General features: G+C 36.3%; 1 protein-coding gene across 2 annotated transcripts; it reads left to right on the top strand.

Annotated features, from left to right (window-relative positions):
• The first annotated feature begins 21,341 nt into the window (after positions 1-21,341).
• LOC141397444 (uncharacterized) lies at positions 21,342-67,378 on the top strand. 2 transcript variants are annotated; one of them, XM_073973599.1, is made up of 4 exons: positions 21,342-21,597; positions 63,566-66,410; positions 66,526-66,677; positions 66,844-67,378. In XM_073973599.1, the coding sequence occupies exons 1-4, from the start codon at positions 21,595-21,597 to the stop codon at positions 66,973-66,975; spliced, it is 3,132 nt and encodes a 1,043-aa protein (XP_073829700.1). In that variant the 5' UTR covers positions 21,342-21,594; the 3' UTR covers positions 66,976-67,378. The 2 variants fall into 2 exon arrangements, with proteins under 2 accessions (XP_073829700.1, XP_073829699.1); XM_073973598.1 differs by having other exon boundaries at positions 66,496-66,677.
• The last annotated feature ends 2,650 nt before the right edge of the window (positions 67,379-70,028 follow it).

The following is a 70,028-nucleotide window of genomic DNA, read 5'->3' as shown; positions in this document are numbered from 1 at the left end:
CAATCTCTTTGTTTTTATTGATCAGCTGTTATCTTACAAATGTTTTGTAATGTGCTGTTCGTTTACTTTTTGTATTTTTTTCTCTTGTGAGAGTCAAATTGCTCTTTTTTTCTCAGTCACTTTTTGCTGAGTAAATGTTACGGGAAAAGTAAACGAACACACCTATAGAGAAGCAAATGCAAAGAAGCGCGTCCTTGTTCTAAACCAGCGACGACCACAGAAATACAACCAAAGCGTAGACATGTATGAACGTATGAGTGAAAAAAGCAACAACCACATTATATTTTTGTTTATTTTCATTCATTTACACTGTACGTGAGAGAGAGAAGCAAATGCAAAAACAACTCAGTGGGCGCCCTCACTATACGGTCTAAGCAAAGAAGCTCGACTCTGTTCTAAACTGTCGCCAAATCGCACCTGTTCAACAAAAGTGTAGTAACTCAAAATGTTCTATATTTCAGTAGAGGCAAAAAACTGTTGATACAATGGTAGTTATTATGAAGACATAAAGAGTGACATATCCGTATTTTGACGAAAGAGTAGACAAAATAACGCGTAATGTTTACAGAGGGTGGGGTTGGTTATTATGCTTAATTTTATTCAAAGGTAAAAATGTATAAATTTTGAGTTACTACCCTTTTGTTGAACAATCCAGCTAAATCCAAATTACAAAACAGAAATAAGAGAACTGATGAGGATGAGTGGCCTCATCTGAAACTATAGCCTTCTCCGCCTACGTCTATTTTAAACGAACACTACAGCTAATGTATTTCAGATATAATGTTAAACATCATTCATAGTTGGGGTACATTGCAAGGAAGTAGTCTACACCTTTGGATGTTATTTGGCGGAGCCAATGAACAAACTTTTATAATAATAATTTGATCATTTCTATGTTGCAACGAAAATTTACATTCAACAGCTATCTCCCTCTATAACCGAACTGATTATGAAAGATGGACTTCTGGCCTTTTCATTAACCGATGATGTACATATATACACGGTTGATAATTTAATGTATGTGTTTTTGAAAAATCCAAATTTTTTGTTGTTTTTTTTCGTATATCTTACTTAACACTATTAACAAAATCATATGTATGTAATAAGCCCTTTGTGCTTTGCAAAATAAAATTATTGACGTTTCCGCTGATTATATCGGCAATACTTCATAATCCCGAGTCGAAAGATCATGCATTTATAAGTAATTACGTCATACATTTTTTTTAAATTTTTTTCAGAACGTTTCATTTTTTAAAATGATCTGTGTTGTTTGAAATACACGCCAAATGGAGATCAATTCTTTGAAAAAAAAAAATAAATAAATAATACTGGAGAAGTACATTAGAGTTTTTATCCATTTCTATATATTGGGCACTTTTGGTTATTTAACCGCTGCTTTATTGTAATTTGCATCAAATATGTAATTTGCATTATAAGCAACTTTACCGTAATATGCCCTGCATAAATAAAAATATGCACCAATATTTAAATTTGCATATTTTTAACACCATATTGTAATATTCACCCGCCATGTACTATCCGACATTATTCACAATTTTTGGCATTTTCCTTCGTGAGAAATGTTGTCAATATTGAACTATAAATGCGTGATTAGAGCGCAAAAGTTTACGACCATTTTTGGGTTGGAAAGTTTCGTGACTACAGAGAACCTCAAACTTCAAAAAATGTTGTCAAAACACAAAAAATCAGGTGATACCGTTAAATGGCGCCTATACCAAAACATGGACAACTTTTGTTGGAGAAGTGTTGTGCACAATATATGCTTAAAATGTCAAATTAAAGCAAGTTCGTTGAAGAAATCAAGCTAAAGTTCTCAAAATACCGCAAATCGGGAGATATGCTTAAATTGGACATATACCAATTGAGCCTACACCAATGTAGCTAAAACTGTCAAAATACCGAAAATCGGGAGGTACCGTTATATAGGGGCGATACCTAAACATGGACCGATATAGCCCAGCTTCAATCTTGACCTGTCTATGGAAAAAATTGTGCGGGTGCAAAATTTCAGCTCACAGGTCATTCACTTAATATACCCTCCATATTATGGTGGAGGGTATAACAATTAAAACTACCGGGATCCAAGGTATATAATAGGCTGAAACTCCTTTATCTGACCTTTGGCCTTTCTAATAATGTCAATTATATTGATGTATATGCAATATAATTGACATTATTAGAAAGGCCAGGAATTTCTCTTCCAAATATAACTTTTATAACTTGATAACTTTCCACCCCCGGAAAGTGTCTTCCAGGAATAATGATATAGTCATCATATTAAACAATTACCAAATTTCACCCAAAAGTGTTGGTCCATTAAACCCGCTAATTATTATCTGATCTTCGTGTTGAATTGCAAGGTTCTTCTTTGTCATAAACTCAATTTTATTTAAAAGTTCACACCGATCGAACTATTATTGCGACCTACAGAAGAGCCAAAAAACCGGATTGGTTTTTGTCCATTTCACAATTTATGATCATTACCAACAACTAATAGGGTCTCTTCTGGTCGGAACTCGACCTCCGCACAAAATTTCGTGACGGTCCATAACTGAGGCTTGGAATTTGTATTACAAATGTTAATGGACGGACACTAATACCTAGATTTTTTATCTTGTCAGGATATGAAAAATGCCAGAAAAATGACGAATACTTCGCAATTTTACATGAATATTTGTAAAAACAAATTTTCCACATTGCATAAATGGTTTGTTTGAAAAAAATCCATTGACTGAAGGACAAGGTCGTAAATCCCGACAAAAATACAAAACTGTGCAAGGAAAAGGTCGTAAGTTCAAAGACATACAATCAAACGCGATTTAATTTGATCAAACAAATTACAGGTGTTAAAGCGGAACGAATAATCGAGGAATACTCCTTTTACCACCATAATGAAATCTTTAATACCGAAAGCTGGAAGGGAAAGTTTTTTCTTCCTGCTGCAAAATTTCTAAAAAAATGGCTTACTTTCCTTTTTTCGAGTCGGACGATATGTTTGCTAGCTATTTATAAAACTCGGAAAATTGTCCGTTTTTTTCCATATCATTGTACAAGTGTAATATATTTATGTACCTTCCTGAAGATCCATGCCGTTATTATTCGATCGGCATTCCAGTTTTTCAGGAACCGTCGACGGGTCGTCATTCTTATTTGATTTTCTCATATGCAGTACCGTATTTCCATCGTTTTATATCTTCAATTGATTTTTTTGAAAACTATTTCAGTCCTAAAATTCGAATTTATTAAAACACTAGATTAGCACAACTCTGCCGACAATAGTAAATTAGGTCTATAATATTTTCCTTTCATTTTTAATTTTCTTTTTTTCAGCATTTATTTTTTAACATGGCAACATGGCAAAGCCCAGGATTTATCTTGGTCCCTCTTTCATCTCAAGTGGACAATGACCTCCCCGTGGTGTCACCTGGGGAACTGCCTTTAACACCCGTTAAAGGTAGTGAGCTAACATGTGCCGCGCGTTCACCCATAAGAACGTTAAAAACTTGGGTTTGGGCGTCGGGTTAGTAACCCTCCCCTAGAAAAAACAGCCTACTATGAAAAAACGAAAGAAAAGAAAAACAACCCCCTATAAAGTTGACGAACCTCGCAAACGTTTTAAGGACCACTCTTTATAGAGAAGGTGCAGTCTTCGCATTGGCAGACGTACTTGAAAAGTACAAGGCCGATATTACTGCCATACAGGAAATACGATGGATTTGGAAAGGCGTCACAACAACACCTAAAGGTGACGCACTGTATTATAGCTGCCATGACGTAAAGCATGAGTTTGGTTGCGGATTCGTAGTTAGTCGGAGACTAAAACATCTGGTATCCAGCTTCACCCCAGTGAATGAAAGACTTGCTGCAATTCGAATAAAAGCTAAATTCTTCAACATCAGCTTTACTTGCGCTCATGCTCTGAAGAAAAGGACGAACAGACCAACGATATATTTTACGAGCGCTTAGACGAAACATATGACCGTTACCCTGCCCATGACATTAAAATCATTCTAGGCGATTTTAATGCCAAAATTGGAAAAGAGAATATCTTTGGGCCAACAGTCGGGAAATTCAGTCTCCACAGTGAAACATCTGACAATGGTATGAGGCTGATAGACTTTGTAGCTGCAAAAAACATGGTAGTTAGCAGTACCAGATTTAATCATCTCGATATTCATAAGGGCACCTGGCTGTATCCAGATCAAAGAAAAAGTAATCAAATTGATCATGTTGTGATAGATGGAAGACATTCATCCAGCGTGTTGGATGTACGATCGTTCCGAGACGCAAACATTGATTCGGACCACTACCTTGTTGCAGCAAAGGTACGTACCCGTCTAAACGTTGCAAATAAAGCACGAACAGACACAACGCGGAAGTTGGACATCGATAGGCTGCAAACACAACAGATAGTCACAGCATATTCCACTCAACTAACCCAATTGCTTAACGCGAGCACTCCTTGTCCCGATAACATAACAACACAATGGCAAAATATTGCCCACTCCATGCAAACAGCCGCAAAATCCATACTTGGATTCCAGAGACCTCCACAAAGGAATTCATGGTATGACCAGGAGTGTCGTGTTGCTACCGAAGTTAAAAATTCGGCATATAGAGCTACTTTACAATCAGTAGCAACTCGTAGCGCACGAGAGAGATATCGGGAGAAAAGGAGAGAAGAGAAACATCTTTTCCGCAAGAAAAAGAGAGAAATGGAAAAGCGGGAGTGTGAAAAATCGAGATGGCTTTGGTACAGGCACATCCTCTTGTAGAGACCAGCAAAATAATCTGGTAACAGATACAGATAGCGTGCTCAGGATATGGAAGGAACATTTCGCCAATCTGCTGGTATCCAATAGTAGCGAAGACGATGATACCACAGATCCAATCCCAGAAGATGGTATAGAATGTATACCACCCGGCCAAGATGAGGTAAAAACAGCAATCAACCGGCTGAAGAATAATAAAGCAGCAGGAGCCAATGGCTTACCAGCCGAGCTGTTTAAAACCGGAGTCGACGCGCTGATAAGGTGTATGCATCAGCTAGTTAGCATACACCTGAGCATCCTATGTCCCGTCCACAAGAAAGGAGATAAGACTGTATGCTCCAACTATAGGGGCATAAGTCTCCTCCCTATAAGATAGTGTCAGGGATATTGTGCGAACGACTAAGCCAATGGTCAACGAAATAATTGGACCATACCAATGTGGATTTAGACCTGGCAAGTCCACCATTGACCAGATATTTACCCTGCGGCAAATCCTAGAGAAGACCCAAAAGATGCAGATCGACACATTTCACCTTTTTGTCGATAATAAAGCAGCATTCGACAGTCCCCTCCGATCAAAAGGTATTCCATGCAATGTCTGAATTTGGTATCCCCGCAAAGCTCATCCGGCTTTGTAAGATGACTTTAACTGATACTAGGTCCTCAGTTAAAATTGGAAAGAACCTCTCCGAAGAATTTTGTACCAAAAGAGGTTTCAGACAAGGAGACAGCCTTTCGTGTGACTTATTCAACATTTTGCTGGAAAAGGTAATACGAGATGCAAATATCGAAAGAAATGGCACAATTTACACAAATAGCCACATGTTACTTGCCTATGCTGATGACATAGACATCATGGGACGATCAGTAAAGGAAGTAACTGATACCTTTAGGAAGGTCGAAGCAGAATCTGCGAAAGTGGGTCTGGCGGTAAACGGCGAAAAGACCAAATTGATGGTGTCGACGCGCAAAGCGTCCATAGAGCTCGGACCAACTGTGGAAGTTGGTACCTACAATTTTGAGGTAGTTAAAGACTTCGTCTACCTCGGCACTGCACAGTGCAAAATATGAGCACTTTAGCGGAACTTTACTAATAACTTTTAAAGGAAAAGGTGTAGATTCCTAAAATTTTGCACAAATGTTTCTTATTTTAGTGGACAGTGTGGGGCTCAAATTGGGCCACATAGACCCGCGGTTTCCTGTAGCGCTCATGTAACGGTGGCTGCCGTTTTTACGTTTTACATTCATTTTTCAATCGATTTTGATGCAAATTGGTATATTGGGTTTTCAGCGGATAGAAAACTTATATACAAAATATTTTCAATATAGCTTCGCATTTCGGAATAGCCCCCACATGCCGGGTTCCCTCATATTGGGTATTTTAAAGTTTAAAGACAAAAATTTCAGCCGATTTTGATGCAAATGTAAATTTTGAAATGTTAGCGAATAAAAAACCTCCTCACATAAAAGCTGTCAACATAGGTCCACTTCTGGGATAAGCCCCACAACCCTACACATATATTAAGGAGTAAAATGTCAATATTTTTTGTTTTCATTTGTATCTACAATGTTTATTGGTCCATTCAGAAGGTCTGCACCATTAATTTTGTTAATAATGTCTTTCAGATCAAGTTCAGGTCTGCACTGCATTACAATTTTTGACGTATTTTGGTATTTGGACCGCAGCATCTAAAAATGTTGCACTATATGTAAATCACCAACATTTAGAGGTCAAAACTATGAAAAATTGCGAGAGGTTTCCTAATTTTACAGAAATTATCATTGTTAGAATTAGTGAGTCCATTTTTTCAAGACACAGTCAACAATGGCGTTCATTGTCGCGTTTACCTTCCACTTTTGGAAAATGCAACTGAATGAAATTCCCGAAGTCTTTTTAGAAAATCTTGAATATCTCCAAAGACCGCGCGATACCGCACCAGTTTTATAGCTTTGCGAACAGAGGAGAATCCAGTCTTTCAGATTATACATATCTTAACACGTGAATGTACGTAATTCACTTTTGAAATGACCACGGAAAATAAAAAAATATAGTTTTGAAAACTTCAAAAAATCACTTCTTTCTGACTAAAATTGCCCGAAAACAATAAGGGTTTTTTGCATTTTTTTAACGTGTAAAATATCATAATTATTTTGTAAAATATTAAGAAAAATAAATCATGGCATACTGACTTACCATTTGTCCGCGCCACTCCATTTTTTTAATGAATCAAAAATACATTTCCTACAAAAAACAAAAAATTAAAAAACAAAAGTGCAACTTTAAGTGCATTTTTAAGTCGTTTCGTGAAGTAAATCGGCAAACCGAGTATGGGCCATTTGCAGTGGAGTACGTAGCTAACGAATTCAATAAAAGTTTTATTAATTTCATGTACTTTGAAAATCCCTTAAAGTTCCACTAAACTCTCCAAGTTTCGCAGTGTGCACTGCCATAAACACAACAAACAACATCAGTTGTGAAATAAGAAGAAGAATTGTATTGGCCAACAGATGCTACTATGGTCTAAGTAAGCAATTTAAAAACAAAGCCACATCTCGTCAAACAAAAATAACACTATACAAAACGCTGATACTACCCGTGCTAATGTATGGGTACTTGCGAAGCATGGGTACTTGCGCAAGCAGAAAGGCAGTGCTTCGTGTGTTTGAGAGGAAAATTCTTCGAAAGATCTACGAGCCGATTTGCGTTGACGGTGAATATCGACGTCGTATGAATCACGATCTATATAAGCTATACAAAGACATGAATATAGTTAAACGTATCGAGATGCAACCATTGCGTTGGCTAGGCCATATCATGAGAATGAGCGACGATGAACACGCTAAAAAGGCGTATGAATACATGCCACATGGCGGTGCACGCAGAATCGGCAGGCCTAAGCTTCGATGGAGCATACAAGTGGATGAAGAAATGGAAAGGCGCGGTATTCCAAAAAGTCAAGCGAAAAACAGAGAGGAATGGAGATCTTTTCTTAGTTCGGTCTATGGAACAAATGTTCTGTAATGGGTCAACTAAGTAAGTAAGTAAGTATTTTTTATTTAAAAAAAATTACAAATAACATAACGCTCCGCGCCTCTGATGGTAATGTTGGAGCTTCTTGGCAACTGTATACAAAATACAAAATAAATACTATTTATTAAATAAAAAGAGAAAAAAATCGCAATATATTCATAATTTCGTTTACGAAATACTAATTAAATGCAATTTTGTACAATTATAGAAGTATTTCAACATTAGAATGTAAAAATTCTTTTACTCTTCGTTTAAAAATGGACAACGATGGACTATTTTTCACAAACAAGGGCAAACTATTGTATTCCACACAGCCGGAGTGGTCAATCCTCTGTCTTGTAGTCTCTAGACGACATCTAGCTACTCTTAAATCAGACGAGTTCCTTGTATTGAACACGTTAGAGTTGAATGATATAGGTATTGATCTATTTCCAATGTCATGAATTGCCTTATATACATAAATCAAGAGTTGTTTTTTGTATAGCCCATGAATCGGCAAGATTGTTTTGGCATAATCCCTGTATAATGAAACAGTGCTGTGTCTTATATTCAAATTATATACACACTTAAGTGCTTTATTCTGAGCTGATTGTAAAGATTTAAGTTCAGTACTGGCTTTATGAGCATAAACAATTGTTAAGTACTCAAGGTGACTGTGGATTAAAGCTTGGTAAATCATAAGTTTAACTTTTAAATTCAATTTCATTCTGAATTTATATAGTATCTATTTTAATTTCAAAAAAATGGACATAAAATCCAAATTTCGTCTCCGATCCTCTGGTACATTGTTGTTTTAAGTTACCAAATAACAGAATAATTTCCAAGTCTGAGCTATCTTTTTATACATTGTGTAATACATCCCAGCAAAAATTCGGATCCGTTAGTCATTATGTAATCCATTACAAAGTAATGTAAACAAAAATAACTACTTAAAATACTCCTTACTAAGTTATGAGTACGGTTACAAATCCTAGGGTTGTGTGTTTAACGCTCGATGTCGGCACTATGTTTGCTGACAAAATAAAGAACAGATTATGGTATACATGTAAGCGTTTAAGCAGCCGTTAATCAGAAGTTCGCATGATCAAGTCCAGCAGAAAGCGAAATAAAATAAAAATATGAAGTGTGTTGAAATTGAAAACAAATTTCACCTCAACTGTTCTAAAAATAGAGATTTTTTAGATTATTTTTTAACTTCTAGTGGTCATAGAATAACTGGTAATTAAGTGCGACATGCCCTTGTTAAAATAATGGGTTAGTAGGGGGTTTTGTAAGTAGTTACGACTACCAAGAAGTACTACAAAAAACCCATCACTTAGTAAGGATTTTTTGCTGGGATACATTCCAGGTTCCATAACTTTATAAATTGTATAATAGGATCTTAAGTTCGTAAAGTCCATTTATGTCAAGTTATGTCATTTGCTCTGTGGTGGTCTATGGGTTAATGAAAAAAGAAGTACCACATGTGAATTGATATAAAAGCTAACAACATTTGTTAGAAGATATAAAATTGAGACTTGATGTCGCCCATATACATATATATGTACTTGAAATACATACATGCATACACGCTGATATGATTGCATGTTATAAAATGTACGTATGTATGTCTAATTTGGGCATTAATCTTTCTTTGAATATGCTATTATTTGTTGTCCACTGAAATCATACCTTGATCAATTCTCGGAAACACCCTCTATCAATTAATTTCTTCCAGAAAGCTAATATTTATGATCCTCATGAGGCAAATATTCGATATGAAAGAATAGGCGAATGAATATACACGCGATTTATACTCATTCCTTCCAAATGTGTAGCCAAAAATATTACCATTGGCCAAATTTTCCTTTGTTTATTACTGATAACGTTCACAGTGGTAAGATGTAAACAAAATTATGAACATACGAACACTATCAATTTTTCAATTTTTGTCGCTAGTTGGTACCGCAAGCACAATGAACATGTTTGAAATACTCAGGAAGTTAAAGTTACCAATTACACTGATGAGTTGTACCAAAGCCAAGAGATTTGATGTTTGCCTTTTGAAATACATCAACTCACAAACTATCCTGCGTGAATTTAGGACACGATATTGCAGTATAGGACACAAAAACCAAATTTGGAAATATCTATAAAGAAACCATGTCTGGTTTCGAACCATGTTGTCTTACCAAATGATTCATTCCAAAACAATCACAATTTCGATAAGATAACAATTCCAAATGTCCCTCGACCAGCGAAGAAAATGTTTATAAATTCGTTTTTGATAGATTTATAATATTAAGATTAAACTAAATCTTATGGAATTTACGTACCTACTTAAAACCTGAAACGTTTATTCAGGCCTTCTTTGTTATCTTCAAAATCAAATAGTCATAAAAATTCGTCACATTTCGTTTGAAATCTATCTCACATTTAAAATGTTGTTCACTGAAAAAGTTTCCACAAATTTTTCCAAATTACTTTTGTTTCACTCTCTCTCTCGCAAATATTTGAGCTAAACCAAATAAAACAATACTCATTATCCGAACAATCTTCTTTACTGAATTAGCTAGCAACCGGCAAAACTAAAGAATTATGTTTTTTGACCAAATTATTGTCGTGCTTCTCAATTACCCCCTCAAAAATATAACCAAAGGTGATAAAAATGCCAATGCCGAAGTACATTGGGTAATCAACGGCAGCGCCACCACTTCCAGTATAAGTCATCACCTGTAATTCGGATGAAAACAGTGCGCATGGTTATTTGGAATGATGAACAGCAACGCAACGAAGAGGGCACTTGAATTTTAACGACTAACCCAACGAAACGAACGAAGCATCAGATTGTTGGCGGCTTAGTTGGAATTGTTTTGTTTTCGTTTGGTTTGGTTTGGCCTAATGGAAATTTATCGCTGTTGGTTGTTGGCCAGAAAATATGATCAGCAACTATGGAAATATGACTAAAAATAAGCCACAGAAACATTTTGTGTCTTAAACAGAATGAAGCAAATCGTAGCAACTTGCCATGAATTAAGATCTTTGTTGGATGTTGAATTAACCTCTTCTTCACTCTAGACTATGGAAAACATTGGGCCAACCAGCAACCTTTGAATTGAATTACCACGCACTTGACATTGTCATCACGTTCAAATGGCATATAAAAATACTCTGCTCTCGTTGATTACGTAGCTGGCAGCAGCAACGGTGTTGAGCGATTAAGTAATAGCTAAGTCGAACTTACACTCGGCTTATGCTGTGTATTTTCCAGTGGACACGTTACAAATGGCCATAATATTCGAATAGCCTCTGAGGTTGTAGTACGGCACGGGTTGTAGAGCTATGTGAACGTGTTTTGACTGCACTTGCCGTAGTACTACTACAGCGGACGGAGCAGAGAAACACTTGTTTGGATTTTGCATTTTAATAGAACTCCATTAAGTGAAACAAAAATTTGAACCGAAATTGTTTGTATTTTATTTGCAAACAATTGTTTTGGGCAATTTTGGGGCTTTGTACCGGCCGATTTCTGCCATTTGTTTATCTGTTTTGCACTATTTTGCCTAAGACGGTGTGTGCTGCAGCGTAATATTGACAGAGCGTATAGTTTATGCAATATTCACAATTGTTATTAGGATTTGACAAATTTGCTGCTTCTGTTGTCTTGCGATGGCTTTCTCCGATTACGATGCCATTTACAAATAATCTTTTTTTACAGATATTTGTGATCTATTTATTGATGTCGATTGTATAATCCAAGTGATTGGATTCGATTTGAAAAATACGATCAAACGTATCTGGAATAGAGATTAGATCGATTGCAACATGGCTTTTCGTTATTACCAGCAATTGTTACACACGTCTTCAACAATATCGCAGTGCAAAATTTGCTCTAATTTCATACAAAGACTTCATATGTTTACAAATTGGTATTTATGAAAAATATTTAGTATTTTTGAAATTTTATTATATGGTTCAAAACTCGTTTGAGTTTTATGTGAGGTATGTGTATTAGGGCTGTAACCAAAAAAAAAAAAAAAAAAAAAAAAAACACGCCAGTACCCTGTGTGGAATATTGTCCTGATAACGAAAACGCGTGTTTTAGTTCGATTCGGTGAAAAGAGTTTCCGCACCGATTACTTAAGCCCTTTTGATATGTTTTCTATTCAACAATTTAAATTTGCTTTGTTTGAATAAATATTTATAGAAAACAAATACGATCCTCACAGGCAAAGTCATTAAAAACAGTTTGTAACTTTCGCAAATTGGTTGGTTCAATAAATATAAACATAAAATTCGCGATTTTATAAAGAACAAGTGGGAAAAGCGTTAAGTTCGGTCGGGCCGAACTTTTTATACCCTCCACCACAAATTTCAGCCATTTCGGTGGATTAATGTGGCCACAACATTCAAAAGACCGAAAATCGGAAGTTACCGTTCTATGGGGGCTATATGATGGCGCGGACCTATACCTACAACATTCTGGGGGTGAAGTTTTATATCCCCAACGAAGACTAAATACCAAATTTCAGCCATCTCGGTGTGATAATGAGGCCAAAACCTTCAAAATACCGAAAATCGGGAGATATCGTCCTATGGGGGCTATATCAAAACGTGGACCTATATAAACATTTTATGGTCGAAATGTTTCTTAGCCTCTGGAAACACAAAATACAAAGTTGCAACCGATTCTGTTGTCAAATGGGACTAATACATTCAAAATATATTAAAATGACGCGTACTTTTTATGGGGCGTTATATGGGGGCTATAACAAAACGTGGACCTATATAAACCAACTTTGGTAGGAATGTTGTTTGGCCTCTGGAGACACAAAATACCAAATTACAACCAATTCGGTGGTAAAATGGGACAAATATCTTAAAAATTCCTTAAAACGACGACGCGTCACGCGTCATTTTGTATGGGGGCTATACGAAAGCGTGGACCTACATAGCCCACTTTCAATACCAAAAGTCCTAAGTACAAATAATAGATTTTCCCAAAATTTCACCCACCTACCTCAATCCGTTCGGACACTAGAGTGATTTCCACAGACGGACAGACGGACAGACAGACAGACGGACGGACATGGCTATATCGATGTAGAATTGCACGCTGATCAAGAATATATATAGTTTGTGGGGTCTACAATTATTATTTCGAGTAGTTACAAACGTAGTGATAAACTTAATATACCCCCATCCTATGGTGGAGGGTATATAAACAAAAAATTGCAATATTGTCAATGGTGCATTAAATGCTCTGAAATATCGCGATTTGACAACAAATAGATTAAAACTATTAATAAGTTATTACGAAAAACATATATATCATTATATCAAATAAACTTTTTTCGCGATAGAGAAAAAATGACACCGTTTTTCATAGTAGTTTTTCATGCTGCGGTGCACAGTGGTTCAGAATCGTTTTTTCCTGGTCAAAATTCTGTAACTTTTGAACGGATAAAGATATATTCATAATTCTTTTTTTGTTAGACAGGTAACACAATCAGCTTTCAGACGAATTATAAGCGGTCAAGTTCGGTGTGGTAGTTGCAGAGAAATTCAAGGTCAAAGTTAAACTTTTGAGTTTTTTAAATATTTTTCATCAAAATATGAGTGTTTTTGTGGTTTTTATATCTTCCTATGTATTGAAGATGGTCAAACACCAAGAAATAAACAAAATAATTACCAAAAAAAAACTTAAAAAAAAAATCGAAAAAATGTGGAAAAATTTTTTTTCAAAAATTTGTAAAAAAAAAAAATTACAAAAAAATTTAATTTTTTCAAAAATTAAAAAAATTCTCCTTAGGTTTTAATAAAACTTATATAACTCGTATAAAAACTCATATACTCAAAAAAGTTGTAATTTGTGTCAAAAAACTGTAATTCATATGGAAACAGTATAGAAAAACACACATTTTTACCCATGTAATTTCAATAAATTGAAAAAAGTGTTAAACGGACGGAACGGGACGGGTACAAAAGTATATATGGGCTGGAAGAGGAGACTTTTGGGCATCTTTCTGTGAAAACAGAACTTTGTTCCATGTTGTTCCACAAAAGTTCTAGTCCACTAAATTTGGAATTTCATAAAATTTAGTACCCGAGGAAAAATAAAATAGATCATGTTGTGTAAACGCTACGGTAATTTACTAAAACGATTTTTAAAAGCCACAATCCTACCTACCTTATAAAAAAACAATGAACACAATAACTGTTATAGTTTCAGAGAAATAGCTTCGTCTTTCTCCAGAAATTTGCAAAAATGACGTATTTCCCAAAAATGGGGAAAATGCTCGTCTTTAGGGGCACGCCACGCCCACACCTTCCAATATTTGGGCCTATTTTTTTGGTTTCCTTAGTTTCAATATGTTTACTATCGAATCCCATATAGACATTAAATATCTTTGACAAAACAAAATTTTGATTTTTGGCCAGGAAAATCGATTCCTGAACCATTGTGCGGTGGTATTTTTATTATTTGCAAAAACTGCAAAAAAGTTATAACCCTAATGTATATATTATAGTTGCGACTTTTTGACATTTTTCGCGATTTCAATGTAACTTGGCGAACATTTTTCTAGCGCAAATTCCGTCACACGTTCCAAATTTCATTCAAATTGGAAGGGCGAAAATATATATGGGAACTACATACAGTATCGGCCAAAACTAAAGCACCCCCTCAGTAAATTTTTTTGAAATGATAATTTTTTATGAAAACTAAATTAGAAATTTATTTTTTATTTTTCTTTTTATTTATTTATATCTTTATAATTGAAAAATACAAAAATAAGGAGATCAGTAGTGCGATTCTGTAACTTTTTTTAATAACGAACCGACATCGTTAGTTAACGAAAATATTCGGTTGAGTTAACGAATGTGTTATTCTGTAACTTTATGTTACCGATTGTATAAATCGGTAGCACATACCGACGAATATCGATAGAAAGACAAATTGCCAAAATTATATTTTAATATTTATTATTGTATTTTTAAGTTGAAAACGTTATTTCTTCGCAACTACAGAAGACAAAACGCGTAAGGAAGAAAACATATCTCTTTTTGGAAGTAATGTGCCTACAATGGGTGTTGTTTGCAAGTATCCCAACAATGCGTTTCCCAAGGGTAACTTCAACGTCAAGTTTGTATGCCAGTACTTCTAGGAGATTAATGAACAGTACATACATATCCTAGATTTTGGTGTTTTTCCAGAATATTTTGCATTAATCTCCACGTAAAGGGACCACAACGCAAAATATAGAATATCTCCGATTTATGTGTTTTAAGTGGACAGGAACTTGTCTTGCGGACCAACAAATTTGCCCGCAGTCTCAGGAAGTATACACCGTCTGTGTTGCAGTGAAAGAAGATGCATTATATGTATATGTTCAAAAGATATATGTAATCAGAATCGTTGCTTAAAAGGTGTGTGTGATATAAAAATATAAATGTAGAATCCTATATGTATGTATTTAAAGCGCTGTTTTATTTATTTTTTTCTAATTACAAAGGTAGGGTCATATTTTGAATTGTGGCGCTTTGATAGCAAATTCTGAATAGCGCATAAAAAGAAGAACTACATGAAGATTGAACTTTAAAATATAACATGACTTAAGCCTGTCCCTTCAGTGATTTTCGTGGATCCACGTTATCGTCATTTGAGTTTATATATTCAGATCTTCATCTCACGCCCACATTAAACAGAATTTCTCAAAGTGGAGAGTATGAAAAGTTCGGAGATCCGAACTTATACGCCATTTTTAGCATTCTTATTGTTAGTGATGCTGAGTTTAAACCTATAAGATTACCACAGAACAAAGTAGGTTATAAGAACGCTATACACGTTTTGGCCTCAATACGGCATTAAAGGTCTTATATAAAAGTGCCACACTTGAGTTCTTTTAAAACTTTAGCTAACGTTTTCCCTCTTTAAAAATAAAGACAAATATTAGCATAGCCTTGATATGTTTTGTAAAATGAGATTCGGCAGTACCGATTTGATTGATGCTACATAAAGACCGTCCAAGACCCTCGAAGATCTAAAAATCTCCTTTTGACGATCTTTATGTAGCTTCAATAAAATCGGCGCTGACGAAAGAGCAACAGTGGCAGAGCTGCCCATGTATCCTACATAGTTAACCCTTATGTTAATGACTTAAGAAGATTTTTTCTCAATAAGGCGGAATTTATCTTGTATACCCTTCTTATTAACATAACATATGTTCAAATAAAAACGCATTTGTTAAGAGAAATCGGCTAAATATTGCAATCATGTACTGTCGTTAAGACTTAACAACTACTTTTTTTTTGTTGTTAACTTAACAATAATTTTCGGTAATTAACGACAAAATTTACCGACAAAAATCGTTAAAATTGGTTACAGAATAGCACTTACCGAAAATTATCGTTAACTACCGACATTCGTCGTTAATTCTGTCGTTAAGGAGTTACAGAATCGCACTACAGAATTTAATAAACAAAAGTTAAAATTCAAAAAACATTTTAGGTTGCAAATATAAGCGGACAAAACTAAAGCACCCCCCCATTTGAGGTACAGCAAAAACTATTGAAATCAATATTTCGTTGCTTATCCTCTATTCTGGATGACACAATCACATCTTTTAGGCATAAAAGATACTAAATTATTAATTATTGCAGGCGAAATAATTGGTTTTCGGAAAATTTAGCTTAAATCCTCAAAATACTGAAAATCGGAAGTTACCGTTGTATGGGGGCTACACCCAAACGTGAACCCAGGTCCACGATTTTTGGTGAATATGTTTTGTGACCACTAGGAACCCTAAGTACCAAATTACAGCTAATTTAGTAGGAAAATGTGGTTTAAATATCCGAAATACCGAAAATGTGGCTTAAATATCCGAAATACTATAAGGGGGCTATACCAAAACATTAGCCCATATTGTTCATATTCATCCAAAAATGATGCTACAGCATCCACTAGTCAAATACAATACGCTAACGTTTAAAAATTAGCAAAAGAACGAATTGCTGAAGAACGATAGACGCCCGCTTATTCAGTCGACGACCAGCAAAAAACCTTCCGCCTCCATGTTTTACAGCGTCTTTGCAATATTTAGGATTTAACGGTTGCCCATTTGGTCCAAGCCTTTTACCATCTGAATACTTTAAATTAAATATAGATTCATCGGAAAACAGTTCAAATGGGTCTTGGCGAATGCCAGTCTGGCTCCTTCATTTTTAGTCGATATGAAAGGTTTTTTTTTTTTGCTGGTCGTCGACTGAATGAGCCGGCGTCTATCGTTTTTCTGCAATTCGTTCATTTGCTAATTTTTAAACGTTAGGGTATTGTACTTGACTAGTGGATGCTGAAGCATCATTTTTGGATGAATATGAACAATATCGGCTAATGTTTTGGTATGGCCCCCTTATAGCAGTACCTTCCGATCTTCGATATTTCGGATATTTAGGCCACATTTTCCTACTAAATTAGCTGTAATTTGGTACTTAGGGTTCTTAGTGGTCACAAAACATATTCACCAAAAATCGTGGACCTGGGTCCACGTTTGGGTATAGCCTCCATATAACGTACCTTCCGATTTTCAGTATTTTGAGGATTTAAGCTAAATTTTCCGAAAATCAATTATTTCGCCTGCAGTAATTAATAATTTAGTTTCTTCTATACCAAAAATATGTGATTGTGTCATTCAGAATAGAGGATACGCAACGAAATATTGATTTCAATAGTTTTTGTTGTACCTCAAATTGGGGGGTGCTTTAGTTTTGTCCGCTTATATTTGCGACCTAAAATATTTTTTGAATTTTAACTTTTGTTTATTAAATTCTGAATTCCTTATTTATGTATTTTCCAATTATAAAGCTATAAATAAATAAAAAGAAAAATACAATATAAATTTATAATTTAGTTTTCATAAAAAAATTATCATTTCAAAAAAATTTATTGAGGGGGTGCTTTAGTTTTGGCCGATACTGTATATACAAATCTGAAGCTATTTTTGCCAAAGAAAGCTATTGATTCTTCATATGGCTAAAAGAATTATCTTCCCAATTTTCAGCTGAATCGAACAATAAATGCGAGATGATGTGCAAGGTAGCGTCGGAGCCCAAGAATTTTTCCGATTTTTTTTTCAGAAAATCTAAATTTTGTTAAAATTTTCCAGAATTTCTTTCCCAATTCGGACCGATTTTCTTCAGAAAATCTAATTTTTCAGAGAATTATTCAAATTTTTTTTTATTTTTTTCGAATTCGGGCCGATTTCTTAAGAAAATCTAAATTTTTCTCCGATTTTTCCAAGAATTTTCTTTTGAATTCGGCATCAGAATCGGAAATTTGTTCAGATATTCTGACTGAATTCAAAACTAAGTTGGAAAAAAATATTAGCTGGGTATGCCTTACAGGGACGATTTAAAGATGATATCAAACATTGTCTTACATACAATGTCTTGGTGTAGTGGTCGAAATCAGGACACCATCGACCAATATGTTCAGGAGGAGTCTCATTTCAGCCATCCATAGTAAACAGTGTGAAACTAGATATTGAACCTATCAAATATAAGAAGAGAAGATCGCCGTCGGGATTGTGTGTGTGAATTTCGAAAAGGTAGAGGAACTCTTGCGGAACTCTCTCATTTACTCTACTGGTCTTTGACTTCTTATTTCTGAATTCCATAAACGACTTCGATGAAAATTTACTCTATGTTTTCAAACAGCTTTGCATAATTGACAGTATTGAAGGCCTTCGATAGGTCAAGAGCCAACATGACTGTTCGGTCGCACAGACTGTTCCGATTCAGGCATCGACTGATACTTGTGGATGTAGTGGTACTGTGCATCGGGCAACTGGGAAACAGTTTCTCATCATGGGATGGAGTAGTGACTCTAGAATATCGAATATCGAATAGAATATCGGAAATCGGACTGTGCGATTTGCCTTTTCTGGCTTCAGTAGCGGGTCCACCCTGCCATCTTTTCAGGCTTAGGGTATAAATGCTCATCTTAGGGTAAAGTCCAGGATTTATCTTGGTCCCTCTTTCATTTCAAGTGGACACTGACCTCCCCGTGGTGTCCCCTGGGGTAGCTGCTTTAACAAGCGTTAAAGGAATTGAGCTAAAAATCCCTCTAAAGTTGACGACCCCGCAAACGTTTTAAGGACATTGATCTGCGAATCTGTACAAGGAATGTTCGCACTCTTTATAGAGAAGGTGCAGTTTACGCACTGGCAGATGTACTTGAAAAGTAGCAAAGTAGCAAATAAAGTACGAACAGACACAACACGGAAGTTGGACATCGGTAAGCTGCAATTACAACAAATAGCCACAGCATATTCCACTCAACTGGCCCAATTGCTTAATCAAAGCACTTCTCGTCCCGATAACATATCACCACAATGGTAAAATATTGCCAACTCCATGCAAAAGCCGCAAAATCAGTACTTGGATACCAGAGACCTCCACCAAGGAATCCATGGTATGACCAGGAGTGTCGAGCTGCTACCGAAGAAAAAAATGCGGCATATAGGGCTACTTTACAATCAGTAGCAACGTGTAGCGCACGAGAGTGGTATCGGGAGAATAGAAGAGAGGAGAAACGTCTTTTCCGCCGGAAAAAGAGAGAGATGGAAAAGCGGGAGTGTAAAAGAACTCGAGATGTGCAGGAGCCAGAATGTAGTACGAAAATTCTACCAAAGAGTGAAACATCAGACTGATGGCTTTGGTACAGGCACATTCTCCTGTAGAGACCAGCAAAGTAATTTGGTAACTGATACAGATAGTGTGCTAAGGGTATAGCAAGATAATTTGTCCAAACTGTTGGTATCCAATAGTAGCGAAGTCGTCGAAGATACCACAGATCCAATCCCAGAAGATGGTATTGAATGTATACCACCCGGCAAAGACGAGGTAAAGAATAATATGGCAGCAGGATGACCTACCAGCCGAGCCGTTTAAAACCGGAGGCGACTCGCTGATAAGGTGTATGCATCAGCTAGTTAGCATCATCTGGCAGGAAGACGACGATTGCAATCTGAGCATCCTGTGTCCCGTCCACAAGAAAGGAGATAAAACTGTATGCTCCAACTACAGGGGCATACGTCTTCTCTCTATTGCCTAGAAGATAGTGTCAGGGATATTATGCGAACGACTAAAGCCAATGGTCAACGAAATAATTGGACCATACCAATGCGGCTTTAGACCTGGCAAGTTCACCATTGATCAGATATTTACCCTGCGGCAAATCCTGGAGAAGACCCAAGAGATGCAGATCGACACCTCCCACTTTTTGTCGATTATAAAGCAGCCTTCGACAGCCGTCTACCTTCAAAGGTATTCTAAGCCATGTCTGAATTTGGTATCCCAGCAAAGCTCATTCTGCTTTGTAACTGACACTTGATCCTCAGTTAAAATAGGAAATAACCACATCCTACTTTCTTATGTTGATGATATAGACATCATGGGTCGATCAGTAAAAGGAGTAACTGATACCTTTATGAAGGTCGAAGGAGAATCTGCTAAAATGGGTCTGACGGTAAACGGCGAGAAGACTCGTAAGTTGATGGTGTCGACGCGCAATGCGTCCATAGAGCTCGGACCAACTGTTGAAGATGGCTCTTATAATTTTGAGGTAGTCGTCTACCTCGACGCCGCCATAAACACAACAAATAACATCAGTTGTGAAATAAAAAGAAGAATTGTATTGGCTTAAGTAAGCAGTTTATAAACAAAGCCACATCTCGTCAAACAAAAATAACGCTTTACAAAACAATGGTACTACCCGTGCTGATGTATGGTTCCGAAGCCTGGGTACTTGCGCAAGCAGACAAGGCAGTGCTTGGTGTGTTTGAGAAAAAAATTCTTCGAAAGATCTACGGACCAAACTGCGTTGACGGAGAATATCGACGTCGTATGAACCACGAGCTGTATCTGCTATACAACGACACTAGTATAGATAAACGCATCGAGATGCAACGATTGCGTTGTCTAGGCCATGTCATAAGAATGAGCGATGAAGAACTCGCTAAAATGGCGGTTAAAAATGTCAAGAATAAGACCTAATTTTGATATTGATCCATTTATTAAACTGCGCTTAAATATAAACTAATTTAAGTTTAATAAAAGATTTGTGATATTTGAATTGTATCCTACATATCACGCGTATATGTGTGTAAATTCTTTGGGCTGCACAGGTTTTATGCGTGCCAACAATCAGCATATGTACTATACATTGTACTGTAATGTAAATAAAACATACATGTATACCAGTTTATAACAGTTTATTGGGTAAAGTGGGTGGATGGGTATTTGAGTGCACGCCGTACTTTTGGTTTGTTTACATTCGTCATTTACAATTGAAATAAGTTTGCCTGGTCTCACTCTAGTTTTTCTCCTCTTTTGCCAAACAAACATCTTACCTGTAGTTAGGCAGGCAGTAATAATCCAACGGCATATCAACTGTTTTGGTATTAGTTCGTTCGTTGGCTGGTTGGCTGGTGGTTACTTTGGCTAGGCTAGATACCTGTAACAAATCCCTCCAATGCTTCAGTGTAGATGCGCATGCGCGCTTGAACGGTTCATTTTCAACGGTAGAAGTAGCAGAAAATCGTGCGAAATATTTTAGCAAACGCAACTCGAAACGATTGACAAAAATATGTGCAAAACATAAAATTGAAATAAAAGAAAACTCACAAATAAAAATATTTTATTTAGTATTTCGTTGATTCGTATATTGTTTCGGAGTGTTTAAAGAAAACAAAAGATTTGTCCAGAGGATTACATTTTAAAACACCTAACAAAATGGTAAGCACGGTTTTAGTGCATGCAATTTGTGATATTTTACAATGGAATTTCCCTGCAACAAAAACACCCATATATGGCTAATTGACATAAAATTGAACTAGCTAGCGCGGATAATCCCATAATTAGTGATGCAAGGACAAAATATTATGTGTCTGAACTAAGTGCTCAAAATGTGATTAAAAGAAATACTTCCTTTGGAAAATTTTTAAACAAAAGAACCAAACAATGGGAAAATTGTATTTTGGATAATTTGAGCAAAAGATGAAATTGTAACTAATGACCATTTTAAAAGAATAAAATCTGGAAAAATTCCGAATAGTGTAACTCTTGGCAATAAAATTTAATGAAAAAATATTAAAAATTAATTGGAAAGAAAATAATATTGCAAATTGTGTTCATTTTATTACTAATGTGCGAAAGTTTTAATTATGTTTTGAACACTAAAATGAAAAAAAAAAAACTGTGGAAAAAATCTAAGAACATGATAAATAAACTTTATATATGTATAACATGTCATATAGTGTTCTTTGAATCATAAAATTCTTCAGTTATGGTAAACTTCTCAGTAATAGAGCCAAATACAGTGTGGTTTGTCCATGGGTGCCAAAAATCGAAATATTTATGTTAAATGATATTGTGCATAAAATAATTATTCTCTAAGAACGTCTAATTTGCAGTTTTCCGTATTACTTTTACGATTTTCACCGGTATTTTACAAAGCCAAGCTGAAGAAGTTGGGATTTGTGTATGGTAAAATACATCAGTTAAAATAAACTGATTATGATTGTAGTTGATGGTGATGATGATGTCAAGGATGTTTTTACGCCAGACTTTTCAAACATTCGTAAAATAAATTATTTGTATAATAATGTTTAAAATAATTAGCGGACCCGATATTTTTAAAAACAGAAACAGGTTTACTGCAACAAAAGAGTCCACGTGCCCCCTATCTGCCACCTGACAAGTTATACCTCTATATACCAAGTGCCTAAAAATTTTAAAATGCTTAAAACCAGACGTTTTTTTGTTATATGGGGGATATACCAAAACGTGAGCCTTTATTGTTTCATTTTTTCATTAATATATATTGTTCATGCCTAATTTAAAAAGAAAAATTATAAAAAATCATTTGGAAAATGCGGTAAAATCAGTGAAAATACCTTGAACCGGGCGCTACTATTATATGGAGCTATACCAAAAGCTTGACATTAGGGTTATGACTTGTTTACAACCTCGTATCCCTGTATGATATTTTGATGAGTTTTTACTTAAAGCTTAAAGTTTTTATTTTTAGGAAGTTTTGAAGGAATTTTTTGAAGTCACTGTAAGCAGATATTTCATTGAAAACAAAATAGAGGGGCACACGTCATAACCAAAATGACATAACCGTTTGTTTCTCACTTATTTTATCATCGTATCATAACACTGATAACACTATGCAACACTGAAAATTCAAACAACTTCTAGTATGAATTTTTTGAAAGTACGTATTTAGACTACAAAAACCCTAGTAGGGTTTTGTCCTGTCAGATCCAGTTCGGATTTTATGGCCTCATCTAAACCGGGCTAAATCCACACTTTTTTGCATTTATTATGCCTTTATCTCAGAAACGAATAGGAATTTGGCCTTGCTGTCTTTAGCAATATTGTAGCCCTAAGCTAGTAGAACTTATATGCTGTACATACCATATAAGAAAAACTCCATCTAAGGCATCAAAATCGAAAAAATATAGAAAATTTTACATAATTGCTGAAATTCTGGTCAGTATCGGCTAAACTATTGGGAGTTGAACCAAGTAACATTTGGCAAAAATCTTCCAAATAAACTTCTCTACAATTCTTTAGTACATTCTGAAACTCTAAAATGTTTACTTCAAGTTGTGTCAGCCGTATTTTGCATCATAACTTCTACAACACCTATTTCAAACCCAGTTCACACGAACAGTTAATTCTCGCATTTCGGATTTCACTACATTATTGACATTTTTATTAAATCATCGTTGAAAAATTTACTGAAAACAACGGCATAGAGGCATTTTACATTAATGACATGTTCTGAAGAGTTGTGTATTACATTCCAGGGAATATTTCTCCAAAAGAAAATATTCAGAAAAAATTAACGGTTTTGGAGATACGATGCGAAATGTTTAAAAATTGTGGAATTTTTGCATATAGTTTGAAATTTGAGGCAATAAATGTAGATTTTCGGGTTCATAATTTCTCCAAATATTTTATTCTTGTCTTTATCTACAAATTTGCTTCAGAGGTCAGAAGACGATTCGCATTGGTTTCAGAGATATAGCCCCGAATTTCTTTAAAAATTCAATATATAACCATGTTTAGATGGGGCCATAAAATCCGAGCTGGATCTGACACAACCAAACCCAACTCGGGTTTCTTGTCGTTTGGGTATGTTCTTTCAAAAAATCCTCAGCTCGAATTGTTTGCACAAGATGACTTTAAAAATGTTGCACAGTGTTATACTCCCTTCAAAACAGTTAATATGTGGCGACATTTTTGTTCTTTCCAAAACATGGACCAATTTTTACAATTTTCCGAATTGAGCGAAATACATAAAATCGGGCAAAACCGACTAGACCTAAACCTGGATATTCTGGATTTGGTTAGTTAACAACATCGGGAGCACCGTTCTATGGAGGCTGTATAAAACGCTGTATAAATTTCTGGAGGAAAGTTTCGTAACTCCAGCGAAGACTAAATACCAAATTTCAGTTATTCCCATTGAATATTGTGGAAAAAACTTTCTATGGGGGGTATATAAAAACATGGAACAATACCGGAAATTTTATACCACCATCCATTTCGATGGGATATTGATAACACAACCTTAAAAAATCGAAAATCGGGAAGTACGCTTCTATGGAGGTTATTTGAAGAAAAGGGCTTATACTGATAATTCTCTTCTGCAATATTTTATACACCCATGGCAGTTTAAATACTAAATTTCAGTCACATCGGTGGTATATTTAAGCCACAACTTCAAAATACCGTAAATCGGAAGGTACGTTCCTGTGGGGGTATTTGAGGACCTCAACCTATACCGGCACATTTCGGCTGGGATGTTTCATACCTCTATCAAAAACTTAATACCAAATATCAGCTATTTTGGTGGAGAACGAGCTATATGAAGAAAATCGGGAGGTACCGTTCTATGTGGGCTATATGAAGACATGGACCTATACCGACAAATTTCAGGTGGAAAGTTTTATACCCTCAACGAAGACTAAGTACAATCTTGCAGCCATTTCCGTGTTATAATGAGTCTAAAACCTTCAATATACCGAAAATTGGGATACTCCTTTCTATGGGGGTACCCCCCAAAACGTGCACGTATACCGACAAATTTCTGAGGGAAATTTTGTAGCCCAGAAAAAGACTAAAGCTACTTCGATGAAATAATGAGGCTACAAAATTCAAAATACCGTTAATCGGGAGGTATCGTTCTTTCAAAAAATTGACCTGTACCGACAAATTTCTGAGCGAAATTTTTGTAGTCCGGAAAAAGACTAAATACCAAATTTCAGCCACTTCGGTGTTATAATGAGGCTAAACCCCTCAAAACACCGAAAATCGGGAAGTACCTACAAATTTCCGGGGGAAAGTTGTATACCCCCAACGAAAACTAAATACCAAATTTCAGCCATTTCGCTGCGATAATGAGGCTAAAACCTTAAAAATACCGAAAATCGGGAGATATCGTCCTATGGGGTCTATATAAAAACCTGTACCTATATAAACATTATATGGTAGAAATATTTCTTAGCCTCTGGAAACACAAAATACAAATTTACAACCGATTCTGTGGTCAAATGGGACTAATACGTTGAAAATATCTTAAAATGACGCGTACTATATATGGGGCGTTCTATGGGGGGTATAACAAAACGTGGACCTATATAAACCAATGGGTTGAAGCGCCAACACGTTTTGTATGTTCCCTTCCGAGTTATGGCTTAACCTTACATTTTATAGAATCCAAAGAAAGACTCAAAGAATACTCCATGGGCAACATGATTCTAGTGTATGATTTTTCGATATATCCACTGCATCCACCTAAAATTAAAGCTGACATTTTGAAGCCGGAATTTCGGGGTTTTTTGAATTTTTTTAATAATCCGGACGTGCAACAGGATAATAATAAAAATTTTCTTAAAAACCCTATTTTGCGTGTGGAATTTACAAGTGTCATTCAATTTCATTTGAACCCCGCGTGAATTTAGTTTTTTACAAGACGGTTCTAACGAGGCCTTCCGCGTTCGTATCCATCCATTAAAACGGTGGATATATGTAGATACCTTGAAAATAGGAAAATCTGCAAAAATATATTTTGGCAAATCCGCGTACTAAACCGCGATTTTCTTTGAAATTTTTTACATAAATGGAATCCTTTATACGCGATTATACTATTTCCGAAAACGTGTTTCATAAATTACTGATATCCGAGAGTAATATGGGTTTTTTACGCAAAATAGAATGTGGAGGCACATTCGCGTTTCTTAAAGAATCTATTTGAAATAGGTGTATATTGACGTATTTTTGATGGGCGCTAATGAAACCGGATGCGCATCAAAATCGTATGCACATTGTGCGACTTTTACCCACTTTAAAGTTTTTGGCATTGTGAGATGCAACTGACGGCACTCAATGGCCGCTGCGTGAAACATCGAAATATGCTTTTTAATTTTCATATTTTTTGAATGATTGTAATTTCAATATTACTTTTAATTTCCTATCCTTATAAGGTATCACAGTAAGCAACTAAGCTTTCGCGATGGTAAACCATATTTCATGAAGAAGTTTTCGCAGTTCAAATTAATTTTTGTATGGGATTTTAGCGAAACAGTTGGAAAACTCCCAAATATTTTTCTAGTTTTTCGAATCAAACCAAACAATATATTTGCAACAATATTTTCCAACAATAAGTTTCTCTCTTTTGTTGTTGCTATAATATGCAATTTATTTTATATTTTTTCACATTTGATTGCATATTTTGAAAAACATGAATGAAAATTCGTTACATTTTCAATTTGAAATCATTCTACTAAATGGATAATTTCTCGCAGAAAGTATAATTCTGGTAAAAATGTTTGGGGTCGCTGGAAATTCATGGAAAAAGAAGAAGCTGTCTCCAACTTTGTATTTTGAAATTAAAGAAGCACATGTTTATTAGGGCTTTATGTTTTTCAAATTTAACAAAATACCACACATATTAACAAATATTGTACTGCCTCTATAAGCGGTGTTTTAGTGTGCGGCACGTCGTTCGGACTTGGAGGAGGTTACATTTAATTGATATGAGATTTTTCTGATGAATATATTTTTTCTTAAATATATATATGACACTAACGTTACAACCCAGTTCAGTCAGCTGTGTATTGCTATTACCTTTTATTGTTCTACCATGTTTGCCTGTATGCAACATTGGGAATTTTGTCCAAACTTATTTTAAGTTCGAAGATGGGCCATACACATATATCGGTTGCGGTTCTTTTCACGACGGTATAATTTTTTTTCTTGCTCAAGTCCATACTTCCTGAGTTATTGGCCTAAAAGCTCCAAGAAACCCTGACGGCAAGATAATTCTCGCAGGGAGTTTGTGATTGGTGCAGACTTTGCACATAGTATTTTTTCATCCAGTCAGGTATCAAGTTGGAATATAGACTATATCGGTCCACTCCTTCGGGTACCTCCCACACAACATTCGGATAAAGTGAAGAGTTCCTCTCGCATTTCTTGGTTAGTCTTTCGAACTTAGTTTAACGTAATTTAATATTTCGAGTCCTTTATGAAGAAGTTTGGTTACTAAAAATGTTTGGTATATGTCAATGATTTAACATAGCCCCACATTACCGTACATACAGATTTTAAAGCAAACTCGTGATACAAAATCAATGTATTTTATATACGGCATAATTATTGTGTTCGGTTTTGTTTTTTTTTTTTTTGTCAGTGGCTGAGGATATATCTCCGTCAGCACAGCTGACTGATACTTTCTTCCTTTTCTTATTTTTTGGGTAAAATAACAAATGTTTCACACTGGTAAAATACATGAAACCGACCGAAAATATATATGGGAGCCATATCCAAATCTGAACCGATTTAAATATAATGTAGAATACTTATTTCTAGGCCAAATTCCGTCACACATTCCAAATTTCGTGGAAATTGGACATACATAGCGTGTTTGGTGCATAAAAGACACGAAATCGGCCGAAAATATATGTGGGAACTATATCCAAATCTGAACCGATTTCAATATAGTGTGACAAATTTGTTTCTATACAAAATTCCGTTACTTATTCCAATTTTGGAGACTGTATCTGTAAACGTTCGTTAGAAATCAGCATACAAAATCCACATTTTTTGGATGCACCTCCGATACTGAGCCTATATCTCCACATCGACGCGGAATTTCTAAAATCCATATACCCTATTTTACTTTCAGGCGATGTTGCAATATACCCTAAAATTTTCAGGAAGATCGATTCAGTGGTTTTCGAGTCCATAAATTACAAACAAACAAACGTACAGACATTTTCATATACATACATATGTGTGTACATAGATATATATACATCAAAAAAACTGTTTTTGTGGCTTGAATCGGTTTTTGTCATTGATGAAGCCGGTTAATCCGTTTCGGCTATGAACACCCGTATTAGAACTCATTCCATAATATGAGTAAAAGCACCACTTTACTTCGAACCATTTCCAGTTTGTTTTATAGAGAGAATTTGTTCTTTATGATCTACGAAGTCGGAAAGGACATATCGTGATTAGAAGTAATTAATCATCAGAAATTATACATACATATGTTCGTACAAATAAGTATTTAGTTTACATGCTTTCGAAGAGCTACTTTTCGTCATAGATTTCACACCAAATTTAGATTTTCTTCTTTAGTACACGTTCGTAAAATTCCCACAGCTTAATAACAAAATCGGTCCAGTAAATTACATTTATAATTAAAACGCTTTGCAAAAGTCACAAAAGAAAAAAGAAAATGGGAAAGAGAGAAAGAAAAAAACTGAAACAACGCGGCCGGCATAATGTGGTGTTATTATGAGGAAGTGGTGGATGAATGGAACAGCCCAACAACATTGCAACCTAATACGAATGAGACATTTAATGTGACAGCGGTAGCTGGGAGTAGCGGAGGCGGCACAACGTATTCATTTACTGTTGCTGGGAAGCAACTTTAATCTAATAAATCGTTGAAGCGTAAACAAAAGATTTTCGCACTTCGTTTTTTGGTAACAAAAATCGAGGAAAAAAGAAACGAGAAAAACACTTTTATGTAATATTATAATTTTAATTGCTGTCCAAGAAACAAAAACAATGTAATTATTTAACACTTGCCCCCAGACGATTGGGGATTTACTCGGCAGGGGGCGCAGTATAGTAGTTATTGTTGCCTCAACTAACTGTCTTACGAATATGATGGAACTTTTAAGTTATTTTTGCATTCGTTTATATTTGAATAGATAACCAACTAAATAGCGATGTAAGAAATTATTATTGTCTGCTGCGATGACTAGGTGATCCCCTACACCCCAGTGTATAGATGGAAATTCCCAACAAAATCTGAAGCAATCAGTGATGTGGTTGAAGATTATGAAGAATAATTAGAACCATTACATGGACTTGATTTTCTTAAAAATTAAAAAATATATGGATTAGAACTGTTGTATGTAATGAATGGAAGAAATTTTCAGCATTACAGAGTTATTGTTAAACACTTTGGAAATGATGGAGTAGACCGAGTGAATTTAATAACACCGATTAGTGAACACAGGAGAAGTGTACCAATTTGGGGAATTTAAATAGCGTAGGGTGTAGGGTGTAGGGTGTAGAAGACTTATCAAAATCTCTCAAGCGTTATAGACGTCATCATAAAAACAGTAATGCAACATATCACACAATTATTTACATTTTATTGTGAACGCTTTTCATTCTCAGGCGATTGATGATGATGACGGTGGCCATTGGTCACAGGTGTAAGCGTAATTCATAATAATATTGCCAAGATGTGTGTGGACAGTAGTTGCTGGCTTAAATTACATGTGACGATTACACCATATCAGATTGCATATTAAATGTTGGACATTAAATCGTTTCGGACACAAAGCCAGCGCAGTAGCTAAAGTCGGGCTAATGAATCGATTGCACATCGATTGATTACCTGTCAGTAATCGACTACGCACAGTGAGGTGATGGCAGCAAATAGACGATTTAATCGTCAAACGCATGCAGTATAGCCAATAATGATGGAAACCATCAAAGCAGAGGGAGGTGCGCGAGGTGCCGCCAGTGGACGTGGTTACAGTGCAACGAGGTACTTTTTTCATAACTTTTCTTTAACCCCTCTTCCAATTTCTTTGTTTAACTTTATCAGAAGTCTGTACATGCATTTTATTGTCATTTAGTTTTTTGTCGCCGTTGCTGTTGTTGCGTATGTGTGTGTGTGTGGTTTTTTTCTTGTTCGTCAACATTTTGTGGCCAACATTTTTGCTGCTTCTTTATTCGACAAAAGTCATTGACTGTTTAATACCAATGCATGTTCGGATTACGTTAATGACTGCCGTCACTTTAATTAGCCAAAACTAGGGAAGTATTCACACGTCTAAATAAACCATAATTCCCATAATGGTGATTTGAGTGAAGAAGATATACCACATCGGGTAAAACGAAAATGTGTATGTTTTCTACGTACATGTGCCCATTCGTATGTAGGTAGGTTTTGATTGGAATTTGAACATTTTGACATAAATTGGGGTAATTGATGTATTTTTAATGTGATATTTATTTGTGCATAGGTGTTTATGTAATAATAGAAATAAATATCGTCAGAATCAAATACATTGTATTTATTATAAAGCTTTTCCAAAAACCATATACTTCCATTCTCTTGGAATGAAATAAAACCACAAACTGCACCACAACTTTTCTAAGAATAGAACATAGCTTATTTTTCCACTTCTAATGGCCATAAAATAACTAGTTATTCTAGTCGTTATAGAATAACTACATGCCCTTGTTAAAATAAAGGGTTAGTAGGCGGTTTTGTAAGTAGTTACGACTACCAAAAGTACTATAAAATCCCATTATTTGGTAATGATTTTTTTTTTTTTTGTGGGGGAATATCTTATTCGGTTGCTATAACACTTCGAGATAATCAGTTTCGGTTCATAGAGAATCGCTCCTGTCTTTAGCTTACCAACACTGTAAGAATAGTATATGAGCAATGCTATGGGTTCCGCACACATGTATATTTAGCATTCATAGAGTTGATGAAAGCTTTCGATATCATTAAAACATTATTTCTATGGAAGGTTCTAGAACGACTTAGTACGCCACAAATAACTCAATTTAATGAAAACCATCCATTCTGACTTACGTAGCCGAGTGGCTTACGTAAAAAATATGAATTCTGTTATCAATACTTATCATCCTAGTCATCGCCACTGAAATGCTTTTAGCTCTGAATGGCATCCAGTGGACACCGTTGAAACAACTTGAAGATTTGGAATATGCTGATGCCTATTGAGGCACGTAACAAGCCACCTGAAGGAAAATATATACTCCATTAAATATGAGTCTCGTTCAGTTGACCTGGAAATCAATATTTCAGAAACTAAGATTATTCCGGGTGGTTATGGCATTGAAGATGTTTCCATGCAATGCGTTGGCAATTTCAATTATCTAGGTAGTCTAGTAACTATAAAGGATGGAACTGAAGAGGACATCAATTTTCTACTGAACAAAGCGAAGGCTGTTTGCTGTATACTTCGGCCTATGTGGAGATCCCGACAATAAATAATTCGAATTGAGGAGGCACCCTGTTCTCAGGGCTGCATTCTGGCAGGTTTGAAGGTTTCTTTGTCAGCTCCCCAAATGCTGCCGGCCAGCGACTTGAGCACCTTGTTCCTACTTCTGATCTTATCGCAAATAGCTGTGGCATGCGCGAACGACTTAAACATGCTATCGAACGTTACACCCAGCATTTTGGGGTAGTTGGTGCTCGGAATAAGTGCACCTTCGACCAATATGTTCAGTGGGAGCCTCATTTCAGCCGTCCATGTGGTGAACAGTGTGGCAGTGGATTTAGCGGCGGATATCTTCATATTCCTCACATGGAAGAACTACATACATATATCACGATCTCTATACCGTCTGGAGGGTGTGGAATTTCAGAAAGGTAGAGGTTAAACAGTTCCGGAGATGTCACCCCTCCTTGGGGAACTCCCTGTTTTACTTACGATGTTTTGACTTCTTGTTTCTGAATTCCACAAACGACTGGCGTCCGCACATATAGTTGATTACCCAACGTTTCAAACATGGCTGGATATTAGTCTTCTCTATATCCTCGAACAGCTTGGCATGGTTGACGGTATCGAAAGCGTTCGATAGGTCGCACGGCCTTTTCTGGTTCAGTCCTCTAGTGATATATGTGGATATGGCGTCTAATGCTGTCTCATCGTGGGGAGGAGTAGTCCCTATAGGATCTTTGCTACTGGCGACAGGAAATCGAAATCGGCCTGTACGATTCACCTCTGCTGGCATCCTTGCCAGGCTTTAGTAACGAGGCCACCCTGCCAACTTTCCAGGCTTCTGGTATGATATGGGTGGCTAACGATAGGTTGCGGACACTTGTTAAATACTCAACTCCAGGTTCATCCAGTTGCTTAAGCATTACGATCGATATTCGGTGTGGGCCCAACGCTTTCGATGATTTCGCGTTTCGGATGGCATCTGCAACATCACTCATCGTAAATTGTGGTGATAGCTCCGCGACTGGAAGGTCTCTTCTTATACGGCATAGCACACTTTGGGTCAGTTACTGTCACGCCGTTGAAAGTAACTGCTGTTCTGTCATCCTTCTTTCCGGATTCGAGAGTGATTCAACTGTTGCCCACAATTTACTTAATCCTGCACCAATGTTGCATTGCTTCATTCTCTGAAGCGGTGATTGGTAAATTCTGTGAACCCTTACCAATCAGCTTTCCCATGGTTCAGGAAATAACGGCGTTCAGAGGTTATGAAATCGGGTGGTCTGTTTACGGATGATGGGGAGGTGGTCTGAGCTAAGGGAAATGACGGATTGCCAGGATACGTCATTTATCAGGCCTGGTGACACAATGGCGATATCTGGCGAGCTGCGGCAGTCTCCTCTATTGTGTGTGTATATTAACTTGTATTTTTTTGGCATTTTATATTGAGTTTCTTTTTTACCACACTCAATTCAAACATACTCGGTACGAGCATTCCGTCGTCTATACATTCATTCGGCTATGCCTTCTTTGATTTCAACTTTCGGTGAATTCCTTGTGAAGAGGAGGGTGACAAATACTCGTTTACTTTCCACTCTTATGCTATATGAGCAGCGCTCGCTAGTACTCCTTGTTGAAAAAAAGAGTGGGAGCTATGTTTTTAGCTGGTCCTTATAGAGTGTGGCTGATCTAACGCCATTTCCGTTGACAGACCTCAACTTGGGCGGTCTTGTTGAAAAAAGAGTGGGAGTCAAAATGTTCGAAATAGGGAAATGGTTTACTCTAATGCTAAGTTTACATTTACGAAATCCACTCGATTTCAACTGTCAATTCCGTTCCTTAAACGTCAGATGAATTGCAAAAGAATTTAAATCCACTCGATTACGTAAATGTAAATGCACTATAAGAGTGAGAGAGAGACATACACCATCAACCTGTGTGAATTGAAGCTTTCATCTATTGGCAATATGGAAACGAATACCGGCTACGCAACCGAAATCCTTTTTCCCAATAATTAGAGGGTTTTCAGATTTTGTGGCCCGTTTTGGACGTGTATACTTGCGAAAAAAATATACCAATTTGGATTCAAACTGAAAATGGATCGACATGTTAGATAGATATCGCCCTCACCAGAAATTTCAGTTAGTCGGTGACTAACACTCTGAGCTTTTGGACCAAAATGTCAGGAAGCATGGACTTGTCCACGAAAAACTTTAGTTAAACTAAACTAGAGTTAAACTAAATTTGGACAAACTTTTTTGAGAGTTGTCGTGCGCCACTTATGACAATTAATATATGTGGCCAATTTCATTATCCCCATGAGGTAACATTCCCCTGATTATCTGATGTACTCGCTTACGCGTGTTTATTACATCAAATAAATTGTCAACAACAAATAACATTCACTACCAACGATACTAAAAGTGTCTTACATTTCACTGCGCTTAGCACGGTACTTTGTCGCTGGGGATAACGGAGACGAATAATGAAGTGCAGTTGGAGGTAAAATCGGAAGGAAGCCAATAATGTGGGAAATGGAATAAATGGTTTGTTGTCAAGCAATTAGAGATGACATTCAATCATACAAATAATACAATATAAAGCCTCGATGGTTGTTGCCAAGAGCTTTGCGGAGCTAAAACGTATTCATGTCTCCTTAATGCTAATCATGAAACAAAAGACTGACGACCTAACTCTTGGCAATGGTAAAACTTTTACTTTTGTACATATTTAATAAATTATTCACATACTATCCGAACAGTTCAAAGTATCCTCCTGAACACCCTGGTTCAAAATACCACATTATGAATGTAATAATTTCCCAATGGCAGTGACGTCGACCACAACAACGTCACACTCAAGAAGCCTGTCTTAAAGTTGAGTCACAAGCATGCGCCAAGGCGCTAGTGAAATAAAAAATCCAATGCCACAAAACCACCGCTCAGCGGTGTTAGAATTGGAAAGGTCCAACCACACTAAGCTCAAAACAATTGTTTATATGAATTAAGATGGCATTTTATGCGTAGCTAACCGAAAGCAAAAAAAGAAGCGAAAGACCAGACGATAGTTTTTTTCGGCTTTTGTTTTGTTTTGGTTTTTTATGCACACCTCAGACGTGAGATTTCTTGACTTGTTTACCAAGAGCAACGAGTGAGCATAAAGACAAACAGCATACAAAGAAAGATGATGCAGATGAGGAGGTCGTTCTCGTAAATTTCTTTACCTCGGCGAGTTCACGTAGGTCGTCGTATTTGCTGTGAAAAGTGTATAATTATGTGGACGAATTTTCACTTTTGTGTTGCCGCGAATGTTTTGACATTTTTACCTCGTTTCCAACAAGGTGAGTTGCTGTCTCTTTCTCTCTCTTTTTTAAAGAAGATTTGCAATTGTAGGCAGAGAAGTACAACATTTTGTTAGACGTGTAGTTATAATGTGACATACAGTGGCGGTCATATAATTAAGAACGACATCATATTAAAAAGTATTTGACTTGCTACGTTCCAAATATTTGAATATTTAAATGGAACAAGATTGGTAAATAAAGTACAGGGTAAGCACTTTCAAATAAAGCCAAAGCATGTTTTAATTCTCCCTCGTTTATACGAAAGATACCACGATTTATTAAAATAGTCATAAATCGACCTGGCCACATAATTAAGAACGATATAAGTAAAATTTACTTTAAGGTAATTTTCATACACAATATGTGGATATATCGTTATGTATTTTAGAAATCGGTTATTTTGATTCATTTTTAGTATCAAATGTCCTTCAATGGTACATATTATTGCGTCTAAGATTGATAATTAGGGCATACCTAAGGTTTTCCAAAATTTGCTCATAGTTTGGCGAATTTATTTTATTTTTGGGATCTAAAGCCACAGTTTTGGCTTCCTCTTATTCCCTCGATGACGCTCTAAACGATACCCTGTGATTGTCGTTCCATAGTCGGCGCTTATTTACCCTCAAATTGGTTTTTACCCCACTTCTTTGAGTCCTTTTCGAGGGAATTGTCTGGGAAATAGTTTCGTATGAGCCATTTCCACCTTATAAATCGGTAGGATTGTTGTTTGCAGGTAGTAGAAAGGAAATAAAAAAAAATAATTTCGTTTTGTACAAAAAATTGGCCTAACGGTACACCAAACAAAAAAGAAAGGTTTAATATTTTGAAAGCCTTCATTGCGCAATGTCTTTGTGGGTATGGTAGGCATAGTTATGTAAGACTTTTTAATCAATGAAGCTCATATTAATATCAAAACTAGTCAAATCAATAATTTTTATGGATGAAAATACAATGTTTGTATACACTAATGTCTGATGTTCATACACACAACTATTGTGGAATTCGAACTTTCAAAACATTATGTTAATAAATGTTATATTCGGTGTGGAATTCTTCCAATTTTTGTGTAGACGTTATATTATTGTTTTATTTCCTGTCTACTACCTGCAGACAAAAATCCTACCGCTTTATAAGGTGGAAATAACTCTTATGAAACTATTTCCCAGACAATTCCCTCGTAAAGGACTCAAACAAGTGGGATAAAAGCCAATTTAAGGGTAATTAAGCGCCGATTATAGAACGACAATCACAAGGTATCGTTCAGAGCGTCGTCGAAAGGAATGAGAGGAAGCCAAAACTGTGGCTTTTGATCCCAAAAATAAAATAAATTCGTCAAATAATGGACAAATTTTGGAAAACCTTAGGTATGCCCTAATTATTAAACTTAGACTCAATAATATGTACCATTGAAGGACATTTGATACTAAAAATGAATCAAAGTAACCGATTTCTAAAATACTTAACGATATATTTACATATTCTGTATGAAAATTACCTTAAAGTAACCTTTACTTATATCGTTCTTAATTATGTGGCCAGGTCGATTTATGACTATTTTACTAAATCGTAGTATCTTTCGTATAAACGAGGGAGAATTAAAACATGTTTTGGCTTTATTTAAAAGTGCTTGCCGCGTACTTTATTTACAAATTTTGTTCCATAAAAATATTCAAATATTTGGAACGTAGCAAGTCAAATACTTTTTAACACGATGTCGTTCTTAATTATATGGCCGCCACTGTAGGTATGTGGCATGTAAAGAAAAAAACTAAGCAGTAACCTTTCGGAAATCGGAGCCATTACCAATAAATGTAAATGAAACAAAGTAATTTTTGACTTTGTGTTTTAAATCCGTGAAGTGCGTATAAAATACTTGTCGATTGTGACAATTGATGCAGCTGACTACAATTCCCTTGTTGTTGTAGCAACGCAAATATGTTCATTCGTGTATTATTTCAGTTATCGGGTTCCGGTTCCTATGTATCCCGACTCAAAAATGCTGTAACCTGAACTCTTTGCATCCATAAAGAATCAGGAGATAGGTGAGTGGGGTTAGCTGGGCAGCTAAACAAATGCAGCATGTCCTGTGGTCCCAATTCACATGCTGGGCATGTTTTGGGTATCGTGGCATCAATTCGGGCCTAATACGAATTGAGGCGGCTGCATCGTGCGGATCTTAAATGGGATAAACCACTCGTGTTTGCCTTGGCAGCTGCCGTTCTTCTGTTGCATTGGATGGGGGTGGTCCCCAAGTACGACATTCGCACTGTATCTCTGTACTGCCTGCGCTACCGCATCAGTGTGAATGCTATCCAAACCTGTCTGATAGGCCTGTTGATCTAGAGGTTCTCGTTTATACTTTTGGACCTCCCTCTCTACATCATGAATATCTCTTCTGACGTGCCTGAGTGGGGAAAGTCAGTCCATTAAATCATGTGGTCATGGATGCACCGGTAAAAAATACATCACCTCTTGATGGTCCACTGGTGTCATGAGGAGGCACAGTCCTTAGCTACCACTGCGAAGCGCAAACATTTGCATACCACGCTGGCCCCGCAGAGCTTACCATAGACCGGCCTATTGCTTTGTAAGAGGTTTCTTTGATATCACCCCAAGAGCTGCCGGCCAGCGACTTGAGGACCATATTCCTACTTCTTATACGGCGTAGCACACTCCTGTTCGCCCTATCATATCGGGGTGCTCTATAAACTGTCGGCTAAAATAACACGCACACCTCTTTGGGTCAGTTGCTGTCACGCCGTTGAAAATAACAGCCGTCCTATCGTCCTTCTTTCTTCAATTCGGATTGCTTCAGGTGGTCTAGCCACGCTTATGTTCACCTACTAACCTTTTGACTTCAAGAGTAAGTTATCTAACTCTTGGGTCTTCAAGGTTCGAACGATGAGGCTCATCCCAATCATTTGTCCCGTCGTCTCTGCTGTGAATTTTGGTCTGATTTTGGGTATTCGAACAGCAGATATGTAGCTAATCAGCTTTCCCATGGTTCGGGTCGGGTGGTCTGTTTATGGATAATAGAAATAGCAAATGACAATCTTCTTATATCCTCATAGGAGAATCTTCATTAACCGTGCAAAACGTGGACTACCAATATGTTAGGCCAGCGCTGTACGCCTATGGCCTGTTACTAGGACGGAATGCCAAAGCTCACGATGAGCATTGAAGTCCCCTACAACCAGACAGTTACAGTTTGCATCCAAACAAATATATGTTTGGGTGCAAACAAATAATTGTTTGGATGTAATATAAATACAAACCCAAAAGCCACAAAAAACAGACACATACATATACATTTATAAATGGTGGTGTTTTTTCTTTTATTGAAATGCATAGAAATACCGAATACAAAAGCAACAACAGACGCTTAGGTACATACACGAAATTATTGTTCTTTATTATAATTAATGCGATAGCGCAGTTATTACGCTCTTTGACAAAAATCCTCTCTCCACCCATAAAAAAATATGTTCTACCATAACAAATATGTTGGTACCCAAACAAATAAAATTGAGATATGTTACAAAATGTTGCAAACAATAATTTGTTTGCAACCAGTCCCAAGCAAGTACTTGTTTGAATCAAACATATTTCTAACATATATTTTCGAAGTGGACTGAACAACCTGTTGTATTGTGCTTTCATTCCGCAACAGATTTACCGCAAAATATTTTCTCATTTCCATTTTTACTATGGAATAATTATAATAATTATAATTATGTCCTTCATAGTCTATCATTGTTTTGCGAGTCCTTGCCTTCAGTTAGGTTTATGACACAGATAAGACTAATGCGGAAAATGTTTGTTTTTATCCGAATTGTAGCCAAACTTGCATCCAACGGTGTGAATCTAGAGATGAGACGTTTTAGTCTACGGCTAACTACGTTGCACAATGGATCAGAATCGTTTTTTCCTGGTCAAAACTCTGTAAATTTTGAACGGATGGAGATTTTTTTCGTATTTTTTCATTTGAATTCAGTCTATGTAGTAGTTGCAAAGGAATTCAAGGTGTTGCATCAAAATATGAGTGGTTTTGATTTTTGCTCATGTTCTAACTATTTAAAAAGGTCAAAAACCAATAAACAAACAATAAATATACAAACAATAAGGAAAAAAATTTGAAACATTTTGTTAAAAAAATGTTCCAATATTTTTTTTTTCGAAAAATTTAACCTTTTTCCAGAATTAAAAACAAAAACAAGTAAAAAAGTATCAGTCGGTTTTGCCGACAGATATATACCCTCAGCCTGTATATATTGAAACAATTTTTACCCAAAAAACGTATGTATTTAGGGGTTTGAACATACAAAAATGTTCATTAGGATTAGAGATCAAAAGTTTTGCGGAGGAGACATTAAAAGGAATGGATCTACATTGACCATTATGGAAGTGGATCTCCAGCCACTACATATGGTACCATAGGAGGTTTTTAACCCTTCGGGATGTTTGCTCAAGAAGTATGGACTTGCCCCTGAAAAAAACGTTTACCATCGTAATTGAGGCAGCGAATGCAAGTTGCTTCAGCAAAAATCAAAGTGATTCGAGAGCAGGTCTTAAAGTGAACTTACTTACAGGTCTTAAAGTGAACTGTGGGAGGTACCGGATGGAGTGAACAAATATAATCTATATTTGAACCTGATCTATATCTGGTAGATATATTAGGATGTGTAAAGTATGGACCAATTCGGCCACTCCCTCCAAGAGTTACCGTATGAACAGATTTTCCGAACATTTTTGAACTTTTGTGGGGGAGGTACCTGAAGAAGAGGACCGATATGGCTTATCTTCAAACTTAAACTATGTTTGGACAAAATATTACTAACGCCAAATTGTGGACCGAATCGGCAGATCCATTTTAGAGTTATATTGCGCTCCAACCACCTCACACGGTGTCATAGGGGTTTTTTGCAACTTTCAGGCTATTGTCTCAGGAAGTATGGACTTGCCCCTAATAAAACGTACAGCGTCGTATAGAGGACAGCGAATACAACTTGCGTAAACAAAAATCAAAGCGATTCGAGACCAGGTCCTAAACTGAACTTTTCCGAAATTTTGTGTGGGAGGTATCCGAAGGAGTGGGCCGATTGAGTCCATATTGGAACCTCATCTAAGTTTGGCAGAAATTACACTATGTGCAAAGTATGGACCAAATCGGTTATTCCCTACAAGAGTTATCGTGCGCACAAGTTTTGCGACAATTTTTTAACATGTGTGGGGGAGGTACCTGAAGGAGTGGACCTATATGGCCCATCTTCGAACTTAAATCGAATCCGGACAAAATATTTCGATACCCAAAATTTGAACCGAATCGATTCGAGAGTTATCGTGCGCAACAGCCAGACAGACAGACAGACGGACGGACATTGCTAGATCGACTAAAAATTGTCTGAAACGGATATCGTACAAACATACTTGGGGTCTAAAACCATTATTTCGATGAGGCACATTTTGCCCATATGAAAGTGTATATACCCTCGTTAGCATAAATGCTGAGGGTATAATGATCCTTGAGTGTTCAAAAAAAGGGCAATTTGTGTAAAAAGACTGTAATTTATATGGGAAACGGTATGGAAAATATACACATTTTTACCCATGTACTTTCAAAAGTATATGGGCTGAAAATGAAATGATCAGGGCACTCTCGGGCATCATTCTGTGAAAACGGAACGGTGTTCCAAGATTTGTTTTTTTTAGAATTTAATGTAGGCTGAAATGTCCATAAACATTGTTTTTGTGACCAAGGTTGCCCATTACAGTAACATATTTCCAACAATAAGAAAGAGAAAAAAAGGTATAGAGACGGACAGAAGATACCTCCAAATCATGCGATGACACCCAACGGTGTCATTCACACAACAATTACAATGTAATTGCAACAGCAGCTGTTGTCGTTGGTTACTGGGGCCGTTTCTTGTTAGCATTTGTCGCAGTCGCGAACTGTCACTGTCAGTGTCGCCGTCTCCACTAACGACAAGGTGGACGAAGTAATGAAGAAACTAAAAGATCTGCATTTGAAGCTGACAACGAACGTACTACGTCATGAGATTGGGTTAGCAAGGCGTTAGGAATTTGTATTTCTAGAGCTTTGGCACAGAGGCATTGTCTATCATCAAACTGATGTTGTAGGTGTGATGTGATGAGGTGGTGGTTGATTATTCCACTGACTTCTTAAAATCCCAAAATCTCATTTCATTTTGTTGCATATCGAGTGTGGGAAGATTTTTCGATGTCTTTATATTTATATTTTGTTATTCGTGCAGCAATTGTTTCATTGTCAATATTATGGTAAGAAAGTAGCAACAGCAACACGAATGTTTTTCATCATACATACATTAAATGTAGGTATAGTATGAAAATAGTTTTTTTGTTATAGGTTTGTACTAGCATAGTTTTTTACAATGATTATATCAAACTACCTCCAAGTGACAAGTTTCAGGCAACGGTTTTTATTATACTAATGTAACATTTTGGGGTATGTTTAATCTTAAACACGATTGTTAGGAAATAAATAGCACACTTTGAGTAATAATATATGTGAGGCTGGGGCGTCTAATGGAAAAACGTGACAATCCTTCAGATATAATCTCGCTTTTAATTTACATTACACAACATTTTGCTCTAGTTTTAATTCTGTGATAGGATGGACTTGTACTTATATTGCATATGAAATCACTTAATATGTTGCTTCTGTATTCTAAGCGATATTTTATTCTCCACCCTTGGTACATGTATGTATGTACATAAATATGCATGTGCATATCTTATAGAATTGTCTGACGAATTTTAATTCAAGAGTCTCTTTACTTTTTTTTTGTTTTAATTAGATTTTCCTTTTTGCAAAATCACAATTTCACTTTTCATACCGAACAAGTATTTTACCTATCGTTGGTAGGCTTGTGTATGTGTGAGTGTGTTTACAAACAAAACCTATCAAGAGAGCAAGCCTGTCAATGAATATGCACTAAACACGCGCTTCTTTCACCCATTACCCAAAGCCCCACTTGATTCATAATCAGAGCTGTGGAACACAACACTCTTCATACAATGGCATTGGACGAGTTCAAGTCATTGGCGCTGGTGGCGGTGGCATCCATTTTTTGCGTCTGTGAATTCCCGCAACTAATCATTGAAATATTTATGTGTCCAATACACAGACACATGCAATGAGCTATGATAACGAATATACGAGTATGAGCTGTATAATTTCTTCTACGGCGGTTGGAGCTGTTGCATCTTTGTGAAAGCAATTCATTAGGCCCATTAACAACAAGCGCCCTGAGTTTAATTGACTCATGGATCTGAAAACCTTAAAAATTACAAAATTGAAATGTATATTTTGTGAAAAATCAAAAATTCCGATTATAAATTAAAACCCAGTTGGGGAAAAAATAGTACCACTGTGGTACTTTCATTGAAATAATCAAATCGCAAATGAGTTTTATCCATTTTGTTGATGCAAATAATAATGTCAAACATTTTTTCCATGAGTTTGTTGATAAAAATGTATGTTCAATTCAAAAGTTATGTTTAATTTTAACACATTCCACATTTTTATTTTGCACTCTGCCGGAATTGAACATACGAACACACTACACATTGCACGACGCTCACGATCATTAAAGGTACGTCAACAAATGTTTGTATTTCGACGTTGAGCGCTGGACACACACGCTCTGTTCCACGGTATTGGAAACCACACTATCTGATTAACCCATTACAAAATAATGTAACCAAGCTACTTTCTACAATACCAATCGCTAAAAATATATCATTACAAAGTAATTGGGAAAAGAACGTGTGTGTCTGACTATAGAATATAAGGTAATCACGTGAGTTCAACGCTCGCTACCTGCAAATAATGTTTTTGTTAGCAAAATATGAAAAGTATTTGCCCCACGTTTTGATATAGACCCATATATCCAGATTTTTTTGGTATTTTTTAAGGTTCTTGCTAACCGAAATGACAGAAATTCGATATTTAGTCTTCCCTAAGGGTGCAAATATTAGTGCAGATTTTTATTTTTAGGGTTTTACCCACTTACCCTCTACAGAACATTTGTCCTATAAGCCGAAATAAGACAAGATTTCCATTCCTCCCTACTTGTTGCTTTACTTTTCCAATTTGGAATGTCTTACTTTAGATTTCGTCATCCACTTATCGACTTCATGGAAGCCTTGGACTTCTATTTCTGCGCGTATCGATATTCGGCCCGTATTTATACGCCTTTTAGCGTGTTCATTATCGCTCATTCTTAGGACATGGTATTTTGATAAGTACTTCGATAAGTTTAACTTTGTTTGACCAGATGTGGCTTTGTTTTTAAACTGATTACTTTATATAACTTAGCGACACCTTTATTTTGACTGCTAAATTATCGACAATGTTGTTAATTACCTAAGTTATCAGCATTTTTATTAATTTTCTCGCTTAGAGTTAAGCTTGATGATCGAAAATGTTTTGCAAGTGAAAAAGAAAAGCCAAGGACTCGAACCCACACAGTCACCAAATTACGGTTTCACTCTTAGTTGAGCAGCTCTTCAGACGTATCGACTCTGGGATGGCTTCTCTGTTGTATTTCTTCATGACAAACGCGTTTTTGCGCTGGCTTTGAAGTTATGAATTTGGCTTATTAAGCACTAGCAGACCCCTTGTTGCTGACCCGTCGAATTGAGTTTTAATGACAACTTTTTATGGAGTTTATACTTTACAATTCAAAAATAGGTATTTTCTGCCTCATTTCTTCGGTTCCATTGTCAAACCGAGTTATTCATTGAGGCTTTAAAATTTATGAACAGATTTTTTCTGAAACCTTTCCTTTCTCTTACGGACATTGTCGACTCTTTTCGCCAATTTTTAGGATTTATTGACAGCTATGTCCCCTATCTTTATCCAAATAAATCTAATTATAAAAATCAAAAAATGGTAAAGTCGAATTCTCCATCTTATGGAGACATGGGGCGCCTTTGCCACGTTTTTCTTCAAAATGTTCTGAAAATCAAATTTTATTTTTTTGTACAAATAGTAGCATATCTTGGCTAAAATTTTTGATACATAAATGGATAAAATGTTTTGAGAATTTACAAAATGTCTTTTAGAGTCTCTAACGGACTCTAAAACTCTATTTTACCATACATCTCACTCAAATATCAACATTATACGAAAAAGGAAGATTTTTTCTTCTGAATAATCAAAATGATTCTAAAATTCCCAAAAAGAACCAGCTTCTAGTACTTAATCGAACTAGGTACCTTGAATTTCATAATATTACTAAAACAAGATACGTTTAGGATTATATTTGATTTTAACTTCACATTATAGTGTGGTATATAATGGCAAATTTCTAAAGTCAACCCACCACACCCCTATCATGGCGTAAGCGCCCCACCCCTTACATATTTTATAATATGAATATTATGACATTTGTAATTGTTTTTTTCATGCGAATTATTGGGATTTATATTCCTCAGTAGTTACCTTCTAACGGTATAAAATAGGGTTTTGATATCACAAAAGATAAAGAAGATATCACAAAACATACCTACCATAATTATTTTTCCCAATACCCTGAAAACACAAAACCGCGTGCATACGCTATCATACCTATGACACAGCTGCCAACATTTGGGAGATGATAGATCTTCATTAAACTCACAATTTTGCCTTTAACGGATTTTTTCTAGCACTTGTAGCTTGCGAGAAAATCAGCGTTGGCGTAGCCGCCCCAGTGGCGAAGGCGCCCCATGTTACCATATATGTTTTTAGTTTTTCATGGCTGATGAACCGTTGAATTTCACCGTTTAAGGATATTTGTAAATATATCTTTTTATTAATCGGGGAGATGACGTGATATCTCCGAAATTCATACCTACATGCACCATCGCACATTGTACACAATTCCATGAAAATTGGTCCGTTAGTTTTCGAGCACCAACAACGATCAGTCGATCGGGGACGCACTCGTTGTCTCGATTAATTTGCAGGCCGATGCATTCATAAGCTTAGCAAAAATAGCGATTATAAAAAGATAAACCCCCGAAATTCATCACAAATATATAGCATTTTTAGACCACGGGACATTCCTGAACATTTTCTGAAAATTTCATGAAATTAAGTTAAGTAGTTTTGAAAAAAAAAATGGATTGAAAAGAGTCACCACTTTTCAAGATATACCATATTTTGGCTCCAAATATGTCCCTAAGGTCGGAGACCCAACCCCATTGTCTCCCAAAATTAATGCTGAAACCGATATAATCATAAGTTTGGCATATACATATGACGTTTAAAAGAAATGAAATTCATAAAGTGCACATTGCCACGGCAGACCTTGAGCATTTGCTACAAATTTCATGGAAATCGGTTCAGTATTTTCGAGATATAACATATTTAAAAAAGAAGGCCTTTAGGCCCAAAAAAGTACCTAGGTAATTCGTAAATGTTCAATCCTATACTATCGTTATTATTGCAAATTTAGCCCTATTTTTTAAATGGCAAACAAAATATGCAGCCTATTTTCACCGGGGGCCATCCCTGTACATCCGTATTTCAGTAAAATCGGTTCAGTAGTTTTGTAGATGTAACATATTTAAAAACGTGGGTGTTGTTAAATATTTGGGTCGCAACTAAGTACGTAAGGTTGGAGACACAACCACAATTGTCTCGCAAATTAATTTCCAAACCAAACCAGCCGTTCTCAACTGATGCCCTTACCAACGAACGACATTATACACTTTGATACGGCCAAAAATGTGCCTCGTCGAAATAACGGTTTTAGACCCCAAGTATGTTTGGACGAAATTCACTCCAGACAATTTATAGTCGATTTAGCCATGTCTATCCTTCTGCTTGTCTGGCTGGTGCGCACGATAACTTTCGAACAGATCAACAGATTCGAACCAAATTTAGGGTATGGTAATGTTTTGTCCAAACTTAGTTTCAGTTCGAAGATGGGCCTTATCGGTCCACTCCTTCGGGTACCTCCCCCCAAGTTCAAAATTTGTCTGTAAAATGGTGTGAACGATAACTCTCGAAGGGAGCAATCGATTTGTTCCAAACTTTGCACATCGCATTATTCCTTCCAAATGTAGATTGTGTTCGAATATGGACTATATCGGTCCATTCCTTCGGGGACCTCCCACACAAAATTAGGATAAAGTGAATTTTAAGAGTTCCTCTCGGATCGTTTTGAAGTTTTTTTCGGCAGGTTGTCCATGCGGCTCCCTTTACGACGGTACAATTTTTTCTGTATGGAGTTTACTGTAATCATGAAAATATAATTTTGCCTTGATTTGCATTGTTTGCTTAGCTAATTGTTTTTGTACTATCTCTCTCATTTATTTTGACTATTCAGTTATGATTCTGGATAGTGATGTAATTCATTGTATACCCTACTACTGCATCGTATTATTTGTTTACATTAATTCTTCTGTTTGCATACGAATATGTGCATCTGGATCTCGCTTGAACATTGGAGAACCTCCCAGATGAGGTTGCTAGAACAGTTTGTGCATACGCAAGCGAGTAAAAATGCGGGCGAGGATCGGCTGGGCGATTGAGTAGTAATTCAGACCGCGACTGTTAATGTAATCTAAAGAGTAAAGAAGTAACCTTTGCACTTACTAGAATTGACTGTGTGTTTTGTAACGAAATAAAGTCTTGTGTGAATAACTGATGTGAATAATGTCAATAAAGCATTGTAGAATCATAATCGACGTTTTCAAACAGCCCCTATAGATCAGTACCACCCGATTTTGGGAATTTTAAAACTTTTAGCCACATTAGCTGCATACTCGTAGCTGAAAATTGGTAAGTCTCCCTCGGCAGAGATTTGTCGGTACAGGTCCCGTTTCGTTATAGTTTATTAACTACACAGATTAAAAATATGCACGGCAATGTTATTAGTTTTACGCACAGTTCTTATAACTTTCATACAGCTTTTTATAGAGGTATAGTTTATTTGTTTTCTCCTATTTTGTTTTCTTTTTCTAATTAATTGTTGAAAATGATAGGGCAATTTTAGAAATACCTACTTCCGTTGGATTCAATTTTCAGTTTTTTTTTCATATATAATGCTTCCAAACCCCACATATGTATGTTAAGACACAATCCTACAAATTCGAAGTCGATTTAGTCCTTATAACAACTATATCAATTATTTTTTTATGGAATAATAATTCTGTTTCTGTAGCCAGATATTGATTTGTTTATAGGTCAATGACATAAATTCGCGACAAACGACCGACCCGATCCAAAATCTGTGACTTGAGAAAAATCAAAGACCAATCTTAAACAGGAAAATATGTATCATTGCTTGCATGATGGCTTATACATGTATGACTATATATTCCACGTAAAGTTACTCGTCGTTCAAATGGCCATTATGTCGAAAAAGGGAATACTCCCTACATTTAAGTTACAGTTTATATTTGCATAATCAAATTGGCTAAACAGCATACAACCCCGTCCCGTGAGTTGACAATACAGCACATTGAAGTTCTATATTTTGTTTTGGATAATTAAGGTAACATAAGAGCGTATATTTCCCATGCTTTTGTAACATTTACTGTAAATGATGAAAAGGGCCCCTGGAAATCATCTATCGCAACTTATGTATAGCCAATCCGACCTTGCCTCGTTAATGTTACTCTGTTTGCTAACAATGTTGGTATTTTATTGCCTATTCATATTTCGAACAATGACAACAACTAGCGAGATTCTGTAATGCCGGGGTGCAAGACTCGCTTCTCAACTTGTGACTTGGCCAAAGTCATATTTGGCCAGTTGTTTTACGCTGTTCGTTGCCTCAGTGGCTTACATTAAACAAGACAAACAGAAACTTGTCCACATGCAACAACACATGCGATACTGGCTGTGTGGCACAACAATACTTGGTAGTAAACACGAGTACATGGAGAAAATTTGGTTGTTCTCCAAGAGTCAGCTTTGGCAAATGTCTTTTGCATCTTAGTTGAATGTGGCTTAGTGAGTGTTGGTGTTGGCGGGTGTTTGTTTTCTACAACAAGTTTTAAATGCACAACATGTTGGTTGTTGCTTGGTTGTTTGTTGTGATTTTATTTTAATAACGATCATCAAATGATCACTGCGGCGAGGAAGATGATTACGATGATGATGATGAGTGGCAACATTCATTCATTCCGAAATGGCCAAGAAAATTCAGTCAATGTCGTGTTCGAATGACTACAGCATGTACATTTGTTGTTGAATATTGACACAAACTCGTTTTTCCTTAGCCTCCACCATGATTTTGTTTTCCTTTGGAGGTATTTTCCCAGCAATAACAAACCAGCCCCGGTATTGGCATAAGGCCAATGTCGTCGTTGAGTAAATGTTCCAACAAACTTGATATACGAGTGTTTTTGCAATTGTTGTTGTTGCAAACATCAACATACCAATAAAGCCTTGATGAGGCTACTGTTGGCTGGCAGGCTGGTGGCTAGTGAGGTATATGCGACTATGTTTTTGGTGCTGCTGAAGATGGTACCCACTATTGCCAAGCTAGGAGATCCTCATCGTCACTAACACACGCATCCATGCAATAAACAATTTCACTTTCTGTGCGAATAATAATGACCCTATTCATGGAAATCTTGAGTGTGATGGGTACCTAACAACGTCTACCAAGCTATCCAATGGTTGACAAAACCAGAGCATTTTCGGATATTGTGGTTTGGTTTGGCCTCATGAAGTTGCACATAAATATGAATTATTCACCAAAACAATATTCGAAGAAACGAAATGGCCTTTGTTTTTGGCAAAACCAAAAAATTTTTCCACGCATTAGCCTATTGCATGAAACAATTGAATGTCTACATTGGTGTGGAAACTGACGACATTGAGACCCTAGTCAAAATAAGGTAGAAGATTGTGTGCTCACTTTAGTAGACGGCTAATACATAGTCTTGGAGTGTTTCAGATATATCTGCGTCTATATTCAATTGACTGACTGGCTTAAAGTTCCTCACAGGAGAATTAAAGATTTACTTCCAATGTATTGCGATGCTGTATCCAAGGAGTTCTGGTTGTTTTATTATATTTTGTCACGTCTAGCTCTCTCACGTAGTCCATCAATACCTTCCATAATTTGGGACTGATAATCACGAAGTACCCATAAATTGTTTGAAGACGCGATGTCACCGTCGTGCAATGGCATATGTACCCGCCTTGCAGTCTTCGGGAATCTCAGGATTTTCAATCGGGATTTTCAGCAAATTTGTAGTTTAGTGAAATAGGTATCCATTTAATTAAGAGATATACTCTCAGAATTTTGTGCCCCTTTTTGGACATATAAACTTGCCGATAAAAATATGGATTTGGATTAAATGTCAAAAGGGTTCTCGAACAGACCATAAACTTCACTTAAACACAAATGCTGAACTTTTGTGAGATAAGCACCCGATTTATCCCATTTCCGAACTTAAACTATGTTTGGGCAAAAACATACGAGATCTAAAGTTTAGGCCAAATCGATATTGTGCGTACCATTTGTAGGGGAGGTATTTGATGGAGTGGACCGATAAGCACCATCCAAAATTAGCTCAAATATTACGGTATGCAAAGTTTGGACAAAGCACTATCTGTTTCGATACTGCACATGGTGACATTAGGGTTTTTACAGCTTCTGTACAATTTTCTCAGAACGTATGGAATTGCCCCTAAAGAACTTATACAGTAGTAACAGGATCCCCAAATAAAGAAGAGGCCTTAAATTGCACTTTTGCGAAATTTTGTGTGGGAGGTACCCAACGGAGTGCACCGATATAGTCCATATTCGAACTTTTTTTATGCCTAGAAGAAATATTACGATGAGCAAAGTATGGACCAAATCGGTTACTGTCTTCGAGAGTTACCGGTGCACCATTTTAGCTACTTTTGTGGGGGAGGTACATGAAGGAGCACGGTGCTCTTGAAACAATTTTAAATGGAAGGTGCTTACACCTCGGAAGTTTTTGCGGATTCTGAAACTACAATGTTTATAGATGAGAACAATCAAAAAACAAAAAAATTGCAGGAGCGCTTTTTAAAAAAATCGCGATTTAAATTAACATTTTCAGGGATTGTTTAGGTTTTCGCGATTTTGCTTAGAAACCGCAATTCCTATCAAAATGGTACTAAAACAAATGTTGTAGCTACGAAAATTCTCTACAAGATTGGCTTTTATAATATTCTCATCGGTTTTACAGTTTTTGATATATAGAAGTTCAAATTGGGACAACTCAAAATCAATTAAATTCTGTATCGCCCCCTTATAAAACAATGTCATGACTGCAAATTCCCAACTTAAACTTATATATCTAACAAAATGTTACAACTTGGGATAAGTTACTTAAGCCAGTCTTGTAGAGAATTTTCACGGCTTTAAGATTTTCTCAGGTCCCATGTCGATAAGACTTACCGTATTCAAGCAAAATCTCGAAACCCTAACAAAAAAACCTAAAAATTTAAACTGAGCTTCTATATCTCTAAAATGGTACATGCTGGGAACAAATGATAAACGTCAATCCTCTAGAAAATTTTCACAGCTACAACATTTTCTTTAGCTTCATTTCGATTAGACTTGCGGTTTCCAAGCAAAATCGTGAAAACCTAGAAAACACGTAAAAATGTGAATTTTGACCGCGATTTATTAAAAAATCCCTACAGCGATTTTTCCTTGTTTTTGGATTTTTCTCATCTATGAACACTGCTGTTTCAGAATTCACAAAAACTTTCCCTGTGTAAGCGGTTTTCATCAAAAGTTAATTTTGGCGCACCCTACATGACATTGTTTTATAAGGGGGCGATACAGTCAGTGCATTGTCCCAATTTGAACTTCTATATCTCAAAAATGGTAAAAACTACGAAAATACCATAAAGGTCGATCTTGTAGAGAATTTTTATAGCTACAACATTTTCTTTAGTCCCATTTTGATAGGACTTGCGGTTTCTAAGAAAAATGGTGAAAACCTAAACAACCCCTAAAAATGTCAACTTAAATCGCGATTTATTTAAAAAACGCTCCTGCGATTTTTTCTTGTTTTTTGATTTTTCTCATCTATAAACATTGTAGTTTCAGAATCCGCAAAAACTTTCGAGGTGTAAGTACCTTCCATTTAAAATTGTTCCAAGAGCACCGTGGGAGTGAACCTATATAGCCCATCTTGGAATTTAAACTAAGTTTGAACAACAAATTACGAAGGCCAAATTTGAGAGCAAATCAATTGATCCGTTCAAGAGTTATCGTGCGCTCCAGCCAGCCAGACAGGCAGAAGGACGGACATTACTAAATCGACTTCAAATAATGTGAAATCATTATTTCAATGAGGCACATACGCCAGAAGGTATAAAAGGGACCTACTTGCCATTAATTTTTATCGTAAAGCCTTCAAATCTGTTTATATTGTTATTTTTCAGTCAAGTTATATGACTTTCTGCCAGGATAAAAAAACATGAAACACATATAAATATGGGTATCATGTGAAATCCAAACGCACAAAAAAACTAGATCAGCCACATTTTTGCATTGCCAAAAGGAACGATAAATGTGTATGCTCTACGGCTGGCTAGTTCCCGCCAAAAGCCAAATAACAAGAAAAAATGCTGCAATCATGAAAATCACTTAATTTCAATCCAGCTCCACTTGTTGTGGCAGACAAAAGTGAAATTGGAATTGAGACAAGTTTAAATTGGTCCAGTTTGTTTTCATCAACTTGACTTGGTTTGAAAATGAAATGCGGTTGCATAAATCCGTCACACGTTTCTTTCAAATGAATTGGTCGAACATGGTATGAATGTGACATACAATTGCATAGACAATGAAAATTGTTTATCAAAATTCCTTCAAATGCCTTAAAAATTATTTGAATTGGTCATTTGGTCAACCTTCATTAGGCTGTTGGACATTGAAGCGTATGATTGATTAAGACATTGCCACCACATATTGGAATCGAAGTTTATCAAAAAGACAGACAGATCGTATAAACAAATACCAAATAATTCTCCCTTCAATAATGGGGGGGACAGTGTACTTTTGTCACAACTAACTGACACTCATTGTTGTTTTTATTTTGGAAATAATAATTATTGTTTAATTAGTTTGGTCTTACAGATGATATATTTCTATCAGAATCATTGCAGATAAGATTAGAAATATTTATATTCCTAATCTATGGAGAACGAACACACAGAGCTACTACTCGTATAGTCAGTCTACCAAAAGAAAGTGTCATCGATGATAGACACACAAACACACCTTTGCCAGTTCTTCATACAAACACTTATGAGAGGGAGATTGTTTAAAACAAGGCAGCCAAGATACACATCGCCAAATGAATAACAAAACAAAAATGCATAACAAGTAACCACAATGGAAGGCAATGACTTTTCCAAATCCCACGTATAGACCGCAAAATATGCATATTTTCTCAGATTAATACATGCATACATATGTACTCGTATGTATATCTATATCCAAGCAAGATCATTCATCATTCATTCATAAAAAAACTGACATATCTCTCTTAACCCTACAGACAATTTGTGATTATGCCAATATTTACAGCAGAATTCAACATTTGCAAAAGCTGCATTATGGCAATCGAAAGTAGATTACAACAATGTATAACTCGGCGTAAATTGTTATCAGCTGATTCATGAGAAACTTCATGAAATACATATTGGGTATATAGATTCTGCTTAGAAACTGGATATAGTGTGACAAATTTATTCTGCCGCTCAAAATTCTTTTGGTTACTCGTATATTTCGAACGGTCGATTGATGTTTGGGTGTAAAAGACACTGCATTTGATGCAGTGTTTTGGATTGCATTTAAATATGCTATAAAAATGCAAGCCATTGCACAATGCCCCAGAATAAATAAAATGTATTAAGAACTTTATAACATAAACACAAATTATACAAATTCTCCGTTAAATTTAATCGTGACCGACTTTACTTCCTCTGCTCTGCATTTTATGCCATTGCAATTGATGTTGCTTCATCATCCAAGGGGTTTTTATACATATTATGCTCCCACTCCAGCTCAGATTCGAAATTCACACCAACTCCACTCCAAAACTAATTTCCGTCTCGTGAATTACCGCAATGTTCTCAACTTTAGTTTGTATTTCTTTATTTTTTAAACAAATTTTAGAATTTTAGACACTTTTTATATTTGGAAAAAAATACTGCGACGTCTTCTGTAGGGATCAACAAATTGGCTTGTACCTGTAGGGATCTTTAAGCGAGTGCTTTTAAAATGTATCGAACGGAGTGAATTTTTCATAACTCCGTGTGGACTGCAAAGATGTTGTGAAATCATAACTCTGCACTGCACTACTTTCAAACTTTTTTCATGGGTACTTAGTGAGACAAAGAGAAAAAATATTTTTTAGTTAATTTTTTTAATTATTTCTTTTTTTTATTGGACGAATGAACTGGATGAAAAGTGTTGTTGTTGTGGCTGTTTTGGAATTGAATTTTATCATTTATTTCGATAGATAACGTGCACACCAGTCACGACAGTTGGTCACCGTATAATATAGGACTTTTGAGCCATTATATCAGCAACCATGGACTTGCCCACGAAATACATAATATCGCTATAAACAGGACCATAAGGACTATCTTCGGTAGAAATTTCGAAAGAATACGCGAACAGGCCTTAAACAAAAATGTTGAACTTGGGTGAGGAGTGAAGCAAATTTGAACTTAAACTATGATTGTACAAAATATTACGAGATTCAAAGTTTTTGAACATTTGTGGGGAAGGTACCGGAGAGTGTGGACCGACAAGAACCATTTTCGAACTTTATTTAAAGTTCGCAGAAATAGTACGATATACAAAATTTGGACCAACGCAGTATCCGGTTTATTGTCTTGAGCACCAGCCGCAACTCATGATGACATTTTTAAAGCTTTCGGGGTATTTTCTAAGGAAGTGTTAACTCACTCCTAATAATATTTATAATTTTTTACATACAAATGAACTGTTTTGTAGGATCTAGAGGGGGGCAGCTGCCCCTCCTAGCTATTCCTGGCTACGCACATGTAGGTACCGGAAGGAGTGGACCGATATAGTCGATATTCGAACCTAATCTATGCTTGGTAGAAATACGATGAGCATAGAGTTATGGTGTGCACCTTATTATGGAACTTTCGTGGGGGATGTACCCGAAGGTGCGGACCCATATGGTCCATCTTCGAACTGAAACTATGTTTGAACAACAAATCACGAAGGCCTAATCGTTAAATCCCTCTGAGAGTTATCGTGCGCTCTTAGCAGGCAGACAGACAGACATGGCTAGATCAACACCAAATTGTCTGAAACGGCTTTCGTCCAAACATACTCGTACTTGAAGCCTATTTTGGTCGCATGAAAGAGTATATGGCCTACAGGCTGAGGCTAAGAAAATATCAGTCAGCTGTGCCGACAAAAATATACACACAGCAGTATCGATTCGACCCGAAAAAAAATCCCTTTTAACTAGCGCGGCATACAGAACATGTTACCAGAAATTTAAAAAGTATCCTAGACGAGAACTTTGCGTGGGAGGTACCCGACAGAGTGGTCCGATATTGTCGCTATTCGGGCATGATTCGAGTCTGTAAGGAATAAAACGATGTACAACGTTTAGACCAATCGGTTTCTCCCTTCGAGGGTACACCCAAGGCGAATTTCGGAAGGTGGTACAAAAGGCGAATTCAGGCCGTAGTCTTCATTAGCTGTCAAACGTTTTTGTGCGAAGAATCTACAAAAGATAGAAGAAAACGATAAAAAAATTATTCGCGGAGCTTAAATAAAGATGTTGTACACATATATTCTTGATAGAAGCAAATAGTTGTTATTTATTTTTGATTCAAAAATATGTTTTGACAGCAAATGAAGACATCAGTAGGCCTACTGTGTAACTTTTAACAACCATCGATATCGTTTAAATATATTTTGTTATTGTAACAAAAACAAAACAAACAAATGAAATTGTTATAAAATAAGCAATGAGTAATATTGATATTGCAGAAAAAACGATCCTAGATGAGCTGTTATACTTCGATTTTCCCAAATTTTGTGTTGGAGGTACCCGAAGGACGGGACCTTAATAAATACGATGAGCAAAGTTTGGACCAATCAAAAACTCCCTGTGAGAGTTCTCTTTCGGATTTCCCATATAATTGGTGCCATCAGAGTTTCATAGAGATTTTAGGATATTACCTCATGAAGTATGTACTTGCCCGCGAATAAAATTGTACCGTCGTAAAGGGGACAGAAAGGAGAACGTGCTGAAAAAATTTCAAAGCAACCCGAGAGGAGTTCTTAAACTTTACTTATTCCGAATTTTATGTGGGAGGTAACGAAGGGGCGGACCGATATAGTCCATATATAGAAAGAATAATACTATATGCAAAGTAAAAAAAATTTTAAAAAAATTTGAACTTTTGTTGGGAGAGTACCCGAAGTAGTTGACCGATATAGGTCATTTTCGAACTTATACTAAGTTAGCACAAAATATTACGAGGGTAAAATTTCGGACCCAAACGGTTAATCCGTTCTAGAGTTATTGTGCGCTTCAGACAGACGGACATGCTAAATAGACTCCAAATGGTCTGGAAAGGATTCCGCCTAAACATACTCGGGGTCTAAAGCCATATTTCGATGAAACACATTTTGGTCGGCTGAGGGAAAGAAAAATTAATTGAGTATTGAAGTTTCTCTAGATAATCGAGTTGGGGACTTGACTGTTGATATCTATTTTTTTCAGTTGTGAATTGTGAACATTTGATCAGGCTTGGATGTAAGTAACTCCATACAATTTAACATGTCAAGTTCGGGTATCCCAATGGCTTCCCTATGGATAAAACTCACTCAAAAAAACAAGAATATTGGGTTAATTTTGTATTCGCTCTATACAAAAATGAATAGTCAGATCGATGTTATACCAAGAAATGTACTGCTTCGTATGATGAACGCATTATATTAAGTGGGTGAAATAACCATAACTTCTGCCGAACGAACCAAATTGTATATAGAAGAGGAGCTTTTGATATTTCCAATAATACAAACAGCATCTATTTTCATGGCCATGTACTGATTTAATATTGATGTAACCATCGGAACTTAATGGCTGAGGATATAAACACAACTATAGTCATCAGAAGTGGAATTCGGAAACTCTTTTTAGTTAACAAAATTTTGTAACGTTGTTAGAAAATTTATTGTCTCTCTAATGGATTTTTATCCTGTTTTCTCTGGTTCTGGTCCACAGATTCTAAATCTTTCAATATACAGAAAAACAATATACATTCTACAATAATGTAGCTGAGATATCGGTAAACAATCTCCAAACTTTACATATTTATTCGAAAATCATAATTCGCTTTGCGTCGATTCACTTTGAGTAGCGTTTTCTTGAAACGTATTAACGGCGGAATGCGAAGTATCGTTGTATTTAATTGAATATTGGTGAATTTTTAATCATTTTTAGGATTTCACAAAAATTTAGCAATGGATTTTTTTATATTCCAACTAGCAAATGCCCGCTACTTCGTATGCGGAAAGGAAACGATATATATATAAACAATATTTAATACGGGAATGGTGAATACTGGAGATTCTGTTGTACTAAGACCTATTTTTATTACCAATATTTTTTTGATTGTAGTCAGAATTTAAAAAAAAAATGGCGTATCGCATCCTTACACAGCTACCATATTTTTTATTTCGAATTTACAAAACTACGTATCATATTGCAAATTTCAGATTTGACTTCTGGTTTTACCCCTTCACTAACACAGCATTCTCTTCCAGTACGAATTTCCAAACACTAAACTTTATCTCATCCCTTCACAACAACAATCACGCACATTCACAATTCAAGGTTCTAGCTTTAGCGGTTTCGCCCAGAACCCGAATAGGTCCGTTAAATTTTCGGCCACGTTTTCGTATATCCCCATATAACGGTTCCTCTCGACTTAGTGTATTTTAAAAGAAGAACAAATGTATATTGTCCAATTTTCTTTAAATTTGGACCTTGAATACTCAGAGGATATAGAAGTTTAATTTAAAAAATCTCCACTTCAATCCACGTTTATTAGAAGAAATATTTTGAAGATTTAGAGTATTTTGAAGATCTTCTGCGCATTTTCCAACCGAAATTCGGAATTTGTGGCATGAAAGGTTAGAAAACTTCTTTACAAAAAATTGTACTTAATGTGCACCGGTATGTCAACCGTATATAACGGAAAATTTTTTGAAGGCATTTCAATTTAGAATTTTTTAATATCAGGGGTAAATACCTTCTAGTTAACAAAATTGTCGCATTGGACCACGTTTTCAAATTTACATACCAAAGCGGTCAGAACAAAAAACATTTTTTGAAAAGATACTTCACGTTTGACTACTTAATTTCAGTACATTATTTAGAAACTCCTTGGCGTTCACATCAAATCAATAGGGCAATATTCAGTACAATTTTTCAAACTCAGAACTTTGTCTCAAACTTTAGAGCGATCTTCATAACAAATATTTTTCCATTTCGTATTTTTTGTACAAATAGCGTATTTTTAAATTATATAATCCCAGCTTTGTTCCTACACCCAACACCAAAACTATTTAAAATGTTTTTGGTATCAACATGTTACCCAACTTTTCCTACACATAGCTAAACGTTTCAAAAATTACTTCCTTATATTCAACATATATCCTAACCCCAATTCAGTTTTCCAGTTTTACCAGTTTCCCTGAAACCCACTTGAGGACTATTTAGAAGTTTTTGTATAAATAAGTACGAATTTTCAAAACCTCCTCCCTAACTCCACTCTAAACACCCTTTACAAAATCACAAGTTATACAAAATTCTATACCATATAGCAAATACCAAAAGGTACCAAATTTTGTACCATTTAGCACTTTTCGTACACGATTTTCCAAAATGTACTTTTATATCTCAGCTCTATCCGTTCACCTAAACCCAAATTATAGCCAATGTAGTTCCATTTAGCACTTTTCCATAAGTACGAATTTCTACCTCAATCCTACACTCCAACAATAATCTGTTCACACAAATACAAATTATAGCGAATTTCGTACCATTTAGTACAACTTCGTGCACGATTTTCCAAAGCTACCTCCTTATCTCAATTCTATATTCCAACAGTAATCTTAATTCCAAATTTCAGGATTCCAGCTCTTCAAATCCAAATCATACTAAAATCACTACCATTTAGGACTTTTCGACCTTTGGTACATCTTTCTTACTCTTCATCAGTGACCCACATTCCAAATTTCAGGATTCCGGCCCTATTCGTTAACCCATACCCACGTTGTACTATATTTAGTACCGTTTAGTATTTTTCGTATAATTTTAATTCGAATTTCCAAAAACCTTTCTTTTTTACTCTCCATCAGTGACCTTCGTTCCAAATTTCAAGATTCCAGCTCTATCCGTTCACCCAAACCCAAATTGTACTAAATTTACTACCATTTATTACTTTTCGTACACTTATAGTTCGAATTCCAAAAACCTTTCATTTTTACTCTTCATCAGTGATCCTCATTCCAAATTTCAGGATTCCAGCTCTATCCGTTCACCCAAATCCAAATTGTACTAAATTTAGTACCATTTAGAACTTTTCGTGCACTTATAATTCGAATTTCCAAAAACCTTTCTTTCTTACTCTCCACCAGTGACCCTAATTTAAAATTTCAGGATTCTAGCTCCATCCGTTCACTCAAATCCAAATTGTACTAAATTTAGTACCATTTAGTGCTTTTCGTACCCTTATAGTTCGAATTTCCAAAAACCTTTCATTGTTACTCTTCATCAGTGACCCTCATTCCAAATGTCTGTATTCCAGCTCAATCCGTTCACCCAAATCAAAATTGTACTAAATTTAGTACCATTTAGTACTTTTCGTACCCTTGTAATTCGAATTTCCAAAAACCTTTCTTTTTTACTCTTCATCAGTGACCTTCATTCCAAATTTCAGGATTCCAGCTCTATTCGTTCACCCAAACCCAAATTGTACTAAATTTAGTACCATTTATTACTTTTCGTATACTTGTAGTTCGAATTCCAAAAACCTTTCATTTTTACTCTTCTTCAGTGATCCTCATTCCAAATTTCAGGATTCCAGCTCTATCCGTTCACCCAAATCCGAATTGTACTAAATTTAGTACCATTTAATATTTTGCGTGCACTTATGGTTCGAATTTCCAAAAACCTTTCTTTTTTACTCTCCATCAGTGACCTTCATTCCAAATTTCAGGATTCCAGCTCTATTCGTTCACCCAAACCCAAATTGTACTAAATTTAGTACCATTTAGTACTTTTCGTACCTTTATAGTTCGAATTTACAAAAACCTTTCATTGTTACTCTTCATCAGTGACCCTCATTCCAAATGTCTATATTCTAGCTCAATCCGTTCACCCAAATCCAAATTGTACTAAATTTAGTACCATTTAGTACTATTTGTGCACTTATAGTTCGAATTTCCAAAAACCTTTCTTAGTGACTCTCCACAAGTTACCCTAATTTCAAATTTCAGGATGCCAGCTCTATCCGTTCACACAAATCCAAATTGTACTAAATTTAGTACCATTTAGTACTTTTCGTACCCTTGTAGTTCGAATTTCCAAAAACCCGTTGGTACATCTTTCTAGCTCTCCATCAGTTACCCTCATTCCAAATTTCAGAATTCTAGCTCTTACCGTTTGCCTAATACAAAGGGTACCATATTTAGTACCTTTTAGTACTTTTCGTACACTTCTAGGTCGAATTTCCAAAAACCCAGCCTTATCTCACCCCTACACACCAACAGCAACCTACATCCAAAATTTCAACTTTCTAGCTTCAGCGGTTTCGTCTGGGCGCTGATGAATCAGTCAGTCAATCAGTCAGTCAGTCAGTCAGTCAGTCACTCACCTCACTACTCTTTTATATATATAGATATACAATTCAATACGTCAATAGACAGCATTTATGATGATCATTTCTTTGCAATTGGAAATTTAAATACAATGTAAAACGATCACAAGTTTTTAAATGTAATTGAAACGTACATACATATCGTCGGTGTCATGCTTAAGTGTTCCATACGCGATGTTTGCCTTTTTGAGATACATGTGGTTTCTAGGGTTTTCCGGTATGCTCTTTCTGAATTTCTAGTCGGCTTTCTCCTATCTGCTCGACAAAAATTCTTTTTTTAATTAATCTCTATAACTTGTATATTTCAATACATATTCCTCTGAATTTTTGCGAATATGTTCTATACACTATTATTAATATTTCAAGCCAAAAATATAAATATTTGCTTTAGCCAGCTCCACACAGTTGCGACGCAAAACATTAAAATGGCATATGGAACACTTAAGCATGACACCGACGATATGTATATAATTTCAGACAAGATTGCAATTAAAATTTATGTAGGTTCAATTAACAATTATGCCCAAAATGTATGTCAAATTGTGTCACTTCTAATGTTTGAACTATATTTACATATGCGGCCACATGTTCCGACTAACCGTTCAACTTATCAAACTCCCTCATAGATATGTACATATATATGATCTACACACATAAATATAATTAATTTAAAGACAATACAGCAGTGGTTACAACAATATCAACATTATTATTTTGAATATATATTTGAGATTTTTAGTGAAAGCAAAAATGACTTTGGCAATGACTAAAATTTGCCCAGCACTTGGATAAACTCAAAGAGATTTCTTTGATGAGGCAAAAGCAAAGTTCCTAAATTTATGGCCACATCACAATAATGACAACGGACTGTAATGTGTGCAGATTCGTATGCAATGCACACACTCACGTACATATTTGAACGTAAAACAACGTCTAATATTTATTGTTTTATTACAGCGAATATTACAACAATTGCAGTAAAAACTCAGAAAAAAACTGCAGCAGGAGAAGATGTCAAAGACTCCGGTAATCTTTTGCAAAAAAAAAACCAAACCAAACTCTGTGGGAATTTGTTGGCAAATTCATTTCTTTTAGCATAGATTACACTTAAAAGCTCAAAACATACACACAAACATGCATATGTACATACGTAAACCGATATAAATGTGGGTATGCAAATGAGATATGAAATTTCATTGGACTACTGATTGCGTTGGTTGCCGCATGCCCATGTTACAACAGAGCGTCGCATCATTGTTGTCAGTCTGTCTGTATGCCTGGCCATCTAAATGCCAAAGAAGTCACGTTACGCATACTTATGACGACTGCTTGGGGGTTATGTCGCCGCTAATCATTAATATCGTCATACAATGATACAATGATAATTTATGCTTTTATGCCACCACGATCATCATCATGATCATGATCAGCAAGCGATTACTTAACAATTTGCACAAACGTACATGATAATTGTAACAATTGCCATACAAATTATTATTGTACCGTGTATATAAACTGATGCTTGAGCCTACCCAATCACTTCTTTATATGCACGGCAATAGTCACCACCGATATGACCATGGCCAGTATGCAGCGATATCGACCTTCTTCTTTATCAATATATGACATCATCTTTAATAACAATGTTATGCGTTCTTCAAATAATCGAGTTTTATTAGATGACCCACATAAATTTGGTTCTCCAATTTTCACAGAAGCAACTTTTTGGAAGAAGTTTTACATTTTAGTAGAGCACTAGCAAAATGCCCGCTACTTCGTATGCGGAAAGGGAATAATATACAAATAAACAATATTTCATATGAAAATGGTGGACACTGAAAATTTTTAATTGATATTTATTTTTTACACATTTTAATTTAGACTTTTTTGTTCACAGGGTATAAAAACCTTATTGCAAAACAATAGTTGTATTTTCTAAAACGTCCAGAATAAAAAAAAAAACAATTTTGTTCAAAAGATACGTTTGACTGTTTGATTTCAGTGGAAAATTTAGAAACGACCTTAGCGTTAACATTAAAGCATTAGCACACTATTCGATACAATTTTAAAACTCCATGGTATTACATGCAGAAACATTGCATACATTTTAAATGCGGATTTTTATAGACATTCTCAATACCAGTGCTTCAATATTTAGTACTATTTAATACTTCTAGTACGCTTATTGTACTAACACCTCTAACAGTGAAACTGACAACTTCTCCTTAGCCCAATATAAAATTTATTGAACTTGTACTATTCGTACTATTCTGTATTTTTTCTATTTCCAATACCAACTCAATAATTCAGTCCTTAGCAACCTCCATACCTAGTTTCAGAATTTGTATGCATTTCAAAACTCCTTATCTGAACACCAACAAACCAACAAACAACCAAATTTAGTACTTATAATAGGTTTCGTTTCAAAAATAACATCGCGATATCCCAAATTATATCCCAATCGCGATACTTATTTACAATTTAATCAGAATATTTTAACCAAATTTTGTGGCGTTTAGTAATTTTCGTTCACTTATCTCAACCCTACACATCAACAGCGACTATAATACCAAATGTCAGAATTCCACCGTTATTCGTATACCATTTAATACTTTTCATACGAAAGTTCGAATTTCAATAACTATCTCAATCCTCCACTCCAAATAGCACCATATTGTACCCATATCCAAATGGTACCAAATTTAGTACCATTCGAATATTCGTACTTATGTGTACAAAAAGTATTTTGTACACATAAGAACGAATTTCCGAAATCTGCCTCAATCCTACACGCAAAAGTAATCATAATTCCAAATTTCAACATACTTTTCGTACACATAAGAACGAAGTTCCAACCTACCTCAATCCTGTACTCCAACAGTAATTATTATTATAAATTCTAGGTTCCCAGCTCTATCCGTTCGCCCGAATCCAAATTGTACCAAATTTATTACCATTTAATACTTTTCGTACACATAAGTACAATTTTCCAAAGCTATTTCCATGACTCAATCCTACCCTACAACAGCCATCGTAGTTCCAAATTTCCGGTTTGCAGCTCTTTCCGTTCACCCAAATCCAAATTGTATTAAATTTAGTACCAATTAGAACTTTTCGTGCACATGAGTACGAATTTCCAAAACCATTTCCTTCTATTAACACCACTTCCCAACCTTGATTTCTATACCAAATTCCAGGATTCTAGATATATCAGTGGAAAATATACAACTGGTAATAAATTTAGTAACTTTTAGTACACTTATAGGTCGAATTTGCAAAAACCCTTTGGTACATCTTTCTAACTCTCCATCAGTGATCCACATTCCAAATTTCAGAATTCCCGCTCTATCCGTTCACCCAAATCCAAATTGTACTAAATTTAGTACCATTTAGAACTTTTCGTACACATGAGTACTAATTTCCAAAACCATTTCCTTTTATAAACACCACTTTCCAACCTTGATTTCCATACCAAATTCCAAGTTTCTAGCTAAATCCCTTCAAAATATCCAATTCGTACAAAATTTAGTACTTTTCGTACACTTAGAGGTCGAGTTTCCAAAAACCCTTTGGTACATCTTTCTAACTCTCCATCAGTTACCTTCAGTCTAAATTTCAGAATTCTAGCTTCGTACCCTTCTAGGTCGAATTTCCAAAAACCCAGCCTTATCTCACCCCTACACACCGACAGCAACCTACAGTCAAAATTTCAGCTTTCTAGCTTCAGCGGTTTCGGCTGGGCGATGATATACATGTCACTCACTCACTCACTCACTCACTCACTTATCACTAAGCTCTTTTATATATACAAGATATATCCTTACATATTAAGCCTACATCGTAGACAATATATTGATAAATATGTATCCAAAGTAAACTTTGTAATAAATTCTTCTTTTGCAGGTTCATCAGCATAGGAAGTGTGTAGATGTGAGACATATGAGTCTGTTAGTGATGTGCCTTATCGCTCAACACATAGCACTAGGTGCAGCTCCACCGCCTTTAGATTATTTAGTACCTCCCCCAGTTCCTGCAGCAGCCACAGCGGCACATTCACCTGTGGCCACACGTTTACTTCCAGCCGCAAGGCCCTCCAATACACTACCCAGCGAAAGTCGTACTGTGCCACATTATGCCTATCCCAATAGTCAAGCCTTCACGAAAACGGGTAATGAGGCGGGACTTATAAGTCGTATGGCTAGATGGTTCGGTTTTGCCAATGAAAATTATTCACAAGATCAACATGCTAGTGCGGCGGCGAGTACAAATAATCATCTGTATTACTATCCTAAACCCCAAAATCAAGGGTCTGGAAATAAGGAACCATGTAATTTATGCAATAAATATCCTTGGGTGCCAATGATGCACAACAGTGTCCAGTATCCATGGGATCCAAGCAAACATCACCCACAAAACGGACATGTACCGTTATACAAACAACCACCAGTGCCACAACTACAACATGCCGCTTCGAATGTAAAACAAAGAGCCGTTCAATTCCACTATCCTCCGCCACCAGCACCATCTCACACTGGCCCACCGGCTCCACCCAAAATTACAAATAATGGACAACTTCCAAGCAGCAATCAGTTGCAATACTCTTCTGGGCCTTTTATACCAATTCCCATACCGAATTTAAGCAATTCAGCTCAACTGCCAATCTATAATGCCCGACCATTCCATCAACCTTCACAGGTGCCATCCACACAATTCACTGCTCAAACATATCATGAGCATGCTGTTCATCCCAGTACCCCAACTTCAGCACCAGCGATTCAACAGCAACTTCCATCTACAGAAGCGGCCCATTTTACTGATAGCATAGCATCGGCACATTCCGAAATCCACGTTGACACAGTAATTCCCACCCAAATTCCTCCCACCACACAAAATAATGACGCCAGTTTTGAAATTATTAAAAGTCACCAGGTGGCCGATTATATTTCTTCCGTGGAATATCCGGCATCATTTGTGCAGACACATGCATTCGATGTCCAATCCACCAGCTCGAATTTACCAGAAAATCATCAAACCGACATTAAACCGATTGTCAACACTGGACGCTATCAGCATTCAACATTGAGTCCTTATCTAAATCAGCACATACCTGCATCCCAAATTCTAACGGAACCGGGAAGTTTTGTTATTGACAATCAATATCAAGATTCAACGCTGCCACCACAGATCTATGAGCAATCCACCACAGTTTATGATACTCAGGATCACAGTTATGATCTCGATAACTTTGTTGCCGCTTCTGTTAAAAATAATTCCATTCATTCCGATGGCAATCAGTACGATTCATGGACATTGGAATCGAACGATTTCGTATACGCTACCACAACACCAGAGATGTACATTAATACGGAGGCGGAAACCACCACAACCCTTAGACCTACAACACAGCCACCACAGAATAATGATGTAGAGTTTGTTGCTTCGGTACAGACTAGCCAGCAGACATCGTCAACTAAACTGTGGCCACAGAAACCACGGGATCGGGAAACACCAAAAAGGCTTTTGGATTCCCCAATACAACATTTAAATATAGGCTTTGGAGCACCAAGACCATTCACCAGAGACCCGGCCGATCTAGGCTTAAGAATTGGAGCTAAAAATCACAAATTCAATGAAGAGACACAATATCATCTAAATTCAGTTTCGCCTGCCTCGCCCACGCCTACATCAACTTATAGCTCCATAGATGCCAGCGGGCATTATGCGGGAATGTCACCTCCAGCATTATCCACTCAGACCAACAGACATCCATTCATACCTTTCACAACCAAAGTTCAACCTCGTCCCTTTGAACCAACAAAAAATACCACCACTAAAGCTCCCAATACGGCGGCCACTTTCTCCGATTGGATCCAGGCCCAAAACTCTGATCTTCATACGCCGGCAGAGACAATGCTGGTCAATGTGAAATTGAGCCCGCTAACGACAACGACAACAACAGCGAAACCTCGCCCAACGAAATACTTAACGAAAATTCTTGCCTCAAATCTTAGAGAGTTGTTGCAGCGGGAACACACACCATCCACAAAGCTGAAACAAAGTCCCAACTCTTTGAATTTCGATTTGCAGACCTTGCAGAAAAACATTGACGACTGGACAGAACAAGAATATACCTCGCTATCACATCGTCCAAGTACGCCCACAATTTTGGGTAGATCGAAACACATCCCCAAGGAATATTTACCATCCACGACAACAACCATAACGACGATGAAGCCAACTGTTAAGCCACAAAGGCAATCGAAAACCACCAAGGGATTTGCAGATACCTCAGAACTGTCGGCCTCCGTTAATAGCTTGGAACCCTTATATGAAAGGAAGCATTTTCAATTCACAGCCTTAAACGACAACCATCTACAGGATATGTATGACAGTCAAGAAATTTCGAAATACAAAACCACTACCACACCGACGACACCAACTACAGTTATGACAACAACCAGTACCACAACCGCCACTACTACCACTACCAGTTCCACAACTACAACACGTAAACCCTACTATCAGCAAGATGTTGAAGAGATAGAGCCAGAAGAACTTTGGCGAAAGGCAAAGGTCTCAATATCACCAAAGACCAAGGAGAAGGTCTATGTGGTAACGCCTCAACCCGTATTCTTTCCCCAACGACAAATTTCCTCAACATCGACAACGACCACAGAAAGGCCATACAGCGCATTTGGAAGTGGTTTTAAATCTCCAAGATTTTTAGTAAGGCCAACTCCAGGCAATGGTAAGTTCAAACATATCGAAGAGTTTCGCCCCTAACCCGAATCCCTGTGCCTAACCCCCATTCCCCTTTTCCAACTTTTTTCCAGTTACTGCCAGTAATCTTTTGAAAATTTTAGGTACCGACTATAACAACAAGGGAAAATATCGCTTTGATCTATCTCAGGAAGTTTTCAGTAATGCATTCTTCATACCGGAACACATTGGTTTAAGAGGTCTATCGGCTTATGTGCCTTCCGAGCCGGTGGAAATAATAGACGGCAATTCCAAAGTAAAGCATTATAAAGCGAACTGAAATCTTCATTATGTTTTTATAATGGAAATTTATTAATATGTGATTTTTTTTGTCTACATAACCACCCTCACTCACCACACTTCTTCATATTCAATTATCACATCCCACACACACACATCCACACAAACACATATTATTACAGGTTCAAAAGACTGTTAAATCATCCAAAAATCTGGAATCGAGTGGCTCAACATCGCAGAATATTATGGACCTTACCAAAGACAGACAGGTTGCTGCAAACAAAAAGAAGAATATGGAACCTTCGCCGAGATAAACTGTCTCCATCCAATAAACGAATCATATTCCAATCCATTGTATTATAATCCTCCCTCCCAAATATATTTTTAGGAAATTTTAATCATGTCGTATATAGCAGATATGGCATAAAGCATTTTTTAGTTCTTTTTCAAAATTCCAATTACACAACACCTTGCTTTAGCTTTAATCTATGAGAATCGCTGAATACCAAGGAACCTTGATCCTGCTGTTGCTCCCTCTCTGGATGCACTAAATTCCAGCCAATATGTATATGGTCAACATAGTCATAATTTCGACATAAATAATAATTATTTATGTATTATTTAATTAAATTTGTACGTCTTACTATTATTTTATTATTATTTTTTATGAATTTTGTAAATATTTTTTTAAGTAAAAAATACAAGCGTATGAAGCGATATCTGAGTATTTTCCTTTTAAACAGAACATTGATAAGTTGATGTTTGGATATTGATAAGTACAGTTGGTCAAGAAAACAAAATTTGTTTGTCAATTTATAAGAAAGTACACATAATTGTAAAAACAATATTCGAAATTAACCCATGTTGTTAAATAATAACAATAAATACTTGGGCGTACATGGATATAATAAGAACGGCGTTAAGTTCTGTCGGACAAAACGTTGTATAGGAGGGAAACTAAAAAAGTTTCTGGCCTAGGCAATACCAGAAGCAATTTTACATTTCCATTGAAAAGTTTTACATTTTTTAGCATAATCGTTCTTAGTACTGTTTGACGTACGACCACGTGTTGGGCTGTTTACAGTGACTTGAAAACATCACTTTGCAAAAAAACTTTCTTCGTTGATAATCACGACAAGAGTACATCGATCAAATTAAGTCTTTGTATGTTGATAAAACACTATCAAAAACTGGTTTAATGAATTCAATCGAGACCGACACTCGCTATGAATCGAAGGTCGTGAGGGTCGCCATAAAAAACGACCATTTTGCCAGAAAACAAGTAAAAAAAGTATCAGTCGGCTTGGCCGACTCAGCCTGTGTATATTGAAACAATTTTTTCCCAAATAACGTATGTATCTAAAGGGTTTTAAAATATTTGGACGTATGAACCGACAAAAATGTTGATTAGATTAAAGAGCAGAAGTTTTGCGGAGGAAATACTTGAAGGAATGGATCGACATTGACCATTATGGAAGTCGATCTCCAGCCACTACATATGGTGCCACTAGGGGGGTTTTACTCCCTTCGGGCTGTTTGCTTAAGAAGTGTAGATTTGCCCCTGAAAAAAAACTTTTACCATCATAATTTATGTAGCGAATGCAAGTTGCTTCAACAAAAATCAAAGTGATTCGATATCAGGTCTTAAAGTGAACTTATCCGAAATTTTGTATGGGAGGTACTGGATAGAGTGGACAAATATAGTCCATATTTGAACCTGATCTATATCTAGTAGATATATTAGGATGTGTAAAGTATAGACCAATTCGGCCACTCCCTTCAAGAGTTACCGTACGAAAAATTTTTCCGAACATTTTTGAACTTTTGTGGGGGAGGTACCTGAAGGAGAGGACCGATATGGCTTATCTTCAAGCTTAAACTATGTTTGGACAAAATATTACTAAGACCATAGTTTGGACCGAATCGGCAGATCCGTTCGAGGGGTTTTTTGCAACTTTCAGGCTATTTTCTCAGGAAGTATGGACTTGCCCCTGATGAAACTTTTACCGTCGTTTAGGGGGCGGTGAATAGAAGTTGCTAAAACAAAAATCAAAGCTATTCGAGAGCAGGTCCTAAACTGAACTTATCTAAAATTTTGTGTGGGAGGTACCAGAAGGAGTAGACCGAGTCCATATTAGAACCACATCTAAGTCTGGTATATATTTCACGATGGGCAAAGTATGAATCAATTCGGCTACCCCCTTCAAGAGTTATCGTGCGCACAAATTTTCCGAACATTTTCGAACTTTTGTGGGGGACGTACCGGAAGGACTGGACCGATATAGCCCATCTTCGAACTTAAACTAAGTTTAGGCAAAATATTACGAAAGCCAAAATTTGAACCGAATCGGTTCATCCGTTCGAGAGTTATCGTGCGCTCCAGCCAGCAGGACAGACAGACGAACGGACATGGCTAGATCGACTCTAAGTTGTCTGAAACACATTTCGTCCAAACATACTTGGGGTCTAAAACCATTATTTCGATGAGGCACATTTTCATCGTATCAAAGTGTATATGAGGAAAAGTCAAAATTTTTTAGTTTCCATGAAGCCAAGATTTGCACTATTTTAATACGCGAACTATTGTAGTTTACCAGTAACTATGACTATTGCTGGATTAATTTAGATGTTTTTGTACAAAGCTCAAAAATTTAGCAAAAAAATGTAATTTACATTGTAGTTACGACCGCGTAAAGGAAAAACCATAGGTAAAAACACGTTGAATCTAAACAGGTTTTTTACATTGCTATTCGATTTCTGATTAAACCATTCAAATGACGGACATCTGTCCGAAGTAAAAGTAGGAGAATACAAAATGAAGATTACACTTCTAATGTATCACTTTCCAAAATTTGCACTGCATCCACCTTTTATGGATGCTGACATTTTGAAGCCGGATTTCAGGTGTTTTTTGTAATTTTTATGTAACTGGGACGCGCATTCGGATATTTCGAGAAACCAATTATAGGACTAAAGAACTCGCGATTTCGCATAATCTGATATGTATATTAAGTATGTAGCCCACACAGCAGCAGAGTAATCTACTGCCAAAGGCAAAAATTTAGTGCGATATTTTTTGGGTACAGTATTTACAAGATCGTTTTGAGTGTGCTGGTACCCCGCGATATTTTAGTTTTTCGACGATCCGGATCATATGAATCACAGATCGTAAAAATCCATCTACTAGAACGGCGGAAATGGCTACTGCAAAATATCAAAATATCGCTGACTAATTCGCGTTTTATGTGGATCGTTTCCATTTCAATGAAGAAAGTGAATCATCACTCGCGTTTGTCGAAAACAGCGGTTTGAAAAATTTAGTGGCATGGGAGCTGTATCCGATTTATCCAAAAAATACTGTGTGATG

This window comes from Musca autumnalis, unplaced genomic scaffold, assembly GCF_047663935.1.
Source record: "Musca autumnalis isolate F117 unplaced genomic scaffold, ASM4766393v1 scaffold_3, whole genome shotgun sequence".
Taxonomy (NCBI): Eukaryota; Metazoa; Arthropoda; class Insecta; order Diptera; family Muscidae; genus Musca; species Musca autumnalis.
Note: the sequence above shows the minus strand (reverse complement) of the source record. Positions and strands in the feature narration are given on the sequence as shown.

Excerpts from the sequence above, each read along its gene's own strand:
- LOC141397444 (XM_073973598.1), top strand. Across the intron at positions 66,411-66,495 it reads AAGGCCAACTCCAGGCAATG|TTACTGCCAGTAATCTTTTG; the intron begins GTAAGTTCAAAC and ends ACTTTTTTCCAG. Across the intron at positions 66,678-66,843 it reads TAATAGACGGCAATTCCAAA|GTTCAAAAGACTGTTAAATC; the intron begins GTAAAGCATTAT and ends ATATTATTACAG.